The 72,089-nt window shown below is 34.8% G+C and overlaps 2 protein-coding genes across 2 annotated transcripts; one reads left to right on the top strand and one right to left on the bottom strand.

The window, feature by feature from the left end:
* The first annotated feature begins 24,833 nt into the window (after nucleotides 1-24,833).
* On the top strand, nucleotides 24,834-27,764 carry LOC128221397 (uncharacterized). Its single transcript, XM_052930010.1, has 5 exons — nucleotides 24,834-24,969; nucleotides 25,599-25,776; nucleotides 26,069-26,085; nucleotides 26,123-26,231; nucleotides 27,575-27,764. The coding sequence occupies exons 1-5, from the start codon at nucleotides 24,834-24,836 to the stop codon at nucleotides 27,762-27,764; spliced, it is 630 nt and encodes a 209-aa protein (XP_052785970.1).
* Nucleotides 27,765-39,060: 11,296 nt separating this feature from the next.
* Nucleotides 39,061-64,140, bottom strand: LOC128221395 (uncharacterized). Its single transcript, XM_052930008.1, has 11 exons — nucleotides 64,001-64,140; nucleotides 56,000-56,228; nucleotides 53,760-54,932; nucleotides 51,784-51,823; nucleotides 51,329-51,526; nucleotides 50,006-50,338; nucleotides 47,972-48,310; nucleotides 45,015-45,203; nucleotides 43,041-43,118; nucleotides 42,009-42,059; nucleotides 39,061-40,223 (listed from the first exon to the last, which is right to left on the bottom strand). The coding sequence occupies exons 2-10, from the start codon at nucleotides 56,225-56,227 to the stop codon at nucleotides 42,031-42,033; spliced, it is 2,607 nt and encodes an 868-aa protein (XP_052785968.1). The 5' UTR covers nucleotide 56,228; nucleotides 64,001-64,140; the 3' UTR covers nucleotides 39,061-40,223; nucleotides 42,009-42,030.
* Nucleotides 64,141-72,089: the final 7,949 nt, after the last annotated feature.

Below are 72,089 nucleotides of genomic sequence, written 5' to 3'. Positions count from 1 at the left end.
AAGGGACCGAAACGTCTTCAGTTTGAAAATTGCGCCTTGGTTTTTCCGAACACCTTGCAAGTCATGTAATTGTTTTACACAATATATTGTCAATAATCACTTTCAGCAGTGTTAACTTCGTTCAGAAGTTTCAGAGGCGACGCTATGTTTGAACAAACGGGGAACACAGCCATGTAAACTTAAAATTAGACAACGACGCAAACAACCCGTGGAATGGGACAGAATAATGCGTTTACGAGGATATGACTTGGTTTTTTAAGAGGAGGCCAAATAAGATACCACAACATAATTAAGTTGCAAAACAAAGGACAAACTCCTTCCCAGGTCTATCAAATCTGCTTAAATAAGACGGCTTCTATGAGAGCTGTGGGGCTATTCCAGATGTCATTAATCGCAGGTCACGAATGAAACGGCTAATACGAGATGAGAGCTGTGGGGCTATTCCAGATGTCATTCATTGCAGGTCACGAATGAAACGGCTAATACGAGATGAGAGCTGTGGGGCTATTCCAGATGTCATTCATTGCAGGTCACGAATGAAACGGCTAATACGAGATGAGAGCTGTGGGGCTATTCCAGATGTCATTCATTGCAGGTCACGAATGAAACGGCTAATACGAGATGAGAGCTGTGGGGCTATTCCAGATGTCATTCATTGCAGGTCACGAATGAAACGGCAAATACGAGATGAGAGCTGTGGGGCTATTCCAGATGTCATTCATTGCAGGTCACGAATGAAACGGCTAATACGAGATGAGAGCTGTGGGTCTATTCCAGATGTCATTCATTGCAGGTCACGAATGAAACGGCTAATACGAGATGAGAGCTGTGGGGCTATTCCAGATGTCATTCATCGCAGATCACGAATGAAACGGCTAATATGAGAGCTGTGGGGCTATTCCAGATGTCATTCATCGCAGATCACGAATGAAACGGCTAATATGAGAGCTGTGGGGCTATTCCAGATATCATTCATCGCAGGTCAGGAATGAAACGGCTAATATGAAAGCTGTGTGGCTATTCCAGATATCATTTATCGCAGGTCAAGAATGAAACGGCTAATGTGAGAGCTGTGGGGATATTCCAGATATAATTCATCGCAGTGCCTTTTTAGGCTTTTCGTAAAAGTGTCTAAAGAGGTATGTGACGCTGTGACTAGTAACAAGAATAAAATAAATCTGGACTATTCACCTTAAAAAAGGTAATATGTTTAAAATAAAACTGTAATATTACGACGGTGGCGTTTATACTTCGCATCGCGTATTTATATATATATAAATAACCTTTTTTAATCGATAGTTTGAATAAAGAACGCATACTGAAACTTTGGAAAATAGCTTTAATTCACAACAACAAAATATGTTGCAAGCGCATCTGTGGCGCGTGTTTCTCTCGTTTAGAGTGTGATTATTTGTTATCCTTGTGCTACCATCCTTTGGTTAATGGACGTGCTGATAACACAATGTACATAAAGGGACAACCTTTATGTACATTGTGTTATCAGTACGTATTACAAATGATGAAACTTAACTCCTGTGAGATTTGAACAGTGTTTTGTATGAACGAGGTTTAGTACAAAATATCGATCTCTGCCGAATTTCGGAAGAAATTTGAAATCCACTTCTAAAATGTTACGATCCCAACTAGTATTTTGAAAAGGTTATGTTTCATATAATTCAACAATTATCAGTAAATGAAAAAAGGGTGGTATAGAATTAGAATTGCACGTATTATTGCGTGTAAGAGTTTATTTGATAATGACATATGTAAAATACCTAAATATAAACTACAGTTGAACACCGTTAATCCGAAACCGTACGGACCAAAAAAATATTTCGGAATAGCGATTTTTCGGATGAACAATTTTCAGAAAATGACAACGTTCGCGAATTATAGATGACATGAAATACTAAGTCGTGAAGATTGCAATGTCGGTTACACGTTACCAATACGATACATTCGGTTTGAGTGATCTTTCGACTACAAAAATTATTTGTTGATTTATTGTTTAATAAATGAGGTTTCTCATTGAACACCCCTTCCGTAAACCTTCTTATCACTTCACCATCGTGAATATTTGTATTTCCAGTTAATCTTAGAAAACAACTTATAGCCGACCTTGCGGTATTTAATGTGGAGTAGCTTAATCCCTGTACAAACAATTGTGTAATAAAGCTAACAACCACAAAATAGGTGTACTAATGGGATTTGCCTTCCCTTCACAGAAACGTAACCATTTTGTAATATAAGTGTTATACTGGAGTTTTGTCCCTTGTCTCTAGGAGTTGAGAATGAGGTCTTGAGATGTTCCCAAAATGCCTCGCCTTCCCAACGCTCGAGTGATATGCTGAAAACAGCTAAGCGCATTTTCTTTAATGAATGTTGTTTGTTTGGTTTGTGCACTAATTTCATAATGTTCCGGGTGTTTGGTAACACTAATACATTGTTTTTTTTGTTAACTTCAAAAGATCTGGCCACCAACTTTGCGTTGGCCAAATTGGCGCGACAATAATTGCCTGTGTTTTGTCTTCTTCCACCTTTTGAAGAATCCTCGACAGTAGACTGAAAGGACCACCTTGGTGTGCTGATAACCGCGTCGGTTATCTGTGGGGCTCAGAAGGGATTTTATGTGTTGGATGAAATTCGTTATTATTTCACCTCCCAATAGTTTCTGACCTTTTCATTAGATTAGAGAAGTCACATGATGACCCACTATTTTTCCTTAGGGGGTCAGTAAAGTCAATAGTCGACAAAAATTGACACAATTCATCGATCAAAACCACTTTTTGTTCACGAAAATTACTACAACTATTATAACTGTAAAAGCTGTTAGTTGCCCTACAGTCAAGTACAACGCGAGACGAGTGCATTCCCTTGCCGACCTTGACCTGTCAATTATTGTCGTCAGGCAAAAACTGATAAAATGGCTTCCGGGTTAGGATTTGGAGAAACATCAGCATTAGAACACGAAGAGAGACGTTTGAATTTAAACACGGGGAAGTCTTTAAAGGCAAATAAATTTGCGGCCAAAATTCTGAAGGATTATTTGTCAGAGAAGGGGGAAAATCCAGATTTTGAAGAATTACCGGAGGTCGAGTTGGACGAAACTTTGGGTCGGTTTTGGATGGACCGTCGCCGTGCTGATGGGTCTACGTACAAAGTTAATTATATGGAGGGAATTCGTCATGGAATCAACCGACACCTAAAAAATCCACCATTCAATAAGAGGTTTTACTTGATAGAAGACTCCAAATGTGTTGGTAGCAACATTTGCTTCAAAGCTGTTCTGGTTGAATTGAAAAGAGCTTGGAAATGTGAAGTTGAGCATTTTCCAGTAATATCAGAAGTGGACATACAAAAGTTATATTCAGGACTGCATATGAATATATTCACACCAAAAGGACTGTTCAACAAGGTTCATTTTGATGTAAGACTTTATTTCTGCAGGCGGGGAAATGAAAACGTGCATACTATGACAAAGGAAACTTTCCGAATTGAAACGGATTCATAGACAGGATTAAGATTTGTGAAGAAAATGCAGGATGAACTTACCAAGAATAATCGAAACGACAAAGAGTCTACGTCGGGTGTTATGCCAGAAACACCAGATAAGCCTAAATTAAAATGCTTACCATTTCACATGAATTTGTTCTGATAAACAATTATACCTAAAACATATTTCCTGGAAAGGTGATAAAACACTATCATTCATTTATTTGATATATGCATGTCACCGTCAGATGCCTTAGCATATATATTGTTTGTGAATTTACAGTTATGTTTTATTTAGAATATATTGTTTTCTTTTTCAGGCTCAGAATGCTGCCCTGTATTGTCCTTCGAAAAGTATCTTTCGAAGTTGAATGCGAAATGTAACCGGTAAGTGGAACTATGTCCAACAGGAATGTTTTTTTTTCCTTTTTCGTAGTAATCAAGTTTTAATAAAAATGTCTCATAATAGTCTTTGTTGACAACCATGAAAGTAATTTTATTTTACAATTGACACTTAACTAACTACTTATTTATAAATAGTTAAATGAAGTAAGTCACACGTAACACACTGTCCACTATTTATTCAACTGACCGTCGTGGTAATCACCATAATTCCGTAGTGGGCACTGTAAATTTATTGTTAAAATCTGTGGCTATAAAATCTGAAAAATAGTAATATATTGTTATAATCACTGTCTTTTAAGGTTATGGCAGAAACCAAGAGATAGCTTCCTGTCCGGAGATGATGTCTGGTATCGTAACATGCCTGTTGGAGAAAAGAAACTGAAGTCGAAACACATGACAACGCTGAGGCGGGTATCTGAATTGTCCCAAATCTACACAAACCATTCGATTAGGCCCACTGGTGCAACTATCCTGTCCAAAAATATGTTTGGTCCTGCTCAAGTTATGGCTGTAACAAGTCTGTTTAGTCATTGACAGTATATCAATGTGTAGATGGTCATGAGAAAATACGAAAGGAACAGACATTGTCAAAAAACCTGTCACGAAAAGAGAATCTACAAGATGTACGACCGATTACAAGTGTAACTCCATCTTCAACAGTTACAAGCAATTAAGCCATTAACGCCTCGCCTCTATACATTTCACAGACCCCATAATTCCGTAGTGGGTCAGCAACAGACCAAATAACTAATATTGTACTTCTTTATTAAAACAACATAAAACATTTAAAACAAAATGACAGCGCATATATGCATTCGGTATATAGCACGGATTGTTCGGTAACGGGTCGAGTGAGCAATGCGGCAATTGAATCTGATGAGATAGACATTTTAGAATGATGTTAAGGTTGTGTTAACCAGCAATTATATACACACTGCATCACCCAAATGAATCGCTCATTTTCTGACATCGATGTTTGTAATATACTTGTGCTCAATGTCATTCTTTAACAAGCGCTAATTGTGATCCATTGTCACCTCAAGCCGATGCCTGAGTGCATCCGAAGTATGGTGTGAAAAACTATGACATGATCGAGTTCGAAATAAGAATTGATAAAAAGGTGTGAAATACCATATCGGGACAGTTATTTTTACTTCGGAATAGCAATTATTCTGACTAGCGATTTCGGATTAAATATTAAACATTTGGTTAAACAAAGGAGGAGTAAAATCGGGACCGAAAAATAATTTCGAAATAGCGATAATTTCGGATAAACGGTGTTTGGAATAGCGGTGTTCAACTGTATATCATAGTCCGATAGATACAAATAAAGATTAGGAAAAGTGAAATCAACTTACCATAACCTATTGGTGTTAATCATTTTATTTTGCATTGCAACCTTAGGTAATGACTTGATTTGTTTTCTACATTATTTTTTATTAACCTTTCATATATTACATCATCCATGATTGAAAGTTAATATTGTATCTGAAATATCTTAAAACTGTAGGTAGGTACTAACACTTGTTAAATGTTCACACTTTGACATAATTGGATACATTTTAATATATGCAATATTTGTTACTGACTGGGAGTATAGCTTTGCAAATGTATGTGAATTAGTCGGTAGGTCCGGTCTTGTCTGTATTAAAGACAAAAACATGGTCGATTTCGGTCAATAATTGTGAACTGGTTTGGTTTTATTGACCATAATATTATAATAATTTGTAAATATTTTTTGTGTCTTGTTTCAGGGAGTAGGGAGCCAGTAGGCCATCGGATTAGCTCGACAATTCGAAAAAAAATAGAAGGGCTATGTAACACATCCAAGCGTCGGCGTCGGCGTCGGCGCATGCGTCAACTTCCGGTTAAGGTTTAAGGGCAAGGCGGAATTAAATAATGCTCATATGACAATCATTAAATTCGCCAAAATAACATAATTATTGTCTTATTAAAATTGGTATATATGTTCCATTGAAAGTATTAAGAATACAATGTATCAGGTACAAATTGCAGGTCATCCTCAGAGGTGGCAGACAGCAGTGTATCATCAGCATATAATAAAACAAGTAGTCTAATAACCATATCTGCGTTCACATAGTTTACCTATACACTTGTGTCGTTTCTTGTAACTATATAGTTTTCTAAATGATTAAGATAACGGAGATATATTTTTGAAATTCATTAGCGAGCCCTCTGTTACATTCAAAGAAGTTCGAATATTTACCGTATTTATAACGAAACACTGTGTTTGATATATATTTATTGATGTGTAGGTCAATCCCGGACGCCTTGCAGTTCTTAAGAGAACTTACAGTTGTAAGTATATCTAAAGAAATTTCGTCATTACGACTATTTACTTTATAAATATTTTGATACAAACAATCCGGTTTATCATTTTGATAAGTATCATCAGAGTTAAGTTCTTCATAAAAATCGTAAAATACAGACATGCCCATATCAGGGTTTTTTGTTTCTTTTTTTATTCAACTAAAATTCATATACCAACACTTATGGCTATTACAAGGATATAAGAACTTTGATTTTCTAATCAACTCATATTATTATGTATTTGTAGATGCCACGTACCGGGATGAAATAGGAAGTTAGTATAATCGAAAGTCTAATACGTAGGGGAAAGCCTGATGCAATAAACCGTAAGTATGTAGATGAGATACATTAGCTTATGATCTTGTTATATCCTTAATAACATTTATTTTCCTTTGATTATATATAAAAACAAACAAAGGGAACAATTTCAAAATAGCGATGGACATCAATCTTGGTACACAGATAAGCCAAGCCTAGCAAAGGTCATGCTTATTATTTTCCCCTACACCAACATGTAACATATCAATTACTATGAAGAACAATAATTTTAAGTTAATAAACGAAAATCATGAGAATTCTGTTAAGAGCACATGTTATTTGTCATTAAACAATTACAAATCACTTTATCTTTAATATGCCATTAGCTTTACACTGATCATCGAATTCTTATACGTCTTGTTTAATTCCTAACGTAGGTTGAACACAGAGGACACTTATTCTGCTAGAAATCAGCACTGAGCTCAATAACATGCTATTGCATACCCAACAAGCAGGAGACCAGCCGCAATCACCGTAACTGAACTCAGGGGATGATGTCTGACGGTCCCCAGCCCGCAGGAAAGGAGAGGGTACGTTATATTATAACATACTTTGAAAAGTGGTGCTGTTGTTGTGTTATGAGGAAGGTTAACTTTAGTCAAAAGTTATTGTTGTTTTGTACTAATACAATTTATCCGGAATATTTTGGTTAAAGTTGAAAAAGCTGAATGTAAGCTAAAATTATTAATATTGTATTGTACTTCTATAACTTGTCAAGATGAAATGTGAAACAAACAATGGAACAGATCGACTGAAATCGGATATATAAAAAATGATGTTTACAATGTGTTACTTTTTCAGGGGACCGGTAAATGCAATATTATTCAGTTAGAAAGACAAGCTGTTATATGTATAATAGCAACCGCCATTCTAACGTTGGTATTCCTGGTTCTGATAATAGCCTGGGCTGTTTTAAGAAAATCTTCTTTAAGAAAGCTTAACATGTATTCCTTGCGACAAATGATGTCTAATGCTAACACAAACCTAGGCCCAGCTGTTGGTCGTTCTGCTATCAATCAAAGAGACGATTAGATGTGTTGTGGACTTGCCAAAAGCATTACTCAGATGTGGTTTCAAATGGAACATCAACTGAATTTGTTTAGTTAAGCAGATCCAATATTTCTAACCACAGAACATGGCATTTTTTTAATATTTCAATTCTACAACTGATAAACATAATAATTTCAAATTGTATTAAATATGCATTTAAAAACAACGAATTTAATGCAAAATGTAGCGGAGATTTTTCGTCAATGCAATTATAAACTCAATGCGTTTTGCTAGGTTCTGAAAATCACATGCACATTTAATTATCTTGTAACAGATAAAAGCAACGACTGCATATGAGTGGTCTGTACCGGGTACACAAAATACAAGAAAAACTACTTTCTCAATGGTTTTATGATTGTGAAATTAATAATAACTTAAACATCGCATCGTGTTAACCAAAATACACATTGCACAAGCCACTATTATAATGTTAAAAAACCGCCTCATTCACTGTGAACAATTTGGTCTTCATCTCCAAATTTCAGACTGGCACGGACTCGTGTTTATAAAAAATACAAAACATATTGAATATGTTCACAATTCAACATCATAGACATTCAAATATGCATACACACGTACAAAATCAAAAAGGGTAGGAGCGAGAGCGACCAGTTTCCTCTTGTATATTTTTCTGTATGACTTCGATTTACGAATGTACGTGAACTATACGCGTATTTATGTAAGCTCATTAACTCTAACCCTAAAAAGTATTAATCGGAACGTCATTGACCATCACCAACACCATATATGGTATTATATTTGGAAAAGTAATAACTTTGTATTCCAAACCAATATAAATATATGTATTTGTTTGTTTTTAAGCATCTATAGGCAAACATTTATTAGGTATGTAATAACCTTATAAAGATAAAAACAACGACTGTATAGTAGATATATTTTATTAGCACAAATAAAATATACATTTTATGACTTCTTAAATGTCAGATCTCCAACTACCATGTTTTTAATTAATCTATCATGTACCCCCATTGCGCACCTCGCGACCTGATTTATAACTATCTAGACATTAACGTTCAAGATTAGTTTACAAAATGTTATCTTGCTATTGTGTTTGACATGTGGTTCCTTTTTCTTAATCTAAGTGTTCAGTCTTTCGTGGTGTGTTGTAATGCGATACAACTCTAATTCTGCGCAAAATCGTCTCAATCCGAACCACCTCTAATTCCCAGCAAAGCCGTCTTAGTCTGAGATACCTTTCAAACTGGGCCCATTTTCATTTGTTAACATAAAAAGCAAAGCATCTAGTCGCCATATCTCACCAAAAGACCGTATTGATATACTGTATAAGGAAATTTCGATTAATCTTCCAGCACACTAGCACCGTATTCAGGATATACTGTAAAGGGAAACTTCTATTGTTTTACGGTTTGAGGTTTCGGATGAAGTACAGCCCCCGTCCTATTCAGTAAAGTTCTCAGAGAAATTGTAAGATACTGGAAAAAATAAATATAATTACGAGTGTATTGTACTTTGACACAATGTAGTATCACAAAATTAATGAATGTTTTTTTTTATACAATGAGTACTTCTATACGGGGTTATCAGCATAACAATTTATTATAACGATCAATGGTATGATAAAAACAATTGAAAATGTAATGCTTTCATACCGCAACTTATTTTATCTTTCATTTAATATGTGCACTACAGCTTAAAGTAAACATGTTCTTTTTATTGAATTTCTTCCTAACTGTAAGACTTTGATGTTTTTAGATATTGCCATTGCATAAAATTAAAACTAATTCCTGTAACATGATATAAACCATTTTATTGCATTTCGATATCTGCCTGCATCAATAATATGTGTCCTCTTTTAATGCGTCTTATTAAGGTAAGTCATCGTTTTCTGTGATAAATCTGCCGAACATATACAAGATTTATTATGAACGAATAATTTAGATGATTTAAAATGCCTAAAGTAAAAAGCAATCGAAGTATGTTTTTTTGTGTTTATCTTCCTCAAAAGGGTAAACAAGTTTTAAATTTAACAAGAAGTGTATGCGTGAACTACTGTAAATCTGCCAAACAAATGCCACCCACACGAGGTTTGCTCTTTTAAAAAAATACAGAATAAATTCCAATAATATTTATCCATATAAATGCTTGTAAACGCCAATTTTTTTTTTATTTATATATAAATTGTATATATGTGAGTAAATGTGTTTACAAAGATAACGATCGTTGTTTTGGAAAAATATTATATGTAAATTATTTTTAAGTCAATGATTGAGGTGTATGCGGGGGCTGAATGACAGGAAACACTGTATAATACAAACAAATGATATGAAGAAGTAGGGGAGGTCAATACTCTATCGAACGTTTTATTTTTGTTTCTGTCTGGGGGTTTTCCAAACGTCTGTCTTATTTTACAGCTTTTACTGTCATGACATGTTTCGATTTATTTTGGGTAATCAACTAACAACTGATCGCAATGAAACGGAATTTAAAGTAATGAGATTTTGGTGTTTTTTTATGCGATAGCTCATTTTTATCAATGATTAAAACCAGCAACACACGTTCGATATGTTTTAGTTTAACATAATATGTATTGTATTTAAAATAAACATATTTTAACCAATACAAAAATATCATGACAAACCTTATTTCAACACATTTCATATACAATACGATTACACTATTTTCTGGTGCTTGATGTATTTACCAATGTACTCAGTAGTCCTTAAAAAACACTAAATCATTGTGGCGTATTAGGAAAATTAATAGCACTAGACCGAACATCATCTACTCCATATTTACATTTTCTAAAAAATGCATTAAAAAGGGCAAAAAGAATGTTGTAAAAAGTTTTTTACCAGAAGTAATAACAATCAAAGTAGTTATGCTTTCTCGATGGTTTTGAGCACATTTTTTTTCTGTTTGATGATGACAGTTTTTAACATTTTTTTTCTAAAATCATGGTCCCTCTCTTTCTCAAATAACCTCCAAATGATCTTCTATAATGTTACTAACTAGGTTATCTCATATTAGCCTAGTTATTTGTCCGACCCCGCAGGTCTCGAATGACACGGCTAATATGAGAGCTGTGGGGCTATTCCAGATATCATTCATCGCAGGTCAGGAATGAGACGGCTAATATGAGAGCTGTGTGGCTATTCCAGATACATTTATCGCAGGTCAGGAATGAGACGGCTAATATGAGAGCTGTGGGGCTATTCCAGATATCATTCATCGCAGGTCAGGAATGAGACGGCTAATATGAGAGCTGTGGGGCTATTCCAGATATCATTCATCGCAGGTCAGGAATGAGACGGCTAATATGAGAGCTGTGTGGCTATTCCAGATATCATTTATCGCAGGTCAAGAATGAAACGGCTAATGTGAGAGCTATGGGGCTATTCCAGATATCATTTATCGCAGGTCACGAATGAAACGGCTAATATGAGAGCTATGGGGCTATTCCAGATATCATTTATCGCAGGTCACGAATGAAACGGTTAATATGAGAGCTATGGGGCTATTCCAGATATCATTTATCGCAGGTCACGAATGAAACGGCTAATATGAGAGCTATGGGGCTATTCCAGATATCATTTATCGCAGGTCACGAATGAAACGGCTAATATGAGAGCTGTGTGGCTATTCCAGAGATCATTTATCGCAGGTCACGAATGAGACGGCTAATATGAGAGCTGTGTGGCTATTCCAGATATCATTTATCGCAGGTCACGAATGAGACGGCTAATATGAGAGCTATGTGGCTATTCCATATATCATTTATCGCAGGTCAAGAATGAAACGGCTAATGTGAGAGCTGTGGGGATACTCCAGATATAATTCATCGCAGTGCCTTTTTAGGCTTTTGGTAAAAGTGTCTAAAGAGGTATGTGACGCTGTGACTAGTAACAAGAATAAAAATAAATCTGGACTATTGGCCTTAAAAGGTAATATGTTTAAAATAAAACTGTAATATTACGACGGTGGCGTTTATACTTCGCATCGCGTATATATATATATATATATATATATATATATATATATATATATATATATATATATATATATATATATATATATATATATATATATATATATATATATATATATAATGGTTGGAATTGAATAACTTAAGTTAGGGTCGACATATTGCGACCAAACTTGGTATACATGAAAATTTTGAGACCTCTGAGATTATTGTGTTTTGGCTCCCAAGCGTCATGGTCAAGGTTACTGTTGCTAAAAATTGAAACATTGTTAGTATTGATTAACTTCTGATTAGGGTTGAGATTTTGTGACCAAACTTATAGTTTATTGAGACCTTTCATGGGCATACCTGCTATATTTCTGGAGACCATTTCAGTTTCAGGGGATTTGTTGATGTTGAAAATTAATGCGGATTTTGTAGTATTCAGGAGGATGTGTTTAAGCAGGTCTTAGGTGGCGAAAATTATTTTTAGACGGAAGTTAGAAAACATGTATTCATAAATATATTTTCTATATTAACAATACACTGTTACACTGTATTAAGACATTAGATAATTCATTAACACCCATACCAAATCTTAAAGGATGGGTGATTTGGAAAAACTACTATTTTTCTCTTGTCTACTGCCATGTATTACCTCTAATGACGAATGCATGAGTATACACGGCTTTTATACTCGCCGTTTTTCATATGTATGCTCACTGACCATTATCGTATATATCAATAGTCAGAACGACATTGACTATGTCCACCATGTATGGTAATAATTGTAAATACGTTTTATTCCGAACCAAAATAAGAATATTTAGCCTAAAGGTTGACATATATTTACCAAACTTGATATGAAGGAAGAGTTAATGGAGGATTTCCAAATAGTTGTGCTTCGGGTCCCTAGGGTCAAGAACACTGTTACTTAATTTAGATTGCAGTTGATTTCTTGGTTTTGTCACATCATGGCGTCTGTTAATTTCTTTTTAATTTGCCTTTTTATTGCTTTTGACAGGCACATAATACAAATAATTATTATAAGTAACGTATAGGCGAGCTCCTTATCCAAGCCAGCTCTTGTTTAATGAAATATTCAATACAATGCACGATATGTCGCGTATGATATATTGTTTACAGAAATCATGTGTTGCATGGATTTGCACTTGTGCACAATATTTACGAACAGCCTTCGTAGATCTATTGGACTTTCAAAAACAGGTTTGTTCAATTTCATTTTCAGGGACGCTGGATGAGTTTAGCCCAAAAGGTCCATATACAAACACTCAAGGTAACTTACATACCGAAAGTAGCAAGGTCGATAGATAATTCTAGGTTATTGCCGTAGATGGAGTAAGTTTAACTGGCATATTAGGTAGGGGGATTTATCAGATGAGCTGAAGGTGAACCCGATAAATTTTGCAGACGAAACAATGCATTTAAACGCTTATCTTTTAAGGCTTATTGAAATGAACTTGTTCATATCAAACATAGGGTCATATTGTGTATTCATGTATAAGCAAAACTTCGGTAATTTTTAAATGCTATCTTCATTAATGATATCAATATTTACGAGTATATTCTAACCACGCCCCCGCCCGGTCCAGAATGTATAACGGGGAAAGCGGGAAAAAAGCCTGTGTTTTTTTACTTCCAAGTGGCTCCGCAGTGTCGGGTAAATACGATGGTTTTGTTTTTACGCCGAATATAGCGAGGAATGGGCATATCATATGATGTCCCCGTGTGCGGGTGCATTTGGTTGGGATCTTTCCAACAATTTGTCCCCACAGGACGGGGATTTTACTCGGGATTGGCAGGACCAAAAGTCTAAATCTCTACTATTTCCCTGACCTATGGGTGTGAATACAATTGACTGGCGCATTAGAGTTTTGATATAAACACAGTTTTTTTTAACTTTAAAGTTTTGAAAATCACGGGCAATACTAAAATAAAGTGGCAATGACCTTTAACAATAACGAAAGACAAAATCGAACTAATTATAACATTTACAACAATAACAGAAATGGATTCTGACTAGGATCAGAATGATCCAATTCAAGCTGTATGTGTGGATATTAGTGTTTCTGAAACTTAAGAACTCTGTACATTCTGTATAGGTTTAAACATTTTACAAATATTTTTTTTTATTTAAGCGAGGTATTTCATTAAAAAATATAGGTTTAGAATGGCAAAAACTGGGTGGGTGCGCGGATGTTTTGCGTAAATGTTTTGTTTCCATGTCATAAACCAATCGTAGTTCATAGTCAGTTTATCTGTCTACATTTCGTCTGGAAAATATGTGAGTATGTCGGTCATCTGAGTTCAAAACTAGGTCACTAAGTTCAAATCATAGCAAGTGTTTATTCCATGTCTTAAAGTTAATCGAGTTTATCCAATTGTTATAGAACTTTGTCGAATACTTGGTTACTTTAACAATTGTGAAAATATGTCAATTCAGATCAATAGCTAGGTCATAATTCCTTTTGTTGAAACCAAAGCATCATACAAAAAATAAAATATTATTATCTCCATTTAATTTCAGAGGGAAAATGGGTGCAGGCTTATATCAAGAGATCAATAATTTTAGTTAAAAATGGCTTTAAAATAACTTATTGAGTTGATAATATGTTGTGTGACAATTACAATTATTTGTTTCCAAATGAGATTTATGGGTTTAAACAATGAGCATTGATATGAAGAGCATCCAAACTAAACATGTTCTTATATTACAGTCACAAAATCAGTGAGTCCTGGATCGTTGTCCAAGCCCCTTGGTATGTTGTCGACAAGGCCATATGGATATCAACCAATTGATAGCGAGAAGGCTAGGCAACTTTTTCCACAACAAATTGCTGACTGGGGTTTGTTGTCCTTTGAAATCAGTTTTTTTTCTATAAAAAAAGTCTGTCCATGAAATTATCCCATAGCCACTTGAAATTGCTGCCTTTTGCAAGTGATTGAAATGTCTATAACTCTGCGAAATATATGTTCATTTCGGAAACATCCCACTAATCATTTGATTAATTTAAGTGTGTTAACATTTACATTTCAATTGGTTGCTATTTATCTCCTTTAATAGTTCAATACTTATGTCATGCTGAACATGACGCAGTCATGAGAGTGTTGTGTTATATGTCTTTGGCGTTTACCCTGTGTCATTAAACGGGGTTTTTGTTTAAACTTTTGGCTACTGAGCTATTTTCTGTTTTTAACATAAGTATTGTTAAACAACATGCATTTAATAATTTCTTTAATACCTTTATATTATTTTATGATTTGTGCTTCATTTAACAAAATAAGGGCATTAAATTGAAATATCTTGTTTTGGAAGAATGTAATTAATGCATGGAAAAAGCGACTTAAAACTCGTAAAATATGTTAAACCTGATTCTTTAATCAGAAGCCCTGAATATGGGGAGCATTTGTTTGCATTATAAATCAAAACAAAAAATGTTTCAAGTTCATTTTAATATTCCGTTTTTAACTATTAATACATTGTCTAATCATCGCAAGTTAAGTAATACATGTCAATTTCCTGACACCGCTTTATTCTTGTATTCAAAAAACAGAGTAACCAGTGTGCTTTAAGTCAAAAGTGTGTCTTATACATTGACCTGGTGAGCTTTAAAGTCTTTTATGAAGTACATACGTTAATAAACATGATAATACGTGACGAAATTGATAAGAAAAAAATAACTAAAAAGTAAATGACATAGCTTTAATCTGAACTTTTGTATGTTAATTTGTGTTTTTCAGGGTTCTATGATTGCCCCGTTGAAGTAGCCAATGGGCCCATTGTGTTTAAAGTCTCCTCAAAAAACGACAGTGACATCATTAATTTCAAGGTTGATGAACATTTTGTTGCCGACTGCGTTATAAAGCCCAAGGATGCAACAACATATGAGCAATACAAAAATCAGTATAACAGCACTTTCCTACATGGACAATGCATCTTCGTCATTTTATATTTTAATGGAATACCGGTTAATGTCACCATCTACTCAGAAACTAACGATTTGGCCGAGGTGTTGATTAATGAAAAGCACCACCAAATTTGCAATGATACTTCCAATAGGAGATATATCATTGAAGGTAAGTTTCAATTAGAACCATTTACTAGACATTTTCAAGTAAACAATGCTTATCCTAAGTCGATCTCGGTATATCCATTTCACTTTTATATATTGAAATTAAATAAATTTCTATACAATGGTAAAGCGTGATAAGAGGAAGTGCAGTATTCAGAAACACTATTTCATTGCTTCTTAGATAAAGTTATTGCTCTTTCTTACATGTCATAGTGCACAGCATTAATTAAAAACCAAATGACGGAATCTAATCAAATTTCGAATGCAATATACAGTCATACAATGGTAAAAAATAATGAGAAGAAGTGCAGAATCCAAGAACAATGACACAAGAGCATGTAGTACTCAGGATGAGGTCGTCCACCATGTCAGCAATTGCATCAAACCACATCTTTACAGGTTAATCTTAATGAATCTTGGATACTGCTTGGGTGATGCATTTTCAAGTTTGTAAAAGAAATGATATCCTTGCAGAACTTTGTTGCGATGTCAACTGAAAGTTAAACTTCTAAAATGCCTTTTAAAACATTAGCCCTAAAGCTCAACCATTTAAAGCTTAACTATTTTGTGTGTAACCTTGTATAGTGGTCTTCTACAGATATTGACCAAAATATGCCTCTGATGTTATAATTGACCACGCCCCGGGGGTCACCCGAATTTAATAGAAATATATAAAGGAAATTATTTGACAATTTTCTTGTCCAAAACAGCTGAGCCCACACCGGTGATATTTCTTGTAGTATTATAATGTTGTGCTCTACCAATATTGTTCATATTATGTTCCTCGGGTCAATATTGGCCATATCCCGGAGATAACTTTATCGTCATAGAGATAAATATGGATACATTAAAGAAAATATTGTCTGAAACTTAAAGGCATAAAACTAGTGGTTCTCTAACATCCGAGTTTGTTCAAAGTATGCCCCTTGGGTCAACATTTGCCCCGCCTCGTGGGTCACCTTCAACAGAGAAAATATAGGGATACATTGCTTTTCTTCTTTTCTGAAATAGAATGGCAAACATATTAATTATAAGGCGTATAATGTAATGTATTGGTCTTTTGACTAGAGTGTTCAAATAATGACACTTCGCTCAAAATTGACCAAAAAGGAGTCGTTTGTTTCAAAGAAATATAGCAACTTCTTTGAAAATCTTCTTGTCTATAACATCTTGGCCGAGACTCTTGATAGTATGCAAAACAACTTGCGCGAGGGTCGGGGTGAACCTATCTTACATGAGCGGCTTTGGTAGATGCTTTTTCTCCCACTTCAGTTAATCAGAATTAAGTGAAAGTGTATTTTTGCTGGAACTCTTTTGTGCGTAGTGAAAATAATGCCTATGGATATTTCGTTGTCATGGATATGTGCGCATTGATTCAGATTATGTTAATAGTCAAATCGGTCTTTAAATAATACTGATGAGAGTGAAGCATTATTTCTTGAAAGGTGCGTGAAACTTTTTGGTGACATTAAGAGCGAGAAATAGTTAATAAGCGTTCAAAATATTGCCACAAGACAAGGTTTTTATAATGCTACAGACGCACGTCTTCAACAAGGGAGGTAACTTCAATGTGGTGACCGTTAAAAGTAAGTTCCATATGGGCATTTTATCTTCGCCCGTGGGCAAGATAAGAATTTTTGCATGGTTAAATTATTAGATCTACTTATATGAGGTGGGAGAAACTATATCTTGCATTTGCCTCTTTATTATTTGACTTAGAAATGTCTGGTTAAGGTTTTGCATGTATGCACATATAGGTTAATATAAAACCAACTACTTGATGTATTGAATTGAGTCTTAATACAGCGATCCATGCATGTTTTGCCAAAACTGTCCAATCCTTACACTGAACAGCGGCGGAAAAGTCGAGCGCGCTGTCTCTATGACAGCTTTTGTTTTCAAAGCAATTAAATCAAACTGGCTATAAACTCTTTCTCATAGGAGTATTAAAGGGTCATTATGACCCTCATAAGCTAATTAAAGAGTTGCATTGCCCTTTGTTACTTTTTCTCAACATCATAACTTGAAATCTTTGGATGGAACTTATTGAAACTTCATACACAAATCATAAAGAGAAATGCAATAAACAAGAACGAGAACTATTTCGCTATTTACAGAGTAAATGGTCAAAGTCGCGGTACAGTGGGTTATTTCAATCTTAGGGGCCAACTTTTGTCCAATTTCCCTCCTAAAAAGCAGAAGCTCATATTGGCTGACTTAGGTCAATATACAACAACAACGAAGGTCCCGGTTTTGCGTCAAATACGTAATAGTTGATTGATAAGATAACTACAGCTGGCTAACTATTGATTAGCTGTAACGTTTTATATGTTATTCAGTTTTGCTACTTTTACTCTGAAATTTGCATGACCATTGGTTTGACTTATAAAGATTTTTGCTCTAAACAAGTGTCAAATACCATTCCTTGGAAATGTAGTTTTCGCACCTGTTAAAGAGCTTAGGGCATGATTTTGTACAAACACGTTTCGTATTTTCCAGCAAAAGAATTGGAACTGCAGCACAACGGATTGCCAGCGTGGGCTATTGTCATAAGCGGGATAAGTGCAATTATGATTGCAGTGATTATGTATGTTTTGTGGATATATGTCAAAAAGAAAGGTATCTAAGATGCTATATTTTGAATAATTCAAGAGGATAATGATTTAAAGACAATTACATGTATCAATATGTTTGATTTAGTGGAGAGAATTGTTTAAGCTCGACTATTCGCTCCACTGTCCGCATCGACATCGGCGTCTGGTAAAAGCTTAAGGGAAGATTGGCATTTTCACTAATGACACTAATACCGTTTATTCATTTTACGTAATACTTATAGCAGTTGTTCTGGACTATCTCACAATGAAATGACATAACCAAAAATTATCCTTTTTGAATTACGGTCCCGGATTTACTTACGAACAAATGTTGGTTTTAGGGCAGGTTAAAGAAATGTTATTGATAACTTCTTAACCCTTCATTCCATGAACCAAAACCTGCGAACACTTATTGACCACCTTGAATTTAGGCCTAATAATTTCATTGTAACACTTATTAAAACAAATTCTGGCCCTTGACTGTTAAAACAAAAATAATGAGAGGCATATTTTTATATTTTTAACCAGTAGACAATCTGGTTATTGAAATGACTTGCGTCGTTGTTTTGGCGGGTCGGTAGTAGGACAGCGTCAAACTCACATATGGTGTCAAATAAATTAGATAGATTTGAAATAAAGTGACCAAACTTGGTATATAGGACGAGTCTAGTACAATCTTTCATAGGATTGCGTTTGGTGTCACTGTAACCGTAAATAGAATAAAATGAAAGGTGATGAATAACTTAAGTTAGGGTTGACACATTGAAACCAAAATATATGAGAATTGACGTTTAAGGGTTCCTTTTGTAAGAATAAATTTAGCAGATACAATGATAAAAAATAATAATGTAAGAAGTACAAAGCAATATATTAGTACTGGTAATTTATACCATGTATGCTGTTTTGCTTGCTTATGGTCTGGTACATCACACTTTTTTAATGGCTTTTGAATGACTTACGATGTTACGTATTCAACTTATACTACCTATTGACCAAAGACATTAGGTAAACCATTCATTATATGTCCAGTAAGTCAACGGTAAACATCTGATTTGCAGAATTTAAGTTAGAATTTGTTTTGTTACAGTGCTAATTCTATGTTATGATATTTGTCAGTCGCTGATGCACTCTGACAATCAAGTTATTTAAGAAATTAGTAGATTAATTTAAATTACTTACTTTCATAAAAAAACACATGGCAGATCTATACTCTTTTGAGGGAATTTTGTAAATCCAACCCTGACTAAACGCAATTTTAAAAGTGTTTGGCAAAAGGTACAATTTTCTGAAATATTTAAATAAGTATCACTCTTGGTAGTGTGAGGTTTTTCCAGAGAAAAGAGAAAAGAGAAAGGAATACAAACCAATAAATATGCTGTTATGAATCATTAACATATCATTTAAAAAAAACTTGCATATTTTTTTAGCTGCCCATCATGCACAAGACGTTGATCAAGAAGCTGGCGTTCCTCTGACCATGTTTAATAAAACAGCTTCAGAAACAAACGGTAAAATGAAATAAGAATATCTATATTTAATCTATTTAGGAAAATTCACGTTTAAAGCTTTGGAAACTTTAGCAAATTTGTTCATGAAAAAGACTGCAAATATGGAATAAGTATTTTTACAACATAAAACAGAACTGGCTGTAATCGGCAATGTTTAGTTTGCTTGTAAATGTTCACAGGCTCAGATGTATCCAACGGTAACACTCACAATGCAGGTGAAATTGTACCCCATTGTAACGCTAACAACGCAGATAAAGTTGTACCACATTGTAACGCTAACAACGCAGGTGAAGTTGTACCCCATTGCAACGCTAACAACACAGGTGAAGTTTTACCCCAATTTAACGCTAACAACGCAGGTGAAATTGTACCCCATTTTAACACTAACAACGCATGTGAAGTTGTACCACATTGTAACGCTAACAACGCAGGTGTAGATGAACCAGATGTTGACGCTAACATTACAGGTACGTTGAACGCAATGGTTACGCTGACATTACAGTTAAGTTTAACCCAATGGTGACGCTAATAGCACATGTAAGTTGTATCCAATGGTAACGCTCACAACGCAGGTGTAGATGAACCCGATGTTGACGCTAACATTACAGGAACATTGAACGCAATGGTGACGCTGACATTAAAGGTAAGTTTAACCCAATGGTGATGCTCATAGCGCATGTAAGTTGTATAATATGGTAACGCTCACAACGCAGGTGTAGATGAACCCGATGTTGACGCTAACATTACAGGTAGGTTGAACGCAATGGTGACGCTGACATTACAAGTAAGTTTAACCATATGGTGACGCTCATAGCGCATGTAAGTTGTATCAAATGGTAACGCTCACAACGCAAGTGTAGCTGAACCCGATGTTGACGCTAACATTACAGGTACGTTAAACGCAATGGTGATGCTGACATGACAGGTAAGTTTAACCCAATGGTGATGCTCATAGCGCATGTAAGTTGTATCAAATGGTAACGCTCACAACGCAGGTGTAGATGAACCCGATGTTGACGCTAACATTACAGGTACGTTGAACGCAATGTTGACGCTGATATTACAGGTAAGTTTAACCCAATGGTGACGCTCATAGCGCATGTAAGTTGTATCCAATGGTAACGCTCACAACGCTGGTGTAGATGAACCAAATGGTAACGCTGACATTACCGGTAAGTTTAATCCAATGGTGACGCTCATAGCGCATGTAAGTTGTATCCAATGGTAAAGATCACAGCGCAGGTGTACATGAACCAAATGGTGACGCTGACATTACATGTAAGCTTAACCCAATGGTAACGCTCATAGCGCATGTAAGTTAATCCATTGGTTACGCTCACAACGCAGGTGTAGATGAACCCAATGGTGACGCTGACATTACAGGTAAGTTTAACCCAATGGTGACGCTAATAGCGCATGTAAGTTTAATCCAATGACATAACTCACAACGCAGGTATAGATGAACTCAATGGTGACTCTGACATTACAGGTAAGTTTAACCCAATGGTGACGCTAATAGAGCATGTAAGTTTAATTCAATGGTATCACTCACAACGCAGGTATAGATGAACCCAATGGTGACTTACAATGCAGGTAAGTTGTATCCAATACAATGGTGCACTAGGACTTGTAGACTCATCATACACATCTTGTTGGCGTCGTGCACATGTCCTCTTAAAAAGAAACTTTGCGCAATCCATATCATATTTAAATATCAAACATAGTCTTCCTTTACTCAGTTTTATTACAGTAAATAATTTATTCTTCAACAACAAATAAACCGCGACAGTATTCTAAGATAACTGTTGTTGGAATATGGTCAAACTTGATAACTCGATAAAACCAGAATGTTGAGTTCTTCATTTCTTATGTTGATTTTCGATTGTTTTAGAATTTCAGAGGGTACCTGTGAAATATCTTGTTGATCAATTTGAGAAATTTATTCAAGCCCGGAAGGTGAATGCAGCGTGAAGCATCCCAGCTGTCCCAACGATCTAGTCTAAGAACCAATTGATCGAAAATGTTATGAAACTTACATGTTACAAGCGTAGTTTATGTAGTTTATATAAAAAAGGAGATATGTTATGTTGGCAACATGTGTTCAGCTTAACTCTTCGACGGAAAGAATGGAAAGCTTCACTATGCACTCTAGCATCAGCACTTCACCTTGATTTCGTATGTTCGAACGTTAAAGTCAATTTATTAACACATACATCATATGTTGAATTGAAACTTAAGACATGTCTTCCCAACTATCTACTTATTATATCAGTTAGATACCTCTTTTGCATATACTGTAAATACTGGCCCATTATTGTGTATACTATGAGAACAGTTTAACAATTTGAAAATAAAAACAGCAAACCTATATTGTTTGGCATACCATTGATTAATTTAACTTCAAGAATTATGAAAGTACTAGGCAACTTTGACACCACGTTTTGATACTTTTTACTTGCCAAAACCTTATTTTTGAAGTTTTATCACAGTAATATATTTCCAATTGAGTTCCTTTAACGGAAACGCTGTTGAATAGGTTGTTTGTCATAATTGCTTTATTATGATATTGTCTGTGTGCTGTACGTTAAGTGGTGTCATGTTACAATGGTATTTGAACACGCATCTTTCCAAAATTACTAGTCATTTTCAAAATGTGTTTTTCGTTTTGGTCTTTTTTGAAAAGCTTAAAAAAGTATTTTAGTCAAGATCTTTCAATGTAACATTTAAATACTAGCAAATAATATAGATGCACACATGAATTTTTAAGTAAATGCATAAATTATACCTAGGTATCAAAGTAATATACGAGCTTAAGGAGTAGCAATTTAATACAAACAATACTTAAATAGATTCAGATCAAGTTATAAAAGCGAGCATTTGGTTTTATTTAAAAAATGGGCAACTTATTTCACATAATGAAAACAAGTAGTCTAAATATTTCATTCATGAAATAAAGCTTTTGTTGTATTTTTGTAGCATTAAATGAGAAGTCTATCCAATGTCCATTGCTGAGTATGAATTAATATTCACTTATTTATTAAAGGGGCTGTCTCATGTATTGGCACCAAAACAAGACCTGGTTCGAACCCGTGTCGCCAATATTGTAGTCCAGCGTCGTACTGACTGAGCTACAAAGGCTTACTCTTATCTCGTGACATAATTAAGCGATACACCTATCTTGGTGATATCACGTGATAACACCGACTAGCCAATAACGCACAAGGAATGAAATATATTTGGTAGACATACCCAGTATTTATTCTAATGGAAAAATACAAAATAACTGTTAAACTTAAATACATTGTAAACTATGCGGTACTTCAGTTAGTAAGTTTAAATGCATTGTTCACATCGATGCCAAGTTTATGTCAGTTTTCGACAATTTTCTTTTTTCTCGCTATTTTATCATACGTGAGACAGCCCCTTTAAAAGTATTCTGTGTTGATGAATGCATAAAGTGAAAGACTGTATATATACGTCTAATGGTCGCTGGTCGTTCAGGTATTTTAAACAGTGTGTATAATTATTAATAAAGCCATTGTCGCTGGATATGTTCATTTGAAAGCGTGAACCAAATATGCACTGTTTTCTTTAAAGAAATATGTGCGAATGAATGCGTGTTAGCATAAGGATGCATGTGATAAGTTTAGTTGTTTTCTTTCTTCTGTTTATATAAGAGCATGGAACAAATATTTACTGATTATTCAAAGGTATTATATGTGAATAAATGCAAGTTAACACCAAAAAACGCTGACATTATTAAAGCAGTTTTTCTTCTCATGTCCATTGCTTATTTATTGTCTCTTTCCCTTGCCAGTTTAATTTTTGTTAGTAAAAGTTTAATGATATCATCTACATGCTTGCTTAAAACTGCAGCATATGTTTAACACAGGTTTACTTTTGGTCAAAATTAACGTGAGTGTTTGTTCAATGTATTTTTGATCGTTCATTCATCCCAAAAATGGCTATTTACCACTAAAAAATACTTAGATGTACAAACTACCAATATAATAACAGTGATGTTTACAATTAACAGCTGATGTACTCTGTTGTATTCCTTGATTTACATATTGTAAATATTTCAGTATTCATTATTAAACATCATTTGTGATTATGACGAAGCTTAAACTTTTTTTCTTATTATGGCCATTGTTTCTTTGGAATTTAAAAGTTAAAATAAACATTTCCAATAATGTTCAGTTATAAATATATTTATGTATAGTGTAGCATTCCTTAAGTGACATACTGTTTATATATTTTTATTGTCGGTGGTCATTGAAGCTTTTTTAACAGTATGTTAAATTATTAATAAAAGCATTTGACGCTGAATGAATGTTCATTTTAGAGCGTGCACCAAATATTCACTGTTTTATTTATATTATTGTGTGCAAATTCAGGTTCAAATAATAATGCCTGTCTTAACGTAGCATGTATTCTTTCTCCTTTCATTGTAGAGCACAGAACAAACATTAAATTATTTATCAGAGGCATTGTGTGTGAATGAATGCATGTTTGCACAATAAGGCTGTCATAATTTAAGCAGTTTTTTTCTCACGTGCATTGTTTATTTGTTGTCTCTTTGCTGTGCCTTATTAGTCTGTGTAAGTAAAGGTTTGGTATATATTGTACATGTGTGTTTGCAGCCAATGCGAAACACTGGATAATTCGTCAAAGTTGGCTTCAATGTATGTTAAATGAACCATTTTTATCCCAAATTTGTTATTTATTAATCAAAATCATTTAGATGAGCAAACTAGCAAAACAATAACTTGTGGATGGCTTATCAGTGTTTATACAATTGGCTGCCGATGTATACAGTGACATTTCTTTTTCAGGGGCCGTATTCAATATGTATCTTAGATTTTGACTAAGATTCGCTCTTATCTTAAAATACAAATCTTAAATCGGTCCTTAGATCTAATTTTTTAACTAAGATCAAAAACTAAGAGTAAAACTTAGATTCCGACTAAGATTCAATCTCAAATGCCATTTCTAGGCTCCGTTTCTATAATTAGATTTTGTCTGGTTTCCCAGCGTTAAAAATAGAAATATATACATGCGCGCGAACTGGGTTACGCTGCAGACGATGTAAACAAACATGGCCGCACGGGAGGAAAAGAAACGAAACCCAAACTTTTCCAAGGAGGAATGCGCTTTGTTGGCGAAGTTAATGGGGGGTGAGAGCGGCCATGATATGTCCCGACACGCCCTGTATAAGAAGGGATTTTCTTCCAGTAAGATGATCTGTTACTGATAAAAAGACAATACAATTGCGTAAATAATATTGAATGTCTAAATTGACGTTTACAATGTATGGTTTGTTTTCATTGCTTTTTTATTATCACCATTTTTGTTTGCTTTTTTTCACTGAGTTCTATTGATTATCAATAAAATTCAATTTCGAAATAAAATCATTTCTTTTATATTACCTGTAAAGTTTAGTTAAAATGAAGTAACTGTACTTGAAAATGTACATGTATGTGAATGCATGTTTACTTTTACTAACATTAGCTAAATTTCGTTTGTACCGCACAGGCTTTGTTGTATTGGCCACGCCATCCACAACCAAATGTGCGGTAAAGTACAGGAATAAAAATAATAGATATTATAGTCATTTTTAAATGAATGCCATTTTCATTGTGTTTTTTTCCATGTTAACATGCACCTTAGGTTCCCGTACATATTAGCCTAGGCACAATATTTACATTCCATTCGGTGGGTGGTGGGTAGGAGCAGCAGGCTTGCGTAAAAAGTGTTTGGCATGGCCATGACAGATGTGGTTTTTACTATTTTATGTCTATTATGTCTCATTAAAAATAACAAGATTTCGCAATCATGACCCGGTACTGTATATATTTCACAGGAATTACATCTGAAACCAAAAAGAAAATGTGGGCAGTGGTTGAATTGGAATTTAATTCCCATTCCAATGGTATCCATAGGTCATTGGATCTGCTTATGAAAAAATTGGACAACCTGGTGCAGGTTCACCGTCCCAAATACATGGATTATAGGCACCAGTTGCAACTTACAGGTCATTGGTATGTCCTTCATTTATTTAGCGTTTTTTTTTTGTAAATAGGATATTTCTCATTATGTTTTGAAAATTGACTGCATTATGACTTTCAAGACTTCATGTTCATAAATGTTAACTAAATTGTTTTATGTCTGCAAGACTGTGACAGTTGTAAGATAAAGTACTAGTGTTATTTTAAAAGAGCCAAAATGTCTTATTCATATATCAATGTTTAAATGTTTAATTTATATGTATATATTAAATGTGATTATAGTCAGTCCTAAATGATAATTGATAATTATATATGTTGCATACAGGCAAAACAAACTCACGAGCCATTAGTTCAACAGGTCATGGGAAGAACATAGCAGTGTTGTCGGAAATCACAGATACTGTCATGAATGTGATAGGAAAAGTAGGCTGTGGCATTGAGGGTATTGGTGTTGCTGAATCCTTTGACGCGACATGCATTCATGAAAGGTACTTTAAATTAATGATTGATTATCCATACACAATTTAACTATCAATGTTGGGTCAAATTCTTGGTTAGAAATTTGTGTAACAGTATGCACAAAAATGGTATGTGTTTCAGCCAGGGTTCAGACCCATTACCTATAACTCTGTGGGCAAACACCTTTTTATATTATCTAGCTAGGTACAAATGTAGCTCTGTATAGCTAGATAATTTAAGTGTTATTTAATAATGATCAATTGGCCGTTTACAGTTCCTTTTAAATGAAGCAAACATTTCCTTTCTAATCAATTTTCATGTCTATAGTTGACAATTTGTTGCATTTGACTGCACACAAGGGATTAAACGTGCTTGATTTCCTTCATGAATACATATTATCATTTCACTTGTGCCTTATTTATTTAGTTTGCCCAGTTTAAGTGCAGTGATAAGCAAACTTGCTTCTCACCAAGTTGGTCTGGGATTGCACAAGACTGTAGTTGGGCAAGTAAGTTTTCTCAGGGTATTCAGATTTCATCCACACAACACCACACTCTTGCACAACATTGTGTAAAATAGAGTGACTTGGTAAAAATTCATATAACGTTTTTCACAACTGTTGTAAAATGAATATTAGTTGAACAAATTACTTTTTCAGCCAAAATATAACAGAACTTTGAGAAACAGACACGGTACCAATCTACCAAATGTTGAACGAGTACACGTAAGTATTTCATAACACAGTAACTTGGAGGGAAGGTGCTGCATTTTGACCTCTACAAAATTTAGTGACATTTTACCTAAAATAAACCTAAAATATATATTTTTTTCTTCAGATTCATCAAAGGGTCTAAATCGAGATTTTCTGACTTTGTAAAAGTGCAAACTTCTTAAAAGTATATAATATCATTATATTAGAGTGAAAACAAGTGCAACATTTAACAATCATTTCAATGTCTAAGAAACAATGGAGAAAATAATTAACAGAGTTCACTAACTCATACATACAACTAATATATGCATGCACATACATACCACTGGCAAATAAATATCACTAGCAAATACACAGCAATAACTCATACATATTACTTCAATACTGACATATGCATACACATAGATAACACTAACACATACACACCACTAACACATACATATCAAGTATTTATACATATAACTGACACAATCATACTCATACCTTATATTTACACATACAAATAAATAACACACATAAGTCTGCAACATTATAATTCAGAAATAGTACAGTCCCAAAGACTTCAATACTTCACAAACATAAAGACAAATCATTCAAAACAGCTAACAAATTAAAACAAGTTTAACAAGTTCTATTTCAATAAAAATGGTATAATTTCAGAACATATCAGCCATTGTCGGAGTGTGCTGAAATGGCCATTGCTGCACCCAGCACACAGTCATGTATAGGCACGACTCCACCATCCAGTCATTGCAGCTGCCATGAGTGTGGTTCAATTAGGAGGCTGAAGAAAAGGAAGTTGGAGTTGGAGGTGGCTCTACTTGCCAAGCGATTGGAAAAAGAACAATAAAGCTTGTCAACTTACATTTGTGTGAATTTTATTTCAATGCCTGAACAGTGAATCCGGTCGAGGAAATTTTCCACATGAACGGATGCTTATTTATCAACATATTGAAACTATGGTTTATAGACTACAAAAAGTGACTGTTTGTTATTTCCATTTAACTTTAAGTTATTAAATTTGTACAGTGTAGAATTACATGCTATATTGAGGTCCACTTATTTTGTCGCTTGCAACTTGTACAGTGTTGTATTAAGTAATATAATTGTTTTCCACATTGTGGATAATGTCTATTTATCTTCTAAATGCAGGATAATAAAGAAACTATATTTGCAAAATTAGCAGCATATTTACTTATTTTCTGTATTAAACAGACACAGTCTTACCAATGTATCTTGTTGTAAACGGTTCTCTGTATCTAAGGCCCACAAGGTTGTCTGCTTGAGGCTGTGGCCTGCCATCACCATCATTTACAGCATCTCCATCATCTGGTCCTGCCATGGGAATGGCTCTCTCCTTGCAAATATTGTGCAGTACACAACATGCAAGCACCAACCTTTTTATCATATAAATGAATAAATTATTATAAAAAATAAACATGTATTTAAGTGTTAAAATGATACTTATTTATTTAATCTTTAACAGAGTTATGGCATTTATTTTGATTGTATATTACAAGGCTGTGTTTCTTTATGAAAGTATCAAGATATACAAAGTGTTGGCCAAAAACAATATTGTGATATTGAACCACAGTTCATATGATATAAAACGAAGTATGTGAACTTGATCTTAGATACAAAGTGTTCCCAAAACTATTGTGATAACCATAGTTCTAGTCATATCAAATATAAAGTATGTGAACTTATTTTTACATACAAAGTGCTCCCAAAAACTATTGTGATAACCATAGTTCTAGTCATACCAAATCTGTCTGTGAGATCTTCTATTCAGATGCTGTACGTGTGCCCCCATACATTGAATAGAGCGGCTGTATGTTTTGCCAGTGTCTGTTTATGAATTTTATGTCATAAGATTCTAATGTCAATATTCATGTACACTGTTCTAGCTGATTTTACAAATTTACTTTGTTGTTATTCTTATAGTTGGTTTCCATTACCAGCTCAGTGTGTTACTGTATGATCCTACAATTCCTTTTGTTTAACCATATGAATAAGCTTTCTGTTTTAATTGAATGACAAGAATTATGATAATAATTGTGTGTTTTTTCCCCCATTTATTTCAGTTTAAAAAAATCTATTAGTTACTGTGGCTTTGAAAGTTTATAGAACGTATTTCAAAAAAAATATTCCGTTTTATTGTATGGATAATGTGGCTTCAATTCTTCGTTGTCGTTCTTGATTGCAGAATTTAGGACTATGAAAATACACTTTCAAACATTCCTCTGAGAATTACACAATCATCTGTAGTGTGAAATAAATGGATCCGATTGACTGTTTGATTATTGAATCGATTGATTGATCGATTGAATGGTTGAGTGAGTGCGTTTATGACTGATAAATATAAATCTATTGGATGTTGGTGGCCAAAAATAATCGTTTCATTCTATGGACTCTGTAGCTTTTATGCTTTGAGTTCGTTGAATTCGTTTATATAACGTAATATATGATGTGTTATATGTCAGTTCACATTGATCTACAACAACTATGGAATCCAAAATAATTAAATTATTGAGAAACATACGTTAATAGCCAAAGGTCGGCTTGAAAATGACGCAATTAGAGAGTTGACTTTTTGTTGGTGATCTTTTGTTTTTGTGCTCTTTATCTTTGGCATTTACCCATTGCCATTAAACCGAGTTTATGTTTAACTTTTTGCAACTGAACGTTTTCCTGCAGTTTTCACATTATTTACTGACTTTACGGTGATGCAAAGAAAAAGAGCTGTCGACATTCCCGTGATGGAGCTGTGTCATATGTTTACATGAACACACGTTAGTGTGATTTATATTTTATTTGATAATTTCATTAAACGGACATATTTCGAAAATCGGAGAATGTGGTAATGTTTAAGACCACTTCAAATGCAGGCTTGTTACTATTTCGTTTCAATATTGTGCAAACTGTGGTGTCAGGAGCTTTTCTCCCGCTTCGGACTAGTGCATATTTTGAGATCTTCTCGTTTATTTAATAATAAAGCCACTGGTATCGTCAAACTTTCAGCTGAAATTTTGAAATGATACTTCCTTTCTTAAAAACATTGTACAATCTTATATTTTGTTTTCATGAATACCCCCAGTCATGTGGAAAGGAAAACATTACGCCATTATTTAAAAAAGGCTGATATTAGCGATGCAGAAAGTTATAGGGGAATCCCACTGACTAACACTGACTAACATCCTAGAAAAATAACACTCTCAAATACTTTTAAATAGATTTATTTTATGGTTAAAGGAGCTCGAAAAATGAACAGAAAACCAGTTATGATTCCAAATAGAGAAATCAATGTCAGACTGAGTGTATATTAATCTTACAATCGAATATATCGAACACGCTTAGTGAAAAAACAACAACTTTTCTATGTTTTTATAGATTATTAGCAATTTTTGATCGCATTTATCACTCTTTTCTCTGGCAAAAGTACTCATTCTATTTTAGCACTGAAAGTAATGTAGAACTCTGTGAAAACGTGCGTTTAGCTCAAGTCCTAGTTTTCTCCCTTTTTTAATTATTCCGCTGGCGTCAAACAGGGCGATCCTAGTTCTCCGTTATTAGCATTTTTTTATAAATTATCTTATAGAAAATATAAACACAGACATGCCTGACATAATTTCTCTGGAATATATTAAATCGTTTCTCCTATTTTATGCTGAAGAAATGGAACTATTCGCAAAATCATTTGAAAGTTTAAATGTAATGTTGGAAAATGTTAAAACATACTGTAATACATGGGGATTAAAAATAATTTCAAGCGAAACTAAAGCAATGATATTTGAAAACGGGAGATCATTGCACATAATTATATCTATCAATTCATAATGCACCAATTGAAAGTGTTAAATCATTGAGTTATTTTGGTATACATTTATTCAAAATTGTAAACTTCCTAAGATCTCAAAAGGTAATCGCAAAACATACTTCTTTCTCGTTACATAAACTGTTGAAAATCTTTGACATAACTGAATTACCTATATCACAAAACAATGAATTATTTGATATTGTGGGATCGATATTTTCGTTGATCCAAAATACAATTTTTGATAATTACTACCAAAAATGGTACTCTAAAGCAAACAACACCTCAACATTAACTAGTAATGCTCTATACAAACATACATTCGAAAAAGTAATTTTTGACACTATAACTAAAACACATTTAAAATAGCCTTTAGCGAAATTTCACACAGATCATCAAACCAATTGGCTATTGAAACTGGGAAATATGCAAACACCCCCCAAAAAGAAAGATTTTGTAAATCATGCAACATGATTTCAATCTTGTCGGAATACCACTTTCTTCTAGTGTGCCCAAATACAAAGAACTAAGAGATAAATTGTTTAAATAATAGTTTTGCCATTGGCCAACAATAAACAAATTTAACATTCTTATAATTTAATAATCAAAATAACCTGTTTATAATATTGTAAAAAGTCTTACTCTTTGAAAATAAAATTATAAAATCATAACAACTTCTTTCAAATAATTAAACTAAGACACCCCTTTATGAAACATCGTTAACATTGAACGCTCATAAATATGTCTTGATAATGTTCTATTCTACCCACTTGATTGTTTTCATTTATGCTATAAACATTGTATTGTTTTATGCAATAAACTATGAAACTGAGACTGATACCTATAAACGCATACAAATTTAAAAAAGCAACAACATTTAAATCGTAGAGAAGCTCCTTCGTTTTCATTACTTTAATATAAATGCGAACCATGCAATATCAACTGTTGACCGACGGCTCAACTACCCTAACCCAACCTCAATGAGTTAATTATCTGTTACTACATAACGGTTCAGATATGTTCGAGTGAAAGGAATATCCGTATTAACAGGTGTGAGTTCTCGGCTGGGCCACTTGAACCGCCCTCGAGGATTGGTTGTGAATACGAAATGAATGAATGTGAGTGTTAGATGTACACGAAAAGTAGAATAGATTGAACACATCAGATATTTGAAACAAATCAGTGACAACCTCGTTCCCAACACAATATATCAGAGAACGGGATAATCAATGATTGAAGTACATGTTCTGCAATAACCGGGATTTTTATAAGAACAATCAAAATTTTAAAATAATGCACCAATTACATATTTATTTTGTTTCGTTCTGATCTTCAACGCCCAGCAAAGTTGATGATTGCAATTCATCTCTGGCTGCAAGAATAGGCAGCTTTATGTTCGTGAAGTTAGCAGCCTAGCGGCGTGAAGTCAGCGGACTTGCGACCTACGGGGTGAAGCCTAGTAGTCTAAATTTGTTCTCTATTTCAATGCAATTGTTCATGCGTTTTCTTGAAAAAAAACAAAAAAACTCTGAACCAACTATTTACTTCTTTTCTTTTAAAAAGTTCATCAAGTAGCGTAAAGAAAATCAACATCATTTATGGAATATCAGCATTTTAACAAAAAATCAATCCAGCAGGCGGGAGGGGGGATGCTGATATTCGCACAGTTATGGCGCTTTTTTAAATTGAAAGCTTTAATGTATGTATTTTAGAAAAAAAACGCATATAAAATGCTTTGAAATAGAAAACAATATTAGGCCGCTAGGACGCCATGTTGCTAATTTACGGCGCTAGCCCGATATGCCGATAGGCCGCTTACTTCACGTACATGCCAGCTTTGAGGATTTACGCAACATGTTCATTTCTGAGTTTGGTCAGAGATTTTATATGTATTTCCATACCTACAGTAGCTTGAACTGTGATTTTTATTATCATTAAAATAGGTGGGGAAAGTTATTTATTATGTTGAATTGAATGTTCATTACATCAGCGACTTGCGGCAATAACCATGCAGCCGGTAATATAAACGTTTACTACCCGATTATATTTTTCAAATGACATGTGTTAATTATTATATTTGTAAATTATTCGCATATAACTATTTTGCCCTAGGATGAACGGCGGGCATCAACTAGACTTCTGCCAGCGGTTGATTCCTGACAAGCGGGATGATGTTGGGTTCCCAAGGTTTCCCAAGCCCAATCAGTCCGCAAGATTTGGAAATAGTTTTGCTAGATGTTTTTAACCAAACGAGTGCTGATTTTCAGTTTAATCAAATTGTCGTTACTTTTTTGATTGGTCAATATTATATCAATAATAACTTCTGACCAATCAATGTTCTAAACTGCTGATCAATTTCGAAAATTTTGACAATCTTCGCGGTTCTCGTTCTCGGATTCTGATAGCAAACATGAACTCTTCTAAATCCCCTTTGTATGCCCGCCGCTTCATAAGTACGTTTTGTGCCTTTGCATGTCATACAGGTTTAGTTCGCATGTTCATACATGAGTATGCATGCATTTGGTTTATCACATTATCCCTCCCTAAATAGATCGCTTGTGAGAATGCTGTGCCCGACTCTGAACTATGTAATATCAACATATGTATTTTCATGCAAAGTAACACACATAGCGGTCTTCTTGTCAACGCCAATATATGCCATGCAAACATTGTCAGATCAGAAAATACGCTCGAATATTAACTGAATGCTACGTATTGAGTTAAAGTGTGTTACATTTATCGCCCTCATCAAAATTGCTTTACCGTTAAATGATGGGAATACAGCATTGAAAAGGTCTGTACAACTTAGGTTTACTAGAACTCGGGTCTACTTTGGCTTTAAGTAGTTTGCATGACCAATACCTCATATCTGTTACATTATTAAGCCATAATAACTGAATTAAAATAGATAAGCCTGCTACCTACTTTTACTTCCACTACCACTGCCACTGCCACTACCACTACCACTACCACTACCACTACTACTACTACTACTACTACTACTACTACTACTACTATTACTACTACTACTACTACTATTACTACTATTACTACTATTACTACTACTACTACTACTACTACTATTACTACTACTACTACTACTACTACTACTATTACTACTACTACTACTACTACTACTACTACTACTACTACTACTACTACTACTACTACTACTACTACTACTACTACTATTACTACTACTACTACTACTACTACTACTACTACTACTACTACTACTACTACTACTACTACTACTATTACTACTACTATTACTACTACTACTACTACTACTACTACTACTACTACTACTACTATTACTACTACTATTACTACTACTACTACTACTACTACTACTACTACTACTACTACTACTACTACTACTACTACTACTACTACTACTACTACTCCTACTACTACTACTACTACTACTACTACTACTACTACTACTACTACTACTACTACTACTACTACTACTACTATTACTACTACTACTACTACTACTACTACTACTACTACTACTACTAATAATAATAATCATTATAGTAAGCCTTCATTGTAAGTTAACTTAAACATGAATTTAGGCATTGTTGTGAGGTCAGGTTATGATAAACAATCCGATTTGGAGAAAGACCGTTTTGTTATTTTTTGTATAGTAACAAGAGCAACGAAACAGTTAGCGAAGTGATGAAAAAATGACATACTTTGGCATTAACATAAGATGATTTTTTTGTATAAGAAATGCCTAATTGCTTGGTTTTTTAACAGGGTTGTTCAACCCTGTTCAGTGTAGCCACTAATGCAACACTCACAACATAAAAAGTCTAGCAATAGTAACAAATTTTGACTGCCTCTTTACCACCAAAATATAGTTTGAGAAAATGCGGACTATATAAATTGCAAGCTATGATTCCAATAACCGAGCTAGAATTGACAAAGCAATAGACATTCATATAGCAATATCTGTTTCGGTTGAACTTAGATAAAGATAATATTAAAGTAGTATCCCTACGCCAAAAATGGAAAAACATCGAAACGTAAACAAAGAAATACTATCACCGCAAAGCGCATCATTCCATCATGTGACACAATGATCTCATCCCCTGCGCACAGGTTCCCCGCTTAAAACATCACGTGATAGCCCGCGTTGGAGTAACAAACGCTCGCCATTTTGACAGACACGTACTAAAGTGCTAACGAGTTAGCTGACGATATAGAAATAGAGAGAGTTGCTGACCATATAGACAATGAAGAAAAATAAACGTTTTGAAATTAAAGCTTTGTCTAGACTTTTGTTTAATTTATTTTTATATACTTTTTATAATATATGTTTAGATAGATGTTTGTGTATTTCTTTTTTATAATGGCATTACATTGAAAAAAATTGAGTCTTAGTTTCGCTGGTTTGGTGTAAATATGAAAAAAAATATCAAGGATTTCATTACCGTTATTCATTTAATTTTGATCATTTGAATTAAGAAACTATTTCTCTTTAATCTATTGCATTTTCGAAGTTGTTTTGTACATATAACAAGGCAAAAACAGGCAAACTCTTGCTTATGAGTAAAGTTTGATTAGTATATATTAAAAGTTGTCAAAATCACTGACCCATAAACCCAACATTTGCAGGATCGAAGTTGACCTGATTAAAGTGGATTTTTTCGAGTTTTATTGAAAAACAAATAACAAAACACACTTTTCTATTTCGTTTCTTTCATTAGTTCAATTGTTAGTACTTTTGTTTATTTTACGAACAAATACTTATTTCAAGATTTATTGAAGGTGTTCGTTTTTTCATGTATGGTCATCAGAGGGCTGCCGAGCAAACATCATTGAAGTGCGATATTGAAATTGAATTGAAAATTGAAATTAACAATGCGGACTATGCGAATATTAATAATTTTTACTTTTATGATATAGCAGGTAATAGACTGATAGACGTGAGTACTACAATGTAATGTATTGAGACAGGATATAATCATCGTATTAGAAACTGGGTGAGGAATGCTAATGATTTTAACCTTTTATGAAATAGTAAACAGTTTTGCTTTAACCCATGACTAGGGGGTGTAAATGAGTTTAATAAAATATTTACGAATATATATCGTCTGTTATGCATTCAAGGTCATATTGTTTATATTTCAGGGAGCCATCAGCGTACGAGAAACTCGATGACTGCACCCGAACTTACGAGACAAAGTACACTTTCATAAAAACAGCGGGAATGAAATCATTACGAAATGTTGAGACAATGTTATCATTCAAGGAAGCAATCCGAACAAAAGAAGCCGCCATTTAGAAAAGAAGAGCTAGTAAGTATACCCTATGAAACACGGGAAGGGCAATGTATGCCACATATTACAAATGCCAAACAAACATGAATATATAAGGATGAGCGCTGACCGCATTCTTTGTTAGTTCAAATTATTTGTTTTGCAACATTATATCAATCTCTTTCGCTGACATAATGTGTGGTCTTGTGTGGTGGTCGGGTATCCGGACGAAACCGGAGGTAGGTATATGCAGTTGTAAACTTCGGTTGTCCTGGGTAAGGCACTAGTTAATCATTGGCTGTACATAGTGTGAGACGTAAGCGAATAATACACACTAAATCTAACTATTTACCTTTCCTGTCACCAAGTTGCTTCAAGCTCTACATTGTTATTGAATTTTTGTGTTTACATTAGGAAGCAAGTTAACAATTGATTGGATATTTAATCTGTTAATTATTATCAAAATGAAAGATTTAAATAACTTCATTCATTTTTTTGGTATTCATCAAAAAGCCAGTAAGCCAAATAAAAACATATATAAGATAGCTGGGAATAGTTACCTTTACCCACTGACCTCAAAATGAATTGAGTTCATTTACTGGTCATGACAAATCTGCGTAACAAGTTTTAGGTCCCTTGGATCGAGTGATCTTTAGTTACTAAACGGAAAGACATTTTCAAGCTCAAGATCACCGTGACTTTGACCTACTGACCTCACAAGCATGTATCTATCTGCTGATCATGTCAAACCACTACAAGTACGAGAATCCTTGGACCAAGCGCTTTTAAAATATTGATTAGAGATTTTCTGCTCAGGGTCACTTTGAACAACTGACTTTAATAAGGTCAATCGTTGGTCATGGCCTACCTGCGTACATGGAGATAATTAGGCCCACAAGTTATTATTGATCCAATAACTGAGTATCGACTGAAGGTTAGTATGATCTCAAGTTTTTTTCCGAATTATTTCAACAAAATCAATAACGTTCATCTGCTCGTCTTGACCAACCTGTCTAATCTATAAGTACGATACTCCTTGGCCCCAGAATTCTTCAGCTATTGCTCAGAAACAGATTTTCAGTTCAAGGTCACTATGGTCTTATTCTTTCACCCACTCAAAATCAGTTTAATTTCTGGTAATGAGAAGCCTGCCTGAGTTTGAAATTGCTTGGACCGAGCGTTCTTCACTGATTGATCGGAAACATAATTTCAGCTCCAAATTCCTTGAACTATGACCCATTGACCTCAAATCAATATTTCATCAGGGTGAAGACTTCTCCTACAAAGAACAACATATTTGAAGTATGATATGTATTTGTTCAAAAAAACATTTGTACACTTTACACAATATATGATACAAATTACTTTCATGTTATCGCATAGTTCCACACAAAGACGTTCACAAGACGTACTGTTTTAAATAATTGATTTTCAAACAATGGTCACACAAAAATATCTAAATTGCTTTAACATCAATTTCTCTTTAAATGTCGAAGTGTACTCAATTCATGAACATTTTAGAATTGTTAAAGCCAAATTCTTATATAAAGAAAATTAAGTGTACTATTATTTTCTCTTACAAAAAATCATTGAAATTTAATGTTAAAATTTTCAAATGCACCTACATTTAATTCCTTTCTAAAGCTATATTCTAATTAAAAGACTCAAAAGCAAGTTTAAACATTGTTTCATTTAAAGTAACACTTTTTATTATGTTTTTTTTTTATCTGAAGCAAGCAACGTTTCTTAACACATATTCTATTTTTTTAACAATATAATCAATATTTTTGTTAATAATATAATAGTCAGCCTTTTTATGTAAATGACAAATTTCTTGGTTACATTATTTAAATGATGTGATTAAACTGTTTAACTTTTCATAGTATGCATATACTTTCTTTATTCATTACCAGTTATCTGAAATAATTTCACTACATTTAAAAAACAACATAAAGCACAATGACAATACACACAGATAATACAATAAAAATAGAGATACAAGTACAGGAGTCAAAAAATTAAAAATAAATTCTGCTTAGGGGCATAAGTTTTCAGTGACAATATACATTTTGAAGACAAACAAACTACATGACCTATCAAACCATCAAAAAGGAATGTTCTGTGTTGAGACAATATAGATCACATAGTGCTGAATGAATACAAACAAACTACATGACCTATCAAACCATCAAAAAGGAATGTTCTATGTTGAGACAATATAGATCACATAGTTCTGAATGAATACAAACAAACTACATGACCTATCAAACCATCAAAAAGGAATGTTCTGTGTTGAGACAATATAGATCACATAGTGCTGAATGAATACAAATTAACTACATGACCTATCAAACCATCAAAAAGGAATGTTCTGTGTTGAGACAATATAGATCACATAGTTCTGAATGAATACAAACAAACTACATGACCTATCAAACCATCAAAAAGGAATGTTCTGTGTTGAGACAATATAGATCACATAGTGCTGAATGAATACAAACAAACTATATGACCTATCAAACCATCAAAAAGGAATGTTCTGTGTTGAGACAATATAGATCACATAGTGCTGAATGAATACAAACAAACTACATGACCTATCAAACCATCAAAAAGGAATGTTCTGTGTTGGGACAATATAGATCACTTAGTGCTGAATGAATACAAACAAACTACATGACCTATCAAACCATCAAAAAGGAATGTTCTGTGTTGAGACAATATAGATCACATAGTTCTGAATGAATACAAACAAACTACATGACCTATCAAACCATCAAAAAGGAATGTTCTGTGTTGGGACAATATAGATCACATAGTTCTGAATGAATACAAACAAACTATATGACCTATCAAACCATCAAAAAGGAATGTTCTGTGTTGAGACAATATACATCACATAGTTCTGAATGAATACAAACAAACTACATGACCTATCAAACCATCAAAAAGGAATGTTCTGTGTTGAGACAATATAGATCACATAGTGCTGAATGAATACAAACAAACTATATGACCTATCAAACCATCAAAAAGGAATGTTCTGTGTTGAGACAATATAGATCACATAGTTCTGAATGAATACAAACAAACTACATGACCTATCAAACCATCAAAAAGGAATGTTCTGTGTTGAGACAATATAGATCACATAGTTCTGAATGAATACAAACAAACTACATGACCTATCAAAACATGCAAAAAGGAATATTCTGTGTTGGGTTAATATGAATCACATAGTTCTGAATGAATACAAACTTTAAATATTACATGACCTTTCAAAACATGAACAATAAGGGAGATGTGTTGGGTATATGAAGCCATGAGATATGTGGTCCGAGCGTTCTTCAGTAATTAATTGAACAGATTTTTAGCTCGAGGTAACCAATACTTTGAACCCAAATGGCCTCAAATCAATCTTTCTTCAGGGTAAAGATTTCGCCTATTTACAGCACAACAGCTTTAAGGTATAAATATCTTCATGATATACATTTCCTCAAAGAAAAAATTGTACAAGCACTGTATATACAATAAGCAATACAAATTATTTACATGTTTTTGCATAGTTCGACACAAAGATCCTTACAAGATGTACTGAACTAAATGACTGACTTTCAAACAATGGTAAATACCTATAAAATCTGAATCGCCTTTTTGTTCACTTTAAAATGAATTTATCTTTAAATGTTAACGTGTACTATGATTTTCTTTCAATTCATGTTCATTTTAAAACGGTTAAAGCTAAATTCTTAAAAATTGTACAAGCACTTTATTTACAATATATAACATGTTTAAGCATCGATCAACACAAAGATCTTAACACGATGTACTTTACTAAATAACTGACTTTCAAACAATGGTAAATACAAAAAAAAGCTAAATCGCCTTTCTTCACTTAAAAAATGAATTTATCTTATCTACTATTATTTCAATTCTTGTACATTTAAAAAGGTTAAAGCCAAATAAACAAGCCCATTAATTAAACATTCAAAAATAAACCCACTTTAGGGGCACAAGTTCACAATAACAATATAAATCATGAAGACATTCAAACTACATGACCTATCATAACATGAAAAATAAAGAAGGTGTGCTGATGAAGCCAGATGCTGTGAGGCAATCACTTGTTCCATATTGTCTTTGTGCAGTTAGCAAAGCTCAGTGAAGGTTGTGGATGCTAAACGAAGCGTTCATCTAGTTCAGCGTTCATTGTGTTCGGGGCTGATCGATAAAGATGATAAAGATGGAAACAGTTCCGCAAATATTCCACAAATCTTGTCCAAGGTCCTGAAACAAACCAAACAAAATTGCACTGAACTATTTTATAAAGCAAGAGTGATTTGGCATGTTGCCTATTGTTGTTGTGAACGTGAATGTCTACAATATCTGTAACAAAATTAATCTCATTTAGATGTAATGGCCAGCCCTGATTGTTCAAGAGTCTTATTTTTATGTAATGGCCAACTCTGATTGTTTAAGAGAATAATTAAGATGTAATGGCCAACCCTGATTGTTTAAGAGTCTAAGATGTAATGGCCAGCCTTGATTGATTAATAGTCTAACTTGGATGTACTGGCCCATCCTAATTGTTTAAGTACACAGTCTAACAGTTGGTCATGGGTGAAATAAATTTCGATCACAAATTTAAATTTATTATTTTTTTGTTTCATTAATGCAAAGAAATATGGAAACAGTCAATTTAATTGGCGTTGTATGGGAAATCATGTGATAAAAACATGATAACAATAATGACATGCTGCCATTTTGATGTTGTTATTACAAACATGTTCAAGTCGAGTTAAAAATTGGTAACTATAGTTTGTTAGCAGCGTTTAGCATCATGGTCCAGACAAAACTTAAAGACCAACCATTTGATCGACAGACAAGCACTTTCTTATGTACAACCTCACCTACTCCAAAGAACACACTATGTTTTGTTGTGGTATACTGGAATATGTTTGCAGCCCTTGTATTTGAATTTAAATTATTTTCACAAAACGTTTGATGTAAAAGATACTCCGAGGCGCATTAAATTAGTTTTGGACTACTTATAATGTATTGAGGTGCCTGACTCTTTGATGTAAATATACACTTTTTACTAATTGTATAATCGCACAAAAGGTTGTGCCTTTATGTTGCAAGAGTCATTATTTACGACTTTACGACTTGTATTTCGTTCTTTAAGACGCATTTAAAGCTCATAAAATTCAGACTTAATTAAACCTGTCAATCGATTTTCTTTTAAATAGTGTTCATTTAATCTGCACACATCTAATACAGCAGTTTCTTCCCTTAGCCCTTTACGATGATTATGTCAAATTAAACAAAACAACAACACTAATCCTCTTCAGATCGGCTTGTGCTATGTTGTTGATTTGCTGACACCCTTTATCTTTTACCTTATGAGGCTTAAATACTGGCACACAGCGTTGTTGGTTTGAACACAGGTCGCAGAGGACAGAATATAACATATATAGGTTTTGAGTGTGATATGTCGTGTGTTGGGACTCAGCCTACTGCAACATTTAAAATGCCAGCTACTCTTTAGAAGCTGATATCGGTAATGAGCTTTGGACCAATACTAATTACCTTCCGACCTCTAACAAACACTGTTTGACGCGTTTGACGTACCATCTTGATAAACAGTCGCATTCAACTTGTTTATGTACAGCGATAATCAATATATGTTGCTCTGTATAAAACTGTATTATATGTTTTATTTATAGATGCAACTCTACAGATAGAGATACACCTCTGATTCATAAATAAAGGTGCATCTCTATATTAAGACTTTTACATTTTACATTTACATTAAGACTAGTATCTCTATATTTAGTCCTGCATCTATAAATATAGATGTGCCCTACTGTCAGTTTTTAGCGATTTTTGACCCAAAATGTATGCAATAAACAGTGAGGCTTCCATTACCATTACTCTTATTTACCATAAGTGTATGCACGCAACAAAATTAATTAAGCCTAAATTATACATATGCAAAATTATATTTTACCTGTCTCTCCTCTGTGGTTTGTCTAGGCCAAACCATTTTGCTCTATTACACCTGGAATGATAATATAAAACATAATTCAAAGGCTTCAGATATGGCTGCAACAACGTGCCAAAACAATATTTATGCGAAAAACTAATTTTATTATAATATTAAAACATTTGACCATATTTAAGAAATATTACCCATCACTGGGGTTCATAATATGACATTTTAATGACCGGCCAGTCGGTCAACGAACGTGTATACAGACTGAGGCGTTAGCCTACATCACATCCATTCACCTTCAGTGCACTAGTTGGGTCCAACACATTAAAAAAAATCAGGATACAATATTTTAAACTGATATTTTGGTGTTTTTCTCTAATTGAATAATGGAATTAAACATATTGGCTGAAGGCCCAAATCCGAATACATTTGTTGAATTTTACTGTATTACTTGAAAAAATGTCTATTCAATTTTGTGATGAAAATTGTACATTTTATGGACAGAAAATTACCAGTCAATTTACAACATGGAGATATTCTAAAAATTCCCAAACACACTTTATTTCACCTTGTTTTTGAAAACACTCAATTCGTGAATGTAAAGCATGATATCTATTTATGAATAGTTATTTACCTTCTATTCTTAAATATTATTATTATGTAGATCAAGAGGATTGAGAGATCACCGCGATGTCCAAGCAGCCCTGTGATGTGGTTCTGCTGCGTGCTACATTTTGATCTTTATGCGGGCCAGAACAATGAATATTTTGTTTAGAAAGTTGTTCACCGAAACAAGACTTAACAAGCCTTGCCAAAGCAAATGTCTTTATTAATCCAGATAGTCGAATACTTGATCACGCTTATTAAGTAAGTACTTAAACAGGTGAGTGTGTGTACTGTCCAGATTTTGTCCATCAGCCGGTAAATATGAAAATGAGTGAAGTTAACGAATTTTAAAATACTATTTATACATCCAATATGAAAAATATTTTCTAAAACACTTGATACAGAAATATGTCAGCCGTGTATAACGCTCTTGATTATTACCATTTGTCATTCGATTGCCCGCTAATCCTTGTCTTTCAGCTGGATTTCCACCATCATGTTGTGTTCGAATACCCGTCACTGCATGGAAAAAAAGGCAAATAAATTGTATGCATAACATTACTAAAGCTGTTCTGATATGTGAGGTTTGTCTGTCTAGTGTCTGTCCGAGCCACCTACCTGCCTTACCGATTGGTCTCACCACTCTAATACCCGAACTGTTTTGTTGAAATATCATGCTAAAATCTCCAGAATTACTTTTATAGCAATTAGGCTTCTTATCACAATACTTTGAAATGTTTTGCCCATACAAATGTCTGAAGCTATGCATGGACCGATTGGACCGATGAACTACTGATTTATTTGACAATATGGGCCATGTACCAAGACCAATCTTCCAAGTAAAAATTCATTTTCTCACGTCAACCTACACACGAGTAATTGTGTTGAAAAGTACAAGGACTACGGAGTGCCTGATTGAAGGACAGACTGTCCAACTGACATATACGATTGTATTGGTATGGGGCATTATAATTGTTGATAAAGATAGAGATAAAAATGAAAGTCAATTCCATTACATATCAGGTTTGGTTGATATTGAAAATGATTAAGATAAAGATTTCTTTGTAAGCCAATGACCTGCCATCCATGCATAATAATACAATAATTACATGTTTATTTTCTTAAACAGGGAAAGAAAATTTGAAACAATAAATATTTCTATTAAAATAGTACATGCCTTTAACAGGTTAATTTACCACCAGTCAAGAAAGCAACACACTTTTACTATGTACATCACATTCACCACTTGATTTAAATAAGAGGCCCAAAAGGGCATATGCTCTACTGGCTGGGTTTGTGTGGTCAACATCATTTATGAAGTGTGCGAGGTCATCATTGTAATGTTATGTTTAGAAAGGAAGCTGAAAAAGAGATGCAATTTTTTAACTGTTTAATATATACGTAAGTTTGAATAAATGTGTAATGCAACTTGTGACCCCCAGGGCAGTGCCAATTTTGGCCCAAGGGGCATAAGTTGAACAACCATGGTAGTGGACCACTAAATTAAGCCTTGTTCAAAATATAAAGGATTTCCATAGCTGTTTCAGACAAAAAGGTTTTTAACATTTCCCAATTTAAGTATAACACATCTTCAACCAAGGGGCATGGCCAGTAATTACCCCAGGGGCATTATTTGAACAAACATTCACAAGCAATTGTGACTTAAAATGTAAACTAAGCTAAAAATATACTTTGCTCATGTAGACTTAACTAAAAATAGATTTAGCTGAAAAATAGAAATTTTTAATTGTTAAAGACCCATAATCTAGGCATGCATGGGCGGATCTGGCTATTTTTCAAAGGAACCAAGCTTTAAATGATATCTTAATACTGTACAAGTTTCATCAAGATACAATAGAAACTGAAAACTGTATCATGTTCAAAAGCAATTGTTCACAGAAGCACTGATTTCTTGATACTTTTAAGGCCCATAAGCTAGGCATGCATAGGCGGATCTGGATGGTTTTCGAATAGAAACAACCTCTTATAAAAATCTGAAGACTGTATCATGTTTGCAAGCATTTTTTTACACAATAGCTTTTTTATACTATCAAGGCCTATAATCTAATCATTTCACGGCCTATAATCTAGGCATGCGAGAAACAATCAAAACTAAAGGCTGTATCGCGCTAACAAGGAATTGTTTACAGACGCACTGATTTTTTTATACTATCAAGGCACATCATCTAGGCATGCATTAGTGGATCTAGCTGGTTTTCGAAAGGAACTAAGCTCTGATGGATATGTAAATACTGTACAAGTTTCATCGAGATACAATCAAAACTGAAGGCTGTATCGTGTTAACAAGGAATTGTTTACAGACGCAAGGACGCACATACTACGTACACATTACCATCGCATAAGCTCTTCTGGCCTTTGGCCAGTAGAGCTAAAAACAACAACAGTGTTACTTACAAAATCGACTGAGTAAATTGCAGCAATCTCTTTTCCGGATGAAGTAACCAATCGCAATTCCAATGGCAAATCCAATCACAATTCCAAGCAGCAGCATCCCAAAAAGCCCTCCCAGGGATGCCCCAATGCTGCTATTCTTTTCGTCTTCTAGATCATGACTGCCTTCTTCTTTTTTACGATCATCCTTCCCTAAAAAAAAAATGACACTTAAAATGCCTACTTACATTTACCTGATAATAACTTTCTTAAGTTAAACTTGATTGTGACAAAACCTCATGTGATGGGAGTCATGCTCAAGTATGTTTCATGGATAGGAGGCAGACTGGTTTTCTTTTTGAAAGGCTCTGAGTGATCGAAACCACAACTAATTTATAGGAGAGCTCTAACACACAACCTCTTGATACAAAGGCAGGCGTCAATATCACAAGATCACTAACAACCCCTTGGTATAGAGCCGGACGTCTATATCACAAGACAATTCTCACCCTAATGGTGATCAAACTAACAATCTCTTGGTTGAGAGGCAAACGTCTATACCACAAGACTACTCTCACTCTTCTGGGGATTAAACTAACAACTTCTTGGTTGAGAGACAGACGTCTTTATCACAAGACCACTCTCAACCTACTGGAGGATCAAACTAACAACCTCTTGGTTGAGAGGCAGACACCTTTATCACAAGACCACACTCATCTAACTGGGGGATCAAACTTACAACCTCTGGTTTGAGAGGCAGACCCCTACATAACAAGACCATTCTTATCATTTTGAGGATCAAACTGACAACCTCTTGTTTGAAAGGCAGACGTCTATATTACAAGACCACACTCATCCTACTGAGGATCAAACTAACAACCTCTTGTTTGAGAGGCAGACCCCTATATCACAAGACCATTCTTATCCTACTGAGGATCAAACTGACAACCTCTTGGTAGAGAGGCAGACCCCTATATCACAAGACCACACTCATCCTATTGAGGATCTAACTAACAATCTCTTGTTTGAGAGGCAGACACCTATATCAATAGACCACACTCCTCTAACTGGGGGATCAAACTAACAACCTCTTGTTTGAGAGGCAGACCCCTATATCACAAGACCATTCTTATCCTATTGAGGATCAAACTAACAACCTCTTGTTTGAGAGGCAGACCCCTATATCACAAGACCATTCTTATCCTATTGAGGATCAAACTAACAACCTCTTGTTTGAGAGGCAGACCCCTATATCACAAGACCATTCTTATCCTACTGAGGATCAAACTAACAACCTCTTTGTAGAGAGGCAGACCCCTATATCACAAGACCATTCTTATCCTATTGAGGATCTAACTAACAACCTCTTGATAGAGAGGCAGACCCCTATATCACAAGACAACACTCTTCCTATTGAGGATCAAACTAACAACCTCTTGTTTGAGAGGCAGACACCTATATCTCAAGACCATTCTCATCCCACTGAGAGTCAACCTAACAACCTCTTCGTTGTGAGGCAGACGTCTATATCACAAACTACTCTCAACATTAACACACTCTTGGTTGAGAGGCTGACATCTATATCACAAGACCACTCTCACCCTTTTGGGGTATCAAACAAACAACCTTTTGGTTGAGAGGCGGACGTCTTAAAGACTTTATCACTCTCGCCCTTGTGGATATTCAGCTCAAAATCTCTTTGGTGAAGGACAAATGTTTCTTTTATCCTTGTGGATTTCAAACCCACAATCTTTGCCTAAAGAGATGCGTGAGAGGTGGACATATAAAACACTATGTTTCTCCATCATTTAGGTTATTGTTCAAACATATTACCAGTTGTTCAGAACTGTGTTTAAATTGGTTAAAAAATATTTTATTTTCAAAGTAATTAACAATGCTGTTTATGTCATCATTCTTTAAATATCAAAGTTTTGTTTCTCTGGATCATTAATGGACATCTTTGTGATCAGCAGGACATATGCACACTTTTTGAGACAACTTTTACAGCTTTAGTGTTGTATATATTTAGCAAATATTAGCAAATTATGCAATTGGTTCCGCTTAAAAGCCCATCTAAAATGCTTTTTTACAATATAAATATCGTATTCAAATTTCTGAATAATGTGCACATTTAATCATTCTTTATCACAAATTGACAACAATTTAACGCATATATTTAACTACGTTATCTTTTCACATTTAAACCATGAGTGACAAGGAGGGAGTGAATTTCATTCTTTTGTTGAACAAGGGGCCATTGACCCTGACCCAAGTTTAAAATGCACGCAGCTGCCAATAAAACAAAGGTTATCAGTTCTAACCTCAAGTGTGTTTCTTTAAAAATACAGAGAAGCTAAACACTAAGATTTAATAGCATGATGTTTTGTTTGGCTTAAGAGAAAGTTATGGTAAGGTGCTGCACCCTGTCCTCCATTGCACCCTTCTGCCTTCAAAGAGATCAGCATGTGCACCCTTCTGACCTTATTAAATAAATTACATTTTTCGCAGTTAAAACCTCACTTAATTTAATTCATTTACAAGAAGCGCCACAATGCGACAAAAACCTCGTTTTTCATATGGGGAGTAAGGAGTTATAGCCAATTAATTTCTTGTATGGTTGAAAAAATAATCCATAGTACACGGCTGTCCCAACTTGCCTCACAGGAAATGATCACGCCAGTTCTTTTTTTATTTCCAACCACAACGAAAGTCAATCCATAGAAATCCATATGGTCCCTAATATTTGCAAACAAATGTATTACATGTATCTAAATTAGACAAAGGCGACTCAACTTACTCACCCTTCTTTCCAATTATATTAGATAATTTAATAATAATTTAATAAATCTGTCACTACCACCAATGAGAAGAACCATAATTAAAATAACGATGTTGATAATTGATGGGCCAATAACTCTTTCCTTAACATGTGAAGCTGTTAAAAACCTCAGAAGCAATTAACATTGTGGATTGTAACAAACCTTTCAGGGTAAAATCCAGGTTGGACGGTCCCATGCATTCTGGATAGGCTTTCTCTTCAATGAAGACTTCTGCCAATGCTAAAGTGGAGGATATATTAATCTGATGCTGGGTTCCACTGAAGTTGAAGACGGTAAATATGCACCATCCACTTGGTGTGATGGATATGCCGAACAGTTCCATGAATTCTGGTTTTCTCATTTTTGCTGTTCTATTCCGAAGATTGCAACTGGCGACAAATGTGCCGTTTACATGTACTTTTATGGTATCATTCTTTTTCATAGCCAAGGCTTTTGCCGCCACAGAATATTTGTCAGTTTCAACGAAGCATCGGTTTTCCCCTGAAGAAAAAAATCTAGAACTATGACTGAATGTGATTAATATCCCGAAATGCCGCCAGGATAGGAAATAACAGTGAACAATTTAGAAATACCACGTAAAATTGACAATGATATGGATGGAGTAATGGTTTATGTACACTGCACTTATTTCAAAAGTGCTTTTCCATTCATTTGCATGAAATTTCATTTAGATCCATCCAGTAGTGTTAAAAAAAATTTCCAGACATTACTCTGTAGTTGGCCTTAAAGAGTTATGGTTCTTGCTAATTAAACTTCCAATTGTATAAAGTTTTATTGAATTTCATTCAGTTTTTCTAGTTATTGTTCAAACAACAACGAAATACAACAAAGGGAAATGACTCAGTAATAAGCTAAAATTCAGTTATTGTACACTGCACGTCCTCCCAAAGTGCTTCAACATTGTATCATTAATGATTTGATTCCAATCGGTATTTTTCATGATATGCTCCTGACAAGGAAAAGGAACAAAGGGCAGTAAGTCCGTAATTAGCTAAAGCTGAGATATGGCGCATGTACACTGAAATTTTCTCATTGTGCTTCATCATTGTATGTCGATTTTGAAGATTCAATCCAGTAGCTTTCTAATTATTTCATGGACGAGAACAAAAGGGCCAAGATTAATACAATTGTTTTAATATACCAAACAGGATGAATAAATGACGAAAATAATGGTTCTTATGAAGGTTTCCGAGTTTAATTTGAAAGAAAGGCGCAGAAAACAAGGTATTTCTACCTAATGAGCTGATAGTAGATCACAGTAAATCTTTTAGCTTTCACCAGTCATTTTATTTGCGATTTTAGCTATTAAATACACGGTTACAACCTTGTTATCAGTAATTCATATTTTCCAACAGCATTTTTTTGTAAGAAGTTAAACATGTGTATGAGAAGTTCTATTTTTATTTTTTCTTATACTAAGTGAATATTTTTTTCTGAACAACATAATAAAATGTAAGGAGCAGTTTATTATTAATATTTTGTTATCAGACCTTAAAAAGTTATTCATATATATACATGTTAACATAAAGGGTAAAGTAGCTCAGCCCCATTTTAAAAATATCCCTATAGACATATTGTGAAAAGAAGCCCCGCCCACAACAGGCCATGTTTTTTTGACGAACCAACATTTGACGAGTTATTTTAAACAGGGTCACACATCAGTAGTTTCTTCTCCGACCAAGGGTATGACAGAAGAACACATGAATGGGAAAAAGCTGCAACTATATGCACTAAAGATAAGAAAACAGGTATTCATAACAAATTATATATTTGTTAACCATTTGTCCATGCAAACCTGTGCCCCAATTAGTCTCATTCAATGTGCATCAAAAGTGCCCTTTCCGGCCTAACACCCTGCACAGAGTGACCCACCCAAATCGATTTTCGATTCATATACATTTTTGACGCTCATCAATGTTCAGTAGAAGAAATTACCCCTGTTTATTTTGACTCTCGTGTTACAGTTTTACGACTTCCCTATACAGAGTTAAATGATACAGTAGTGAGTAAAATGTTACTGTGTTGTGTTTTTCTAAAGGGATCAATATTCTACAAAGAGTTTCTTTACTTAGTGTAAAGGGGTTCAAAGTACATTCAAAGAATTTTGACACCCTTAAAAAACAACTTACTGAACTTTCCGTGATATGCCTATAAATTACATACACTTAAACAAACCTCTCAGGATAAAATCCAAGCCGACGGAGCCAATGTGAAATGGGAAGGCTTTCCCATCAATGATAGCTTTTTCAAATCCCTTTGTAGAGGATATCTTAACAGCCATCTGGGTTCCATTGAAGTTGAAGATGGTGAATATACACATTCCACTTGGTGTGAGGAATATGCTGTACAGTTCCATATATTCCAGCTTTACTATTACTGCTAATTTTGACTTAAAAACGCAGTTGGCGACAAATGCATTGTTTACTGCCACATCAAAGATATCGTTTTTGTGCTTTGGTAATAATGCCATTATCACAGCGCCATTTTGAACATAAACGGGGTTTTCTCCTGAAGAAAAAACAAACACATTATTATGTTCCATTACCTCATGTCAAATCAAGCCCTTTTAAACATAAATAAGTGCTAAACCTTTTTGTACTGTACCTTTGATGACATAATCAGAACTAAAATTGAAATAAAACACGACAGAAATTTATAAAAGATCTTGTAAAATGTTTTACGCTATACATCATATCCAGATCTAGTTTTCAAAATCACCAGAATATTCACTGGTATCAAACATTTATCTTAAAACTTATGATTTTGATCTTAGCCAGTAAACGAAACTGCCATTTGTTTTAGCACTCTATGGAATTTGTCCATTTTTGCCTGATTTGAATTCAATAAGTGAAATTGAACATTGTCTTATGGGGAGTAATATGCCAATGTATCATAAAACAAATATATCAATCACCCTACAGTCAGTGGCGGGCAATTTGCCAGTGGCAAATCCAGGCAATTGGTCAAATTTACTAATAAAATTAAGAAAAAGGCCACATTATCTACATCTAATTCATTTTTGTCTCTCCAATGTCCATACATTTCCATGCATTTTGAGTATGTAAGTTTATTGTACAAAAAAGATAAAGATGACATGGACGGAGATAATGGTGATTTTCAGCGAAGTAATTATATGAGTATATTACTATACTTATATAATATGATAATATTATATATACTATATATAATATTATCATATTATATAAGTATAGTAATATGATTAGGACAATAACAGTATCAAATTTTCAGGTTCACTAATTGATTAAAATTGTGATTTTGAATCCCATACTTTAAATAAAACCGAATTTGCTGTAACAATACTGTTCAACACATTAGATGTACAATTTGTAGCATTTAAGTTTTTATCTTTATGTTTATTCCTATTCTATAATTGGCTTGCTATGATTTTTTTAACAAATGTGGGGAAATTCCATTGCTTTTTGAAAAACTACCATCGATTATGATGTGATATTTCTAAGTCACTGTAATGCTAATCACCTTTGTCATTCATTTGCATCGGTGGTGAAGCTCTTGGATTCTCCTTGTTGGATGAATCGTGGGCCGACCGTCGCTTACGGCTGCGTCCATTATTAATAGTGATCTCATTGTGGAAGGAATCAATAAATGATTTTGTACGTCTTGGTGCAGGCAGGACAGAAGATGTTGGAGTTTTCAGCAGCAGATCAGGTTTACTACCTATGGTACACAATGTTATCTTAGAAATTAGTGATGATTCAATCAAATTATAATGCCATTATAAGCTTTACATAACATAGAATTCTTCTGATTAGTGTAACAAAATTTTAATTGGCAGAAATTTCACGAAGATCTTAAGGCACATGGATCAAGACCAAACAAGAGATACGAAACTACAAGTCAGGGCCAAAACCTTTATACACTATAATTATATAATCTTAAATTTCTTCAATATGAGAGGTACACGACAAGCATACCTTTGACAGCAGGCACACCTGTCACGCAGCCAACCAGGAGCTGGATAATAAATGAACACATGCCATTAATTCTGCAGATCATCAAATGCATAAATTTGATCAATGATATAAAATAATGATAACAACAAATAGCAAAGTATTTTTTTTCGTTAGCACAACTTTTTAAATCTCAACTGGTATTATTTTGATTTTTTGACGTTAAACATGTCATTCAAATAAACATGTGATATTTTTAGATGTTGAGCGACATTAACTGCCTTATACATTTATGAAGGCAAATTTTATTTTATTTTCCAATATAGTGATAGAATAACCTCAGTCATACAAATCAGAGGGCTTATAATTGTCTATACCAATATTGGTTGACAATATGATTCTATTACTCCTAGTCAGCGCTTTAACTAGGGATAGCTGTGAGTACTCGAGTACTCAGTCAATTGTATGAGAACTCAAATAATAATTTACTACAGTACTCAAGTACTCAGATAAAACAATGATATTATTTTAAATTCGCTAATTGCATGATATACATATGAAAAACAGACGATGTAAAGGAAGACGTAAAAAAACACTACATGTGGCTGCATGCAAAATGTCATGGGTCTAGGCTTTGCAGTTCTAAAGATGATTTTAATTGCCAGCTTAAATTGACCCCAGGGTCATAATGTGAACAATCTTTATATTAAAGGTCTCCTGCATGAAGCTAAATACCATTATTGCTGACGCCAGACAAAGCAGGGTCCCCACGTTTTTCTTCTGCAAGTAAAATTTCAGACTTTTTCAAGTTTTTTTGGCAAATTCCAGACTTTCTCTCAACCTTTTTCACAGTTTTTACAACGAAACATTTCAGTGAAATATTGTTAACTTAACATTATGCTAAAAATAAATTAATTGGCCATTTTAAACATTTATTTAACAACTTGTTAAATAACATTAAATGTCATTTTAAAAGGGTGTTAATCTCTAAACAAAACCTAACACATTCTAAACTTCTTAGACATTTATTAAACAACTTAATTAACCTTTAGCACGCTGAATACTATTGGCATCTGTGACCAGTGTAGACAAGGAATAGCTGGCATGATCAGAGCTTACGCTATTTGCTACTTGGAAATTTTAAGGCTTACGTAATATCTGTGTATAGAACAGTGTGGACCCTGATCAGCCAGCATGGTTTGGTGCCGGCTGATCTCTGTATACAATACCAATTTTCTTAATTGGTCGATAAAAATAATCTAATGTCACATTAAAAAAGTTTTGATTCACACTTGAATAGCAATTATTTGTCAGGCTGGTAACGTAATTAGCACTTCGCAGACTAGTCAGATCATTGTAATTAACATCCATGTATGTTATTGACAGCGTATGTAGAGTGAATTTCAATGAACTGCGGCCAATTTCACGTTTAAAATAACTTAAGATGAATGCAGAGATCGCTACTATCCATGATCAATAGCATACTGTAGACTAGAATGATCGTTTTAGAAGCATCCACAATTGTTACTGACAGCGTATATATAACGAATCTAGACAAACTGCAGCCAATTTCTCATTTAAAATGACTTTAAAATGCAGACGGCAATGCAAACACTGAGCACTACTAATATTATGATCAATAAACGCTTACATGTGGTAACGGATACTTTCTTAGTCTCAATCATTCAGCCGCTCTGATAAGAGTCAATTCAATACAAAACGGTATCAGATGCAAGCATCTAGATGATCGAGACTACTAACTTTTACTAGTTTCGTACCCAAAACGGTTCGAAATTTAGTACTTTTCCCGGCTTTTCCCGATTTTAACCTTATATCACAAAAATCAAGGCATTTTCACGACCATGAACAGATTTTTTAATATTCCTGACTTTTTCACAAGCAATTGTTTACAGACGCACAAACGCACATACTACGTACACATTACCATCGCATAAGCTCTCCTGGCCTTTGGCTAAAAACAGTTAATTGAAAGTACTTACAAAAGCAGTAAATACAATTACAACAATGTAATTGAAGTAGTTTGTACTAGCAGGCTTTCCACCAACAAGAGCAGGGTATCCACCAGCTACAGGGGGTTGAACTGCAGCGGCGTCTTCACCGGTGGCTGTGGGCCTTACTGCAGCAGCGTCTTTCCCTGTGGCTGTGGGTCTTACTGCAGCGGCGTCTTTCCCGGTGGCTGTGGGTCTTACTGCAGTGGTTTCTTTCCTGGTGGCTGTGGGTCTTACTGCAGTGGTTTCTTTCCCGGTGGCTGTGGGTCTTACTGCAGTGGTTTCTTTCCCGGTGGCTGTGGGTCTTACTGCAGCGGCGTCTTTCCCGGTGGCTGTGGGTCTTACTGCAGCGGCGTCTTTCCCGGTGGCTGTGGGTCTTACTGCAGTGGTTTCTTTCCCGGTGGCTGTGGGTCTTACTGCAGTGGTTTCTTTCCCGGTGGCTGTGGGTCTTACTGCAGCCGTGTCTTTCCCGGTGGCTGTGGGTCTTACTGCAGTGGTTTCTTTCCCGGTGGCTGTGGGTCTTACTGCAGCGGCGTCTTTCCCGGTGGCTGTGGGTCTTACTGCAGTGGTTTCTTTCCCGGTGGCTGTGGGTCTTACTGCAGTGGTTTCTTTCCCGGTGGCTGTGGGTCTTACTGCAGCGGCGTCTTTCCTGGTGGCTGTGGGTCTTACTGCAGTGGCGTCTTTCCCGGTGGCTGTGGGTCTTACTGCAGCGGCGTCTTTCCCGGTGGCTGTGGGTCTTACTGCAGTGGTTTCTTTCCCGGTGGCTGTGGGTCTTACTGCAGCGGCGTCTTTCCCGGTGGCTGTGGGTCTTACTGCAGTGGTTTCTTTCCCGGTGGCTGTGGGTCTTACTGCAGCGGCGTCTTTCCCGGTGGCTGTGGGTCTTACTGCAGTGGCGTCTTTCCCGGTGGCTGTGGGTCTTACTGCAGTGGTTTCTTTCCCGGTGGCTGTGGGTCTTACTGCAGTGGTTTCTTTCCCGGTGGCTGTGGGTCTTACTGCAGTGGTTTCTTTCCCGGTGGCTGTGGGTCTTACTGCAGTGGTTTCTTTCCCTGTGGCTGTGGGTCTTACTGCAGTGGCGTCTTTCCCGGGGGCTGTGGGTCTTACTGCAGTGGTTTCTTTCCCGGTGCAATTTGTTTGATGTGGTTCTTTTTTAGAGTCAGCAATAATCTGTAAAAAAAAAATGTCATACAAAAATAAATGAAAGCCAGAGATATTTTAAGGCATGAAATAAAGCAAGGACAATACACATCTTAAAACATTAACACATGTCCTTTTGGTTATGGTTGAAAAGGCTGAAAAACCACTGAAACAAGAGTTGTCTGAATAGAGTATGCTCGACTCTTCTGCTGCTTTGAAGTTATATGATTGTAGAGCTTCTGTGAAGCATGCATGGATCACAAACCTTTAGATTAAATGCAAAACCTTAACCAGAGTTTCTATGTCAAATAATAAACGTCCATTATTTGCATTATACACAAAAAGAGTTATCTAACTTTATTAATAAAGTATGACAGATGGTTGTAATGTTTCAATGTTATACATGAATTAGTTGATGAGATAATGACTTACCGGTATGCGGGCTTTCATGCAAAATCTTACTCAGATTTTTTTAGTCAAATAATAATACAAAGCAACACTTTGCCATTCTATACTATAAATAGAGCTACCATACTTGATTGATGTACTAATGCAACACATGAAGTAATTGTTATGTAATTACTTGTATGTGCTTAAATGCAAAGCCTTAACAAGTATAACTAAATCAACGATTGAAGGAGCAAAATTTACATTTTATGCATTTAATGCAACTATATCCCCATCGCCCAATTGGTGGGGAATAAAAAACAATCTATATAGCTAACAGTAACTTAAAAACTTGCAGTATCAATAAAAGATCATTTGATTGTATTTAGGAATGCAAAAATAAACAAAAGGGTTGAATAAGGTATATTAATGGCTTTTCAATATAATATGTATATATACATATATATATATATATGTATATATTTATAATCTAATTTCATGTGACCATATCACCAGGATATGTTGTATAGAATATTCAGAAAGGTATATCATCAGCTCAAGGGCCTTCACCAGGAAGACCAGCTCAAGAGCATGAAAACACATCACAGTACTGCTATTTATGGAACATGGGGACCTGTGTATTGTCTACAGTTTATCACTTTAACAATGAACTACCTAACCTCCTCATCCGTCAGTAGTAACTGACTTACCTTTTCTGTTCTACCCGACAAGGACATCAATAGCCCTGATCCTTGTAAGTCTACCGCTTCCACAACGACTGGTTGAACCGGGTTCACAACTGAAGCATCTGGCATGGAGAGAGTTACCACACCCATTTCCTTTAAATCGGGTTCATATCCGGTGTCAGATCTTCTAGTGTCTAAATCATCAAACATCATCTTGCACCTAAAGCCCCGTGGTTTGTCGTCCCCTTCCATTCTGAAAGAGAGAGCTTTAAAGATTAACTTTAATGTAACGGTAACTACTCCAAGTTGCAAACACTGGACAAAAAAAACATGCAATTTGATATTACAGAGGCAGTGCGCTCGACAGTTTCACCGCTTCTTACCAGAATTTCTAAGTTGAATAATAAAGGGCTATAATTTGAATTTGAACTTAAATTAAAGTTTATTTATCTGACTTGATAAGTTGTAGGTTTGATGGTTTGGAGCTTTTGTATCAAGGTTGAATACAAAACATCATAAAGTTGCTGACATTTTGACTTATATCTATGCACACTTACATGTGTCACCGTGTGACTTTCTCTTCCAAATTCTGTTAGAAAATATTTTGTTCTTTTTTTTTGGTTACATCTTATTTTTCTATGATATTTACTTTCATAATTTCCTAAAGAGACTTTTGTCAGTCATTCTAATTGCAATTGAGTGTTTTGACATTTCTGATAAGATTTTACTGCTTCCTCTTCTTAATTATTATCAGTTAACCCTTAAGCACATAGACAAGTGGCCAGATTACACCTCCCAGTCAATAGCTATCTTACTGATAAGCAGTCCTTATCTGTATAGGTACTTTTCAGGATATTCGAAAATGAGCAAATGAATACGGCAGTATGACCTTAAAATCAATATTACTCCAAATAATTGTTTCCAAATCTTTTTTATGTGAATACATTTTTTATAGGTAATTAATTTATCTAATAAATGGTGTCAATGATGAAATATAAAATTCTTTTATTTCATCTGTGAATGCATTTCCAAGATGGAATTGTAACATTTCTTTGAAATGTCATAATTGCATGAAATCAAAAGGTAACAAGAGATGTTTGTCAAACATTATGCCCCCCCCCCCCTGAGCGCCATGTTGTCAGGATTATATGGACAATTGAATGAAATATGCATGGACCGAAATGACAGCTGATTTGTTGCTGTTTTAAGATTATGACCATTAAAGTGTGAGGATAAAGTGTGTTATGACCGTCATGACCTTTGACTCTATGAACTCAAAATCCAGAGTCATTAGCTGGTCACCAGAAACCTAAATGTCAAGTTTGAGGGCCATGGGTGCAGGCATTGTCAAGTTATCAAAAGACAAGTTTTTTCGTTCAAGGTCACTGTGACCTTGACCTTTGACCCTATGACCCCTTAAATCATAAGGGGTCATCTACAAGTCAGATGCAACTCCAAGTCAAGTTTGAAGGCCATGGGTTCAGGCATTGTTGAGTTATCACTCGGACAACCTTTTACCATTCAAGATCACTGTGACCTTGACCTTTGGCTCTATGAATCCTAAAATCAATAAGGGTGATCTACTGGTCAGGCTTAACATCCATGTCAAGTTTAATGATCATAGGTTCAGGCATTGTCGAAATATCATTGGGGGAAGATTTGTTAACTTTTTGCATTAAAGGTTACTGTGACATTGACCTTGCCCTGATGAACCCCAAAGTCGATAGGGGTCATCTACTTGGCAGGCCCAACCTTCATGTCAAGTTTGATGACCATAGGTCCAAGAATTGTTGAGTTTGCTTTCAAGGTCACTGTGACCTTGACCTTTGACCCCTAAAATCAATAGGGGTCATCTACTTGTCAGGCCCAACCTCCATGTCAAGTTTGAGAGCCATGGGTGCAGGCATTGTTGAGTTATCACTTGGACAACCTTTTATCATTCAAGGGCCCTTAAATTAATAGGGACAATCTTCTGGCCAGGCTCAACCTCCAAATCAAGTTTGAGGGCCATGGGTGCAGCCATTGTCAAGTTATCACTCAGATAACCTTTTACCATTCCAGGTCACTGTGACCTTGACCTTTGGCCCAATGACCCCTTAAATCAATAGGGACCATCTTCTGGCCAGGCCCAACCTCCAAGTCAAGTTTGAGGGCCATGGGTGCAGGCATTGTCGAGTTATCACTCGGACAACCTTTTACCATTCCAGGTCACTGTGACCTTGCCCTTTGGCCAGATGACCCCCAAAAACCATAGGGGTCATCGCCTGGTCAGGCCAATTCTCCAAGTCAAGTTTGAGGGCCATGGGTGCAGGCATTGTTGAGTTATCACTTGAACAACCTTTTACCAGTCAAGGTCACTGTGACCTTGACCTTTGACCCATTGAGCCCAAAAAACAATAAGGGTCAGCTACTGGTCAGGCCCAACCTCCAAGTCAAGTTTGAGGGCCATGGGTGCAGGCATTGTTGAGTTATCACTCGGACAACCTTTTACCATTCAAGGTCACTGTGACCTTGACCTTTGGGCTGATGACCCCCAAAAACAATAGGGGTCATTTACTGGTCAGGCACAACCTCCATGTCAAGTTTGAGGGCCATGGGTGCAGGCATTGTTGAGTTATCACTCAGACAAGCGTTAAAATTATTTTACCATTAAAGGTCACTGTGACCTTGACCTTTGACCCGATGACCCCCAAAATCAATAGGGGTCATCTACTGGTCAGGCCCAACCTTCATGTGAAGTTTGATGATCATACGTCCAGGAATTGTTAAGTTATCACTCGGACAAGCTTTGGTCTACCGACGGACCGACCGACCGACATACCGACATGCCTTTGCAAAGCAATATACCCCTCTTCTTCGAAGGGGGGCATAATAATATGCTGGGATCGATCTAAATTTTATTACCCCTATCATAAAAAAAGACACATCTGGATTAAAAAGCCGACAATTGATGTTCTTGTGTATAATACACAATAATGTGGCAGGAATATCCGGTGTCATCCAGCTCAGAGATCCAGTCCAGAGTGTCTGTTTAACTTTATTACCCCCTCATAAAATTCTTTACAAAAAGAAAGCTGATAAATGTTTTCCAAGTAATGAATAAAAAGATCTAAATCATCAAACGCTTGCACAAATGTTGTTTTCTTGACCTATTTTACGACTGGAACCATGCTGGCCATCGATTAGCTCAACAGAAAATTTACTCATCATTTTCTCAGCTACTTATTGCTTCTATTGTTTGTAACAAAATATTATCTACAAATAATTATTATCTTTATTGATTTCAATGGTAAATTAAACTGACATAATTATTTCATAGATTTACCCATCAATGTTTTGGGTCATTTTGATTGTTTCAAATCCTTACCAAGCAAACACATGACGTTGGATCAACGTCGGATATAGGTTGGATTTAGGTCGCGACATCGGCGACTTTAATACAACGTTGTATCAACGTCAAAATCACGATGTCAGTCCGACGTCGCAATTAGACATCGAACCGACGTTGTGATTTGGTTATTGTTTGTAATAAGTTGTATTATTTAAGTTAATACACGATATATGAATGATGTAACAAGAAGTAGCTCGAAAAATAGTGATACTGCTGCAAATAAATAATAAAATTCGATTATGTTATTATTCAAGTTGCTTCCCTTGTCTGTGCCCTTGGTTTCTATAATTGGAATTTCCGCATGGTGTCGCATGTTTATAGACTTTTTTCTTTCTTTTTTTGTTGTTGTTAAAATTCATCTTGTTAAACAAAAAATAGCAGAAATAATAATATCGATAGCTTCTAATCATATCATTTAGATAATTCCGAAAAAAATGCATGTTTAATTCCTTATCTTAAAATAGACGCGCGCAATTTTGAACCCATTTTGATCCGCCATATTGCTCATGAGATGCACGAATATTGACGAGAGAGAAAGAGTAAATTACTCCTCTAGAGACTCGACGATTCATATTTTAAATAATACGAAAAGGTAAGTTGATACAATGCATGTTGAACTGTTCATAGCAATAATTTTCTGGTGTATTACAAGGTTGTTTCAATGAAATTTTAGCATACATGTAATTCAACCCGATTCGCCCTCAATTGACATCGCGCCGATTTGTACTTTTTTGTATGAGAAAACAATGTTAATTGTTCTCTTGAATAATGTCTGTAAATACAGGTAGCCATTGTGTAATTTTGATCTTGGATCAGGATCCGAAAGGCCCATGTTATAACTTATTTACCATTGTTTTTGTTAATTTCAATGTCATCCAGCAAAATTATATATATATTGTTATCAAATTCATTATTAATTATGTACCCCTTTTTGACAGATTTATGACGGATGATGTAATGCCTAGCTTTAACGTGAAGGGGAAAAGGAGAAAATGACTTTCCAAAAGCAGTTTTTCAAGGTGTTCAAGGTAATACTTGCCAAGGCAAATCTGCTTCTTGACAGTAATCATTTAAGTATGTTATTATTAAAGCGAGTACCAGGTATAGTCTTGTGCATTTACCTCTTATAAAAATAGCACTAGTGCCCGCTCAAGGAAACAAAGCAATTATTCACTGGAAATGATTTCATACGCGATAGCTTTGATCACAGATTCTAGTAACTGAAATAAGTAAAACAATTAAAAGATAATGAAAAAATACTGCAAATATTGTACCAAAACTGGAGATATTTTGTTGTGTGGAATTTGATATCAAAACTATTTTCAGCAGTTTCAAGTCAATATAATTTTATTTGACAAGATTATTATAAGTTCAGCAAATGTCACTGTGTTTACTGCTACTAATCATGAGATTGATGGGGCAATTGGATCCTGTCTGAAGTACGCTCCAAACAGACAAGGAGGTGGAGGACGACGAACTGTTTACACAAGTTAAATTACATACATCTCTAAACTTATTAATTTACCATGTGTCATTTAATTTAATGTGCCTTTATCATTTAACACTTTTAGTGTCTGTACAGATTAGTTGTGAAAATAAAACTTGTACATTCTCTGAGTTGTTTGTTAATGAATGTAGGTGAATGCTGCGGTAATTCCTAATTACCTGTTACCTGTGTGGTATGCATATTTATACTATGGATTTTGGTCGTTATCACGACGTTGTTTCAATGTCGTAATTCCGAAGTTGTTTCAACGTCGTAACTCCGACGTTGTTTCAACGTCGTAATTTCGACGTCTAAAAAACTTTCATTTTCAACCAATATAGAACGTTTATCCAACGTCAGTTTGTTTGCTGGGTAGCTGTCTTGGTTTTTGATTCATTTTAGATGCTATTTGGAGATAAACTATGTGACATTGACAAATACACTTTTGCTGAGCCAAAACTGATACATTATATGTGAACATTTTATATAGTTATAGCAATTAATTTGAATGTGAATATAAACTTAGGTGTGTGGTATGGCCTAGTTTTTGTATCAGGTGTTATGAAAAGTATCACTTCTCCCTAAAGTCTCCCAACTTCTCCCTAAATTGACTTTTTGAAAATTTCAGCCTAGTGAGAGCCCTGATACAAGGGTTATATATGACCCTGATTTACAGCACTGACAGCCTCTATAGTGATATCACACCAGAAAGGACTTCTACCCAAATACACTAAAAATAGACGAAATGTTTAAACCAGATGTAATCAGGGTTTCCGCCAGCCCTTTATGGCTTGTCGGGCCCGACGTGCCTTACGCTGGCAAGGCCATATACCGACACTCGTCAAATATGCCGACATACTTTAATCCGCGTAGCGACAATCCTTATCAAAACAATCATCAGTTTTGACAATACACGATTTTGTTGCGATTGCAACGGTTGCAACGGTTGACTGACAGCCAGAAGGCGTGTCGGGACTATTACGACATTTGTATCAGCCATTCAGGATCGACGACAGCATGAAGGCGTGTTGGTGAGGTTCAACAGTGCCAATTAACCAAACTCCTCCTATTCTTTATCAGAATGTAAATGTGTGAAAAACACCACTATCGTAATTGCGACCTTCATCCCTATAATCATCTATGAAAGCAAAGTTAACAATAAGTGTTAATTGATTTCGGTAACATAAATCATGTGTCGTTTTATTTTGTTTCTTAATCCCCAGTCCGTTTGTTAACCAATTATTAAATTATAATTGAGAACCGTGTTAAGATATCTGTGTTATTAACAAGGGTTATGCTATGTCGTTGTAATTAATTGAGTCGCATTCCCGTCTTAAAAGTGTTAAGTTATATTTTGTGTTGCTTATTATTAACCTTTGATTATTTTATCGTTCTTTTAATTTATTTAGAAAAAATATAAATAAATCTGAAAATACACATTACATTCCCTTTAAGTTATTATACTGGTTGAGAAGCAGTTTCCGACGGAAAGCAGTTTCCGACAAATCGCTTTTTCGCGTACCTTCCTTAGATCTTCATAAAGAATGTACTGCAATTCAGCTATATGGTAACTAGGCAATCAAAAGTTGAAATTTTTACCGAGACACGTAAGAAACTTTTATTATTATTTAATGTTTAATGTTTATTTTTCATTTTGTACACAAACTTGCACGTGGGGGATCTGCACGCGCAGCGTATTGCGCATGCGTGTGAACCTAATTTGCATATCTATGCATAGCTACAAGGTTTTCCTTAATTGACTTATAAAAACGATGATCATTGTGTACATATTTGTGAACACTGGTGTCATGCTTGTTTCGCATCCACATTCACTTAAATGTATACAAACACAAGTTTCCATCAGAAATGAATAAAAAAATCATTGATATTCAGTATCTGCCTGATTTCGATTATGAATTGAATGTCGTAAATTTTAAGGTTTAAATTTTTTGTAAATGCTGAAAAATTAAATAACATTTCTCTTATTACAGTCTTATATTTAGTTTATTAAATAAACGGATAATAAAAACACACAACAGGCACCTGAAATATGCCCCGCATTCAAATTGTCGGAAACTGCTTCTCATCACAAGCTAATCAGAACAACGTAAGTACCCTCTTTGTGCCCCTATTAGATACACTATATGTGACGTCACACATGTTAGAAATATATCGACAATAGCAACTTGAGCTGTAGTTATATAAAATGTGAAAACTTTTAGTAGATATTTAAACACGTATAAATAATTCAATAAAAACGTTTAAAAACTGTCGGAAACTGCTTCTCAACCAGTATAGCCAACCCAGCTGTTGCAGCTTTAAATACAAATACACGAGCATTCGCTTTGCTCTGGACTCTTTTGTGTTCCAGCATGCAGCGTGCTTTACACGTTTTGCTGTGACGTCAACGGTGTCAATATAAATAATACCCGCACTAAACGAAACATGAGTCGATCAATATCGTCGATATTTTATTGTCGGAAAACTTGAGAAATACCAATAATCAAGGAAGAGAAACCATTAAACCTTTTCACAATTAATTTTTATGTTAATCGGACTTTAGTTGGTAATTCTAAATCATGGGAACATTACTGTAAACTTGTTTAAAATGCAGGAAATTGCACCATTTTGGTACGAAAATATAAAAAAATCAACGTCAAAACCCTCCCCTTCCGACATGCCTTATGAAATTCCTGGCGGAAACCCTGAGTAATCTATAAATAGATGATCCGGTGTTGACAGATCAGTTGATGCCCAGAGGGGTCTTATAAGTGACAATTATCCCATATGCTTGTTGTTTTGTTTACATTATTCTTGAGGATTTTTTTTATTTGTTAAGAATTTGAGCCGGCCAAAATTCTATTTGAACAGTCATTTTAGCCGGCAGCCATCTCTTAATGAAAACCCTGAAGCAGCCCATAAAATGTTGTTTTTTGCGACTGTTTCTTACCCACACACACTACATACATTCAAGTATCTGTGGCTCGACTGGACAAAAATGTTGTCCAAATACCAAGTAACTGTGGTTTGTACGTTGTGTATAGAAAGACATTCTGATTTATAACACTGACGAATGGGGCAAAATCGAATCTTCTTAGCTGCTAAGGCACAAAAAGAAACATTAACAAGTTTGACCTTAACAAGATACCTGTAATTCCTTTCACTTGCCGATACAGCCCCTGTTATCACTATATTTCGACAGTTTTTTACTAATGTGTTTCAATATTAAGAATGTATGTTACTCAATTGATATCACACTCATATTATAACTCAACGTAAAGATGGCCGTCCTCGTAGTTAATTAGTTCAAACGTCCAGCAAGCACGGAAAGTAGCAGACAACTGTTTTTGTATCTCACGACACAACACTTTTAGCTCAAGACCACAGGTATCTGCCCCCCGTTGACCAAGATCCGGATGTGAATACAGAGAAAAGAGTGCTTGTGTTCAAGTTTGTCTGGTTCCCAGCGTACTCTGCACAACAAAAGTACGTCTGGCGAGCCAAAAATGGCGACCTCCAGTGTAAACTTGTACAGCGGATAGGGTAAAAGTATAAATGTTTGAACCATTGGCTGAAATTACGAAATAACATTCAGCTTTAAAGCCTGTAACTGTAGCACAGCAGAGATTTTGTCATAGATTTAAAGTTCTTGAGCAATTGCATTTCGGTTTACTGTTATAGTGTTTGAATAATGCGAATGTAATGCCAATTCGGATACTTTAAATCAAACTGCAGTATACAAGAAAAATATTGCTAAGGTACTACTTACTACGGTATTTAAAACCTTACGAAACATTGTGTCCTAAACTTGGCAACAATGAACTGGATGGTATCCATTGTGTGATGTAACAGCCACAGAACTCTCTAAGTGTTCACTTAAACTGTTGGAAGTCTTTAAGTTATTAAACAACAACCGTTCGAATGTCAGTTCTTTATTGTTCCACGTTCTTTCTAAGTATAATAATAAGTTCTAAATACAGCATGACATTTAAGGTAATCCCGCATCCAAGCTGCCGTCCATTAAGGACCCAAGGCCGCTTTCTTGCCTTCTCTAACCCAACTCGTTTTTACATCCGAAATCATCTCTCTTTTTGGTCTAAATATGACAGCTTTACAACCCAAGGAATACACGTTTTTGTAATTAACATGACCATTTTGTACATTTGTACCAGGTCGGCTGTCAACCACTTTCATATTCAAATGACAATCAAATATTCCCTACATTACTAAACATACAGTATGTAGACACATATCCATTTAAATAAATCTTAATTATATCTTAAATATAACGCATTACGTCACAATTGATACCCCTGTTTTATACAGATAATACTCCATACTGGAGACATGACAGTGCATTATCATACAGTCTGATCCACAGTTGTCTGATCTAGCCAACACTGTCTGCAAGTGCAAGTAATCGGTAATGTTTACCAGTATGAAGGATGACCAAGAACATTGGGCAGTTTTGTTCATGTATACTAATATTTAAGAATGTTATGTTTCTTCTTCTACTGGGAGAATAAGTTCCATGTTTCATAAGTTGACCTAAAAAAACTGAAGAATGGCAAAAGAGTTACCTGTTTTACCAACCTAACCAAATATTTGATAATAAACCTGTTAATGAGTTATTTTTCTCAGAGGGTATAAGTGGAAGAGATGAACAAAACAGAATTTATTTGATTTAAACTATTACAGTTTCTCATCATAAAGATATATAAAATAAATAAACACAAATTTGATGTTCAATAAGCAATACAAAAGTATGAGTTGCTACATATTAACAAAGTGATACTTAAATATTAAGCAATGTATGAGCTCATAAAGATGAAAACAAGGGAACAAATCATAACATTTCACATCATGGATGTATCATGCAAAGAAAAAATATTATTTAGAGTTGTTTTTAATTAACAAAACTATTTAAATGCCAAGTCCTAATTTTGTCTGCAACAGTAATCAATGCTGTTAAAAATGTATTTGTTCAAGGTTTCTCATGGAAAATTTTAAGATAATAAGTGAGAGTTCAGCCAAGGACAATATCAGTTTTAATTTCTCATGTTGAATAAAGTTACCAAATATGGATTCCTACTTCTGGCACACTCACAGCCATATATAATTAAAGTTTAAATCTTTATTAAAAATTATGTCATTTTTTATCAATTTACATTAAAACTTACATTATTATAATGGAGTACATGTATGTTTATTAATTTATATGCATATGTCACAAACAGAAAAGCAATATTACAGTAATTTGTATCAAACATCTCCATTCGTTGCCTTTGATGAAGAGTTGGAGAATGCGTTGGTTTGATTATATGCCTCTTGAAAGTCTAGAAGCTCCCTGAAAACCACATGGACCAACATAAATCTGGTTTAAAGCTGTCCCAACTGAAGTTTGCTATTTTTATATTGTTTTTAATTTAAGACACTGCTTCTTGTTGCACTCCCTCTGGTCTCCATTTATACATTATACAGTTCAAGGTACTTCAAATCCTCTGCTAGAGATGAGCTCATTATGCCTCTGGTAATTTGTCCAGGACTGCCTCTACCTGTTGCAAAAAATAATATGCATAGAAATAACCACATTTAAATTTCTGTCCACATAAACTTGAACAGCTGATTACCTTACAGGTCAACACATGCCAGGTGTCCTGAAGATTTTATTCCCAATAACAATTTTAAATTCTTCTCTTCCATTATATTCTTAATGAAACTAAGGCCTAAGAAATACATTTGTCTCGATTTACCCGACTGTACTTATGAATAAGGTGCCGACCATACTGTTTTTAAAGTCAGAGGGTAAATATGAAAGAAATGTTGTTTTTTAATGTAGTTTAAAACCTTTACCGCTTTATACAGACAATCCTATATAAAGCGTAGTAATTTGTTTTAACTGGTAATAAAGAGCCTACATTCTCTAACTGTTTTAAAGAAGATGTAACCCTAGCCAAACCATTTTATCGGCCTAAGTGTCTTAACATAAAAGGACCATTGACTATTGTATTGAGTGGGTTGGCTCTTTCCACTTACATTATGGCAATAACATTTTAATGTGGGAGACTGCAGACAATTAGGAACATGTTTGGAACCAACTAGTGTAAAACTATCTCTCATTATTAAAAAATACAGTCTGATCAGATCTAAAATTATGATACTACCGCTTATGACCAAAAACAGTGATGAAACATAAATAGGTTAATTTCAATCACAAACAGAGGAAAGTTAAATATATTTAATTCGCTCAATCTTAATTTATATACACATCAAAACAATTTCAGACTGATCTTGATTTCACTTGCCTTCAATGCAATAAAGCTGAAGATCAGCTCAATTTCATAAAAAATAAATATATAAAGAATGATAACCACTTCTTTTTCAACTTACAAAGCAACTCCATTTAACGACCCTTTCAATGCCCTTCAGCTCAGCATAGTGTCGAAGTCATCCTTATGTGAACAGACTCAGCACCTTTGTCCACTTCTTTCTGGAATAAAAAAACACACAAAAAAACTTCGATTATTTTGAAAACTTGACTTCTTGTTACAAGCTGAATACTTAAAGCTGCACTCTGACAGACTGAACGTTTGACAACTTTTTTGTCTTTGAACGAGCCAATTTATGCTAAAATGCATGTAAACCAGTCATATAAGGCTAGATTGCAGATTTTTATATTTAAGTTCAAAAATTGATGTTTCATGCAGTTTTCTTAAACCGTCAGTAACGTTTTTAGCCATAAAACATTCATTTTTGAACGTTAATATGGAACTCTGCGATCTGATCATTTGTCAGCAGTCTTTTACCACTGGTTTGCAGATGTTAACGCATATATTTGCTCATTCCAAGACAAAAAAAGAAGTTGTAAAAACAGTAAATCTTTTAGAGTGCAGCTTTAACGCTAAGCCGCCAATACCTTCTGCATTGGGTTAAGTGTAAGGGTTATCATTAGCTCATCTTACTGGTATAATAAATAAATAAATAATAATAATAATAATAATAGTAATAATAATAATAATAATAATAATAATAATTATTATAATAATAATAATAATAATAATAATAATAATAATTATTATTATTATTATTATTATTATTATTATTATTATTATTATTAAATAATAATAATAATTCAACTTACTGTAGGCTGGGAAATACATATCAAATCTCTGACTAAACTCTGAAATGAACATATTGTGTGAAACCTCAAAGCTGGCTTGTACGTGAAGTTACCGGCCTTTCGGCATATCGGGCTAGCGGCGTGAAGTTACCGGCCTTTCGGCATATCGGGCTAGCGGCGTGAAGTTACCGGCCTTTCGGCATATCGGGCTAGCGGCGTGAAGTTACCGGCCTTTCGGCATATCGGGCTAGCGGCGTGAAGTTACCGGCCTTTCGGCATATCGGGCTAGCGGCGTAAAGTTACCGGCCTATCGGCATATCGGGCTAGCGGCGTGAAGAAAACGGCCTAACGGCCTAGGGCAACGCGCGGCTTAAATTAATTTCCTATTTCTAAACATTTTATATGCGGTTTTTTTCCTAAAACAATTATTTATTAAATGTGACCATTTACAGATCAACAGCCTTTAGCGAATATTAGTGTTTTCCTCATTTTTTTAGACTGCTTGGTTGAGTTTTTGTGAAATTGCTAATTTTCGGTAAATGATGTTGATCAACTTTACGTCGCTAGATCGCTAAACTGCTTGATCGACTTTTGAAAAAATGAAAATAATCAGTTCAGAGTGGTGAATTTTGCATTGTTTTAGAAGGAAATTCTCATTTAAATGAGTTATGTTAATGTATCGTTGTTTTCAAAGAAAACGCAGGAACAATTGCATTGAAATAGAGAACACATTTAGGCCACAAGGCTGCCAACTTCGCGCCGCTAGGCCGCTAGCACGTACATAAAGCTGCCTATTATTGCAGTCAGAGATGAATTGCAACCATCAAGTTTGCTGGACAAGCACGAAACAAAACAAATATGTAATTGGTGCGCCCTTTTGAAAAAAAAATATATAGAGAAGTCCACGTTATTGCAGTACATGTACATGTACTTCAATGGATTATCCCGGGTAATGTCTGGGAACGAGGTTGTCACTGATTTCTTCCAAATATCTGATATATTCCAGCTATTCTACTTGTCATGTTCATTTGACACTCACACTCATTCATATCGTATTCACAACCATTCGTCGAGGGAGATTCAAGTGGCCTAGCCGTGCACTCACTTATGTCCCACTCACGCAAAACACTTGAGTCTCACTCACACCTGAGAATACGGATACACCTAACACTCGAATATATCTGAACCGTTATGTGATTACACAGGATCAATCCACGGAGTGTGAGTGAGAGTGGTTGTTCTTAATTCGGTTCTAATAAGTTGGTTTTGCTCATTTAATTCTGCGTTCTCGGCGTTGGTCATAGAAATGTTCGCCGACGTAAACTTGACCATTTTATACAAGCAGGTCGTCAGTTGATATTGAATGGTTCGCATTTATACTAAAGTGTCATAGTATTGAAAGTTAAGTTGGTACTGTTAATGATTTAAGATGGATACGTTTATATATATAACGTGAGTTTCTCGATAATTTCATATTTTTTGATTCCATAGTTGTAGTAGAACAATGTGTTCTGACATATAACATATTATATATTATGTATAAACTATATCATCAATCAAGAACGAACACCAAGAATAAAAGCCACATAGTCTATAGAAAACGGATAAATAACGCATGCAATCACTCCTTCAATCAATCAGTCAATATACTACATTCATTTCTCACAACAGATGACTTTGTAATTAACAGAGGAATATTTTAATAGTGTATTTTCATAGTCCCAATCTCTGACTACAAATGACTATAATTGGTATTATAAGTGTAACGTGCGACGTCACAAATAAACAACAGATCTCTTCAGAGAAAAGCATGCTCGACCCTGAAGGGGTCCACTGGTCTTTATATACACTAACTTCTCTATTCTCACATAGCCCGGGCTTTGCTAATTTGCATATTACCAACCAAGTTTACATCCGGTATAAACGTACTTCCGTTTTATACGGAATATTATTATGAACGCACCTCGGCCGCATACAGCGGACCGTTACATTTGTAACAAGTTTTCTGATCAAGTTATGTTATGCTTTCTTGCGTATACATATTTGTGCTCATATTTAAGTAATTTGTTTGCTTCAATGTACGCTTTTAAGTAATAATTTTCAAAGTTATTGGAGTTTCTTTTATTTAATACACTGCTATTTTCTATTTTGCAAGCTATGGTGTTAGACCTGTTGAACGAATATTTAAGTTTTATAACACGAGTTGTATGTTCAGTAACCATCGCATAAAGTACGCTTGTTTAAATATGCTGCTTATTTTCTTTAAAATCAGTAAAACAAACTTCGAAATGAAACGTTAACTGGACCAAAACAAAAAGCACGTTCAAACATGTTGTTTACCTTATAGTTAATCAGCATATGACGTGATGAATGTTTAACGTTAGAGAATGTGGTTCAACGCCAATACTTGGTGAAAACAACCCAACTCAAATATTAAATAAAAACAAACGACTCTAGATAATTAATATCCTATCGACATCTTAACTTTTCTTATATACTGCAGTTGTATGAATAACAAACGTGCGGTACCATTAACTCAACAAAAGATATAATTGAACAATAAAAAACGAACGTTGGTTATCAACCAATCATTGTGAGGAATACATTGTTAGGCTGTAAAATGCGGACCTATTGACTTTATTTACGAAAATAGAATTCAGAAATCCTCACATCTACTTTTTGACATGACATTTGGGAAAAAAAATGCGCCAGGGTTTCGAAGTTTGAAGAATGGTGTTATGCGGTTTAAAATGGTGCAAAACACTTCTTTATATAAACACATTTACTGGATTGCAACGTTAATGAGAAATTGAAAGCAAGTCGAAAAATCGTAAATGAATCTTGGCGAGAAATCGAGAATAGACAATTAAAGATAATTGTACGCAGGTAATGGATATTTGTTGACTAGAAGACTCTGTAATATTTTACCTAATGCAGATATTAAAATCGACCTCATCGAATAACGGATTTCATTTTAATTAACTATACACAAGCAATAAACTTGCGAGGTGAAAGCAATGCTAATACACTCTAGCACGTGTAGATTAATCCGTAAATGCCATGAAACTAACTATTTTATAAAAAATCAGTTTTAGCACACTCATAAGATGTTTTGGAATTGGGATGTGTTTGTCTGTGAACAGAATTATAAAAAGTAAAATCACGCTTGTCGCGCAAAAACCCTTTCAACGCTACAGTTTGCGCAATATGACTTTTTAAGGTTACATGTTCACTACGTCATCCATGAATTGGTACGATATACAAGGTTAGGGTGACATGTACGATAATTCATGGAAAGAAATTCATGCGTATATCGACGAGTCTAAAATTCCATGTGTAAAGGGATATCCGCATACAGATACATTGCTGCACGGATAGGTACGCGTACATGACGTGTTCCAAAAAGCCTCTATTTTTGTGTGCGTTTTGAAGCGGCTTTGAGCGCAACTATTCAAAGCATAAGTATGACTTACCACTCACCTAAGCGTCGGTGTCGGCGTCTAGTTAAAGTGTTTTGGGCAGGTTGGCATTTTCACTTATAACTCATATACCATTACTTCAATTCACCTAAAACTTCAAACAGTTGTTCAGGAATATCCAAAAATTAATTCACATAACTCTATATTATATCCTTAATACAAATCATGGCTCCTGATTGACTAAGTGACTTAGGTTAAAGTTTGAAAGCAGGTTAAAGATTTAGGGCAAGTAGGATTTTTATTGATAACTTCTATACCCTCCAATCAATTAACTAAATACTTCGCACAAATATTGACGACCATCTTATAAATAGGTTACATAACTCCATCTTAATTCTAATACAAATTATGACCCTTGATTGACCATTTTTTCCCCTTTTTTACAAAGGGAAAACTAGTTATTAAAATGCCTTGCGTAGTTGTTCGGGCTGGCCAATGGGAGGGCGTCGTCAAACTCACGATATCGAATAATTTAGCCAGGTTAGACATATAGTGACCAAACTTGGTACCTGGTAGTTTATGGAAATTTTTCATGGAATTGCGTTTTGGGCCCCGAGGATCAAGGTCAAGGTTACTTAATATATATTAAGGTTTGTATTGAATACTTTACATTAGGGTTGACATATTGCGACCAAACT

The sequence above is a fragment of the Mya arenaria genome, chromosome 16, assembly GCF_026914265.1.
Source record: "Mya arenaria isolate MELC-2E11 chromosome 16, ASM2691426v1".
NCBI lineage: Eukaryota > Metazoa > Mollusca > Bivalvia > Myida > Myidae > Mya > Mya arenaria.
This window is presented reverse-complemented; position numbering and strand designations above follow the sequence as displayed.

Bases quoted from the DNA above. Each gene is read 5' to 3' on its own strand.
- LOC128221397 (XM_052930010.1), top strand. From the start codon at position 24,834: ATGGCCGCACGGGAGGAAAAGAAACGAAACCCAAACTTTTCCAAGGAG. The intron at 24,970-25,598 runs GTAAGATGATCT...TATATTTCACAG, and splicing joins TAAGAAGGGATTTTCTTCCA to GAATTACATCTGAAACCAAA. The intron at 26,232-27,574 runs GTACTTTAAATT...GTATAATTTCAG, and splicing joins GCGACATGCATTCATGAAAG to AACATATCAGCCATTGTCGG.
- LOC128221395 (XM_052930008.1), bottom strand. From the start codon at position 56,227: ATGGAAGGGGACGACAAACCACGGGGCTTTAGGTGCAAGATGATGTTT. The intron at 54,933-55,999 runs GTAAGTCAGTTA...TTTTTTTTACAG, and splicing joins TGTCGGGTAGAACAGAAAAG to ATTATTGCTGACTCTAAAAA. The intron at 51,527-51,783 runs GTATGCTTGTCG...TGTGTACCATAG, and splicing joins AGGTGTGCCTGCTGTCAAAG to GTAGTAAACCTGATCTGCTG.